The sequence below is a fragment of the Aristolochia californica genome, unplaced genomic scaffold, assembly GCF_029961685.1.
Source record: "Aristolochia californica isolate CCGP_79_NKW_82.1479 unplaced genomic scaffold, dmAriCali1.0.hap1 SCAF_6, whole genome shotgun sequence".
NCBI lineage: Eukaryota > Viridiplantae > Streptophyta > Magnoliopsida > Piperales > Aristolochiaceae > Aristolochia > Aristolochia californica.
This window is the reverse complement of record NW_027182257.1, coordinates 21,740,147-21,812,235: the sequence shown is the minus strand read 5'-3', so window position 1 is coordinate 21,812,235 and position 72,089 is coordinate 21,740,147.

The following is a 72,089-nucleotide window of genomic DNA, read 5'->3' as shown; positions in this document are numbered from 1 at the left end:
ATGCAAATGACCAATGGATCCAAAGCTTTTAAAGAGAAATAACAAACGCTCATTCAATTCTCAAGTGAACGTGCAGTGGGATGTTTACCCGAGTCAAACAATCCATAATTTTGCCCATTTACAAAAAGCTCACCTAACGATCATAGATGATTGTAAAGTAATTTATCATGCGTAATGGGCTATATTTTTGTATGGAATCACTTTTAGATTTGAAGTCCACACTCGGTTAAAATTCCTCTGTCACCCCCTTTTCCCTACAATTGTAAAACCAAATATATAAAAATGAAAAGAGTTTATATTCCCTAAAAATGACAGACACTTTTTGGAATTATCTCTCTCTACATTTGTGCATTGTGTATTTCCATTTTAGATGTATACTTTTTTCTTAAATATAAACTTGAGTTTTCACTTTACTTTCATCTCGTAAACAAAAAAGAGATAAAAGGCAAAATAGATCACAACGAAATGAAAATTTTAGAGTATACATCTAACAACAAATGTTATGAAAATGAAAAGATTTAAAGCAATAAAAAATGTTAGTAAAGAAAATCTATTCACACACCACAAATCAACACAAAACTTTTGTTATCCAACTTCAGGAAATTCCACTTGTTCAACTCTAATAGCTTGGAATGTTATAAGAAAGAGATTTTTCTGCACATGTTTTAAAAAATGGATATGCGTGCTTCAAAAATGTTAAAGATGCAAATGACCTATGGATCCAAAAATTTTATAGAGAAATAAAAAAGGCTCATTATATTCTCAAGTGAACGTGCAGTGGGATATTTACCCGAGTAGAACAAGCCATTATTTTGCCCATTTACAAAAAGCTGACATGACGATCATAGATGATTGTAACGTGATTTATCATGCGTAACGGGCTATAATTTTGTAAGGAATGACTTATGGATTGGGAGTGAACACTCAATTAAAAAACCCCGCCTCCCCCTTTTCCCAACAATTGGAAAATCAAATATATAAAAACTAAAAAATGTTTACAATCCTTAAAAATTACAGACTTGTTTTTTTGAATTATTTCTCTCTACATTTGAGCATTGTGCATTTCCATTTTAGATGTATAATTTTTTCACTTGCCCTTCACCTCGTAAACAAAAAAGAGATAAAAGGCAAATAGATCACAACAAAATGAAAATTTCAGAGTTTATGTATGGAAAAAATTTAAAGCAATATAAAATATAAGTATAGAAAATTTATCCACACATCACAAATGAACACAAAAGTTTTGTAACCAGAGTTTTGGAAATGCCACTAGTTCAACCCTAATAGCTTGGAATTTTGTAAGAAAGAGATTTTTCTACACATGTTTTAAAAAATACATATGCATGCTTGAAACCTGTTAAAGTTGCAAATGACCTATGGATCCAAACCTTTAAAAGAGAATAACAAACGCTCATTAATTTCTCAAGTGATTGTGTGGTGGGATATTTACCTGAGTCAAACAATCCATTATTTTGCCCAATTAAAAAGCTAATCTAAGGATCATAGATGATTTTAAAGTGTTTTATCATGTGTAACGGGCTATATTTTTGTAAGGAATGCCTTATGGATTGGGAGTCAACACTCAGTTAAAAATCCCCGCCTGCCCCTTTTTCCAACGATTTCAAAACCTAATATAAAAACTAAAAAGAGTTTACAATCCATAAAAATTACAGACACTTTTTGGAAATATCTCTCTCTACATTTGAGCATTGTACATTTCCATTTTAGATGTATACTTTTTTCTTAAATCATAACTTGAGTTTTCAGTTTCCATTCATCTCGTAAACAAAATAGAGATAAAAGGCCAATTGATCATAACAAAATGAAAATTTTAGAGTTTATGTATGGAAAAAATTTAAAGTAATAACAAATGTAAGTAAAGAAAATTTATTCACACTATACAAATGATCACAAAAGTTTTATTATGCAAGTTTGGGAAATTCCACTAGTTCAACCCTAATAGCTTGAAATTTTATAAGAAAGAAATTTTTCTGCACATGTTTTAAAAAATGCATATGTGTGCGTGAAACATGTTAAAGATGCAAATGACCTATAAATCGAAATCTTTTAAAGAGAATAACAAACACTCATTAAATTCTCACGTGAACGTGCGGTGGGATATTTATCCGAGTCAAACAAGCCATTATTTTGCCCATTTACAAACAGCGGACCTGACAAACATAGATGTTTATAAATTCATTTTATCATATGTAATGGGTTATATTTGTGTATGGAATGACTTCTGGATTGGGAGTCAACACTCAGTTAAAAATCCCCCGCCACCATCTTTTCCGGACGATTACAAAACCAAATATATAAAAACTAAATAGAGTTTACATTCCCTAAAAAATACAGACACTTTTTGGAATTATCTCTCTCTACATTTCTGCATTGTGCATTTCCATTTTAGATGTATACTTTTTTCTTAAATCTAAACTTGAGTTTTCACTTTCCCTTCATCTCGTAAACAAAAAAGAGATAAAAGGCAAATAGATCACAACAAAGTGAAAATTTTACAGTATACTTCTAAAAAATGTAAAGAAAATGAAAACATTTAAAGCAATAACAAATATAAGTAAAGAAAATTTATTCACACACCACAAACGAACACAAAAGTTTTGTTATGCTAGTTTGGGAAATTCAACTAGTTCAACCCTAATAGTTTGGAATTTTATAAGAAAGAGATTTTTTTGCACATGTTTTAAAAAATGCATTTGCTTGCGTGAAACATGTTAAAGATGCAAATGACCTATGGATCCAAACCTTTTAAAGAGAATAACAAACGTTCATTAAATTCTCAAGTGAACTTGCAGTGGGATATTTACCCGAGTCAAACAAACCTTTATTTTGGCCAAATTCAAAAAGCTGACCTAACGATCATAGATGATTGTAAAGTGTTTTATCATGCGTAACTAGCTATATTTTTTTATGGAATGACTTTTGGATTGGGAGTCAACACTCAGTTAAAAATCCCTGGCCACCCATTTTCCCTACGATTGCAAAACCAAATCTTTAAAAACTAAAAAGATTTACATTCCCTAAAAATTACAAACACTTTTTGGAATTATCTCTCTCTACATTTGTGCATTGTGCATTTCCATTTTAGATGTATAATTTTTTCTTAAATATAAACTTGAGTTTTCACTTTCCCTTCATCTCGTAAACAAAAAATAGATAAAAGGCAAATAGATCACAACAAAATAAAAATGTTAGAGTATACATCAAATAAAATGAAAAATTTACAGCAATAACAAATGTTAGTAAAAAATATTTATTCACACACCACAAATGGACACAAAACTTTTGTTATACGATTTTTGGAAATTCCACTAGTTCAACCCTAATAGCATGGAATTTTATAAGAAAGTGATTATTCTGCACATGTTTTAAAAAATGGTTATGCAAGCTTCGAACATGTGAAAGATACAAATGACCTATGTATCCAAAAATTTTAAAGAGAAATAACAAACATTCATTAAATTCTCAAGTGAACGTGCAGTGGGATATTTACCCGAGTCAAACAATCCATTATTTTCCCTATTTACAAAAAGTAGACCTGACGACCATAGATGATTGTAAAGTGATTTATCATGTGTAATGGGCTATATTTTTGTTAGGAATGACATATGGATTGGGAGTCAACACTCAGCTAAAAATCCCCGCCTTCCTCTTTTCCTGGCGAATGCAAAACCTAAAATATAAAAACTAAAGAGAGTTTACAATCCCAAAAAATTACAGACACATTTTGGAATTATCTCTATCTTCATTTTTGCATTGTGCATTTCCATTTTAGACGTATACTTTTCTCTTAAATCAAAACTTGAGTTTTCACTTTCCCTTCATCTCGTAAACAAAAAAAGAGATAAAAGGCAAATAAATTACAACAAAATAAAAATTTCAGAGTTTATGTATGGAAAAAATATAAAGCAATAACAAATGTAAGTAAGGAAAATTTATTCACACACCGCAAATGAACACAAAAGTTTTGTTATGCAAGTTTCGGAAATTCAACTAGTTCAACACTATTAGCTTGGAATTTTATAAGAAAGTGATTTTTCTGCACGTGTTTTACAAAATGCTTTTGCTTGCGTGAAACATGTTAAAGATTCAAATGACCTATGGATCCAAACCTTTTAAAGAGAATAACAAATGCTCATTAAATTCTTAAGTGAACGTGCGATGGGATATTTACCCGAGTCAAACAAAACATTAATTTGCCCAAATTCAAATAGCTGACCTAATGATAATAGTTGATTGTAAAGTGATTTATCACGCATAACAGGCTATATTTTTTGTAGGGATGACTTTTGGATTGGGAGACAACACTCAGTTAAAAATCCCCAATCACCCCCATTTTCCTACGATTGCAAATCAAAATATATAAAAACTAAAAAGAGTTTACATTCCCTAAAAATGATAGACACTTTTTGGAATTTTCTCTCTCTACATTTGTGCATTGTGCATTTCCATTTTCATTTTAGATGTATACTTTTTTCTTAAATATAAACTTGAGTTTTCACTTTTCCTTCATCTCGTAAACAAAAAAAAAAGATAAAAGGCAAATAGATCACAAAAAAAAGAAAATTTTAGAGTATACATCTAATAACAAATGTAAAGAAAATTAAAAAATTACAGCAATAACAAATGTTAGTAAAGAATATTTATTCACTTACCACAAATGAACACAAAACTTTTGTTAACCAATTTTGGGAAATTCCACTAGTTCAACCCTAATAGCTTGGAATTTTATAAGAAATTTTTTTTTCTACAAATGTTTTAAAAAATGGATATGCATGCTTCAAACATGTTAAAGATACAAATGACCTATGGATCCAAACATTTTATAGAGAAATAACAAACAATCATTAAATTCAAAATTGAACGTGTAGTGGGATATTTAACCGAGTCAAACAATCTATTATTTTTCCCATTTACAAAAAACTGATGATCATAGATGATTGTAAAGTGATTTATCATGCGTAGCAGCCTATATTTTTTTTAGGAATGACATATGGATTGAGAGTCAACACTCAATTAAAAATCCTCGCCTCCCCCTTTTCCTGACGATTGCAAAACCTAAAATATAAAAACTAAAAAGAGTTTACAATCCCTAAAAATTACAGACACATTTTGGAATTATCTCTCTCTACATTTTTTGCATTGTGCATTTCCATTTTAGATTTATACATTTTTCTTAAATCAAAACGTGAGTTTTCACTTTCCCTTCATCTCGTAAACAAAAAAAAGATAAAAGGCAAATAGATTACAGACAAATAAAAATTTTAGAGTTTATGTATGGAAAAAATTTAAAGCAATAAAAAATGTAAGTAAAGAAAATTTATTCACACACCACAGATGAACACAAAAGTTTTGTTATACAAGTTTTTGAAATTCCACTTGTTTACCCCTAATAGCTTGGAATTTTATAAGAAAGAGATTTTTCTGCACATGTTTTAAAAAATGCATATGCGTGCGTGAAAGTTGTTAAAGATGTAAATGACCTATGGATCCAAACTTTTTAAAGAGAATAACAAATGCTCATTAAATTCTCTAGTGAACGTGTGGTGGGATATTTTCCCAAGTCAAACAAGCCATTACTTTTCCCATTTACAAAAAGCTGACCTAACGATCATAGATGATTGTAAAGTGATTTATCATGCTTAACAGGCTGTATTTTTGTATGGAATGACTTTTGGATTGGGAGTCAACACTCAGTTAAAAATCCCCCGCCTCCCCCTTTTCCCGACGATAGCAAAAACAAATATATAAAATCTAAAAAGAGTTTACATTCTTTAAAAATTACAGACACTTTTTTGAATTATCTCTCTGTATATTTGTGCTTTTTGCATTTTCCGTTTTAGATGTATACTTTTTTCTTAAATCAAAACTTGAGTTTTCACTTTCCCTTCATCTTGTAAACAAAAAAGAGATAAAAGGCAAATAGATCACAACAAAATGAAAAATTTAGTGTATACATCTAATAACAAATGTAAAGAAAATGAAAAAATTTAAAGCAATAAAAAATGTAAGTAAAGAAAATTTATTCTCACACCACAAGTGAACACAAAACTTTGGTTATCCATGTTTGGGGAATTCCACTAGTTCAACCCTAACAGCTTGAAATTTTATAAGAAAGAGACTTTTTTGCACATGTTTTAAGAAATAGATATGCATGCTTCAAACATGTTAAATATGCAAATGACGAATGGATCCAAACCTTTTAAAGAGAAATAAAAAACGCTCATTAAATTCACAAGTGAACGTGTAGTGGGATATTTACTCGAGTCAATCAATCCATTACATTGCCCATATACAAAAAGCTGACCTGACGATCACAGATGATTGTAAAGTGATTTATCATGTGTAACGGGCGATATTTTTTTACGGAATGACTTATGGATTGCGAGTCAACACAGTTAAAAATCCCCCGCCACCCCCTTTTCCCGACAATTGCAAAACCTAATATATAAAAACTAAAAAAGGTTTAAAATCCCAAAAAATTACAGAAACTTTTTGGAATTATCTCTCTCTACATTTGAGCATTGTGCATTTCAATTTTAGATGTATACTTTTTTCTTCAATAAAAACTTGAGTTTTCATTTGCCTTCATCTTGTATAAAAAAAGAGATAAAAGGCATATAGATCACAACAAAATGAAAATTTAAGAGTTTATCTATGAAAAAAATTTAAAGCAATAAAATATGTTAGTAAAGAAAATTTATTCACACACCACAAATGATCACAAAAGTTTTGTTATCCAAGTTTGGGAAATTCCACTAGTTCAACCCTAATAGCATGGAATTTTATCAGAAAGAGATTTTTCTGCATTTGTTTTAAAAAATGGATAGGCGTGCTTGAAACATGTTAAAAGATCAAATGACCTATGGATCCAAATCTTTAAAAGAGAATAAGAAACACTCATTAAATTCTAAAGTGAACATGCAGTGGGAAACTTAACCATGTCAAACAAGCCATTTTTTTGCCCATTTTCGAAAAGCTGACGTATGATCTTAGATGATTGTAAAGTGATTTATCATGCATAACGAGCTATATTTTTGTAATGAATGACTTATGGATTGGGAGTCAACACTCAGTTAAAAATCCCCCGCCACGCCCTTTTCCCGATGATAGAAAAACCTAATATATAAAAAGTAAAAAGAGTTTACAATCTACAAACACTTTTTGGGATTATCTCTCTCTATATTTCTGCATTTTGCATTTCCATTTTAGATGTATACTTTTTTCTTAAATCAAAACTTGAGTTTTCACTTTCCCTTCATCTCGTAAACAAAAAAGAGATAAAAGGCAAATTGATCACAACAAAATGAAAATTTTAGAGTTTATGTATGGAAAAAATTTAAAGCAATAACGAATGAAAGTAAAGAAAATTTATTGACACACCACAATTGAACACAAAAGTTTAGTTATCCAATCTATGGAGATTCCACTAGTTCAACTCTATTAGCTTAGAATTTTATAAGAAAGAGATTTTTTTGCACATGTTTTAAAAAATGGATATGCATGCTTGAAACATTTTAAAGATGCAAATGATATATGGATCCAAACCTTTTAAAGAGAATAACAAACACTCATTAAATTCTGAAATGAACGTGTAGTGGGATATCTACCCGAGTCAAACAAGCCATTATTTTGCCCATTTAGAAAAAGCTGACCTAACGATCATAGATGATTATAAAGTGATTTACCATGCATAACGGATTATAATTTTTGTAAGGAATGACTTCTGGATTGGGAGTCAACACTCAGTTAAAAATTCTGAGCTTCCCCCTTTTCCTGACGATTGCAAAAAAAAATATATAAAAACTAAAAAAAGTTAACAATCCCTAAAAATTATAGAAACTTTTTGGAATTATCTCTCTCTACTTTTGTGCATTGTGCATTCCCATTTTAGATTTAAACATTTTCTTAAATCAAAACTTGAGTTTTCACTTTCCCTTCATCTTGTTAACAAAAAAGAGATAAAAGGCAAATAGATCACAACAAAATAAAAATTTTAGAATTTATGTATAAAAAATTTAAAGCAATAAAAATGTAAGTAAAGAAAATTTATTCGCACACCACAAATGAACACAAAAGTTTTGTTATCCATGTTTGGGGAATTCTACTAGTTCAACGCTAATAGCTTGGAATTTTATAAAAAAGAGATTTTTTTGCACATGTTTTAAAAAATGGATATGCATGCTTAAAACATGTTAAAGATGCAAATGACCTTTGGATCAAAACCTTTTAAAGAGAATAACAAACACTCATTAAGTTCTCAAGTAAACAAGTAGAGGGATATTGACCCGAGTCAAACAAGCCATTATTTTGCCCATTTCCAAAAAGCTGACCTAATGATTATAGATGATTTATCATGCGTAACGGGCTATATTTTTTTAAGGAATGACTTATGGAATTGGAGTAACTACTCAGTTAAAAATCCCCCCATCCCCCCCCCCCCCCACCCCCCCCCCCCCCCCCCCGACTTTTCCCGACGATTGCAAAACCTAATATATAAAAACTAAAAAAAGTTGACAATCCCTAAAATTAGAGACAATATTTGAAATTATCTCTCTCTACTTTTCTGCATTGTGCATTTCCATTTTAAATGTATACTTTTTTTTCAAATCAATACTTGAGTTTTCACTTTACCTTCATCTCGTAAATAAAATAGAGATAAAAAGCAAATAGATCACAAAAAAATGAAAAATTTAGAGTTGATTTATGGAAAAAATTTAAAGCAATAACAAATGTAAGTAAAGAAAATTTATTCACACACCAGAAATGAACACAAAAGTTTGGTTATCCAAATTTTGGAAATTCCACTATTTCAACCCTTATAGCTTGGAATTTTATAAGAAAGAGATTTTTTTGCACATGTTTTAAAAAATGGATACAGTCATTAAATTCTCAACGTGCCGTGAGATATTTACCCGAGTCAAACAATCCATTATTTTTCCCATATACAAAAAGTTGTCCTAACGATCATAGATGATTGTAAAGTGATTTATCATGTGTAACGAGCTATATTTTTGAAAGGAATGACTTAAGGATTGGGAGTCAACAGATAGTTAAAAGTCCCCCTCCTCCCCCTTTTCTTGACGACTGCAAAACCTAATATATAAAAACTAAAAAGAGTTTATAATCCCTCCAAATTATAGGCACTTTTTGGAATTATCTCTCTCTACATTTGTGCATTGTGCATTTCCATTTTAGATGAATACTTTTGTCTGAAATCAAAACTTGAGTTTTCACTTTCCCTTCATTACGTAAACTAAAAAAAGATAAAAGGCAAATAGATCACAACAAAACGAAAATTTTAGAGTTTATGTATGAAAAAATTTAAAGCAATAACAAATGTCAGTAGAGAAAATTTATTCACACACCACAAATGAACACAAAAGTCTTTTTATCCAAATTTGGGAAATTCAACTAGTTATACCCTAATAGCTTTGAATTTTATAAGAAAGAGATTTTTCTTCACATGTTTTAAAAAATGGGTATGTGTGCTTGAAACATGTTAAAGATGCAAATGACCTATGAATACAAACTTTTTAAAAAGAATAACAAACAGTCATCAAATTCTCAAATGAACGTGTGGTGGGATATTTACCTGAATCAAACAAGTCATAATTTTTCCCATTTATAAAAATATGACCGAACCATCATAGATTATTGTACAGTGATTTATGATGCGTAATATGTTTGTAAGGAATGACTTATGGATTGGCAGTCAACACTATGTAAAAAATTCCCTGCCACCCCCTTTTCCTGACAATTTTAAAACCTCATAAATAAAAACTAAAAAGTGTTTACAATCCATAAAAATTATAGACACTTATTGGAATTATCTCTCTCTAAATTTTTTTATTGTGCATTTCCATTTTAGATGTATACTTTTTTCTTTAATCAAAACTAGAGCTTTTACTTTCCCTTAATCTCGGAAACAAAAAAGAGAGAAAAGGCAAAAAGGGCACAACAAAATTAAAATTTTAAAGTTTATGTTGGGAAATATTTTAAAGAAATAACAAATGTAAGGAAACAAAATTGATTCATACACCACAAATGAACACAAAAGTTTTGTTTTCCAAGTTTTGGAAATTCCACTAGTTCAACCCTAATAGCTTGGAATTTTATAAGAAAAAGATTTTTCTGCGTATGTTTTAAAAAATGGATATGCAAGCTTGAAACATGTTAAAGATGAAAATGACCTATGGATCCAAACCTTTTCAAGAGATTAACAAACACTCATTAAATTCTCAAGTGAACATGACAAACAAGTCATTATTTTGCTCATTTACAAAAAGCTGACCTAACGATCATAGATGAATGTAAAGTGATTTATCATGCATAACGGGCTATATTTTTATAAGGAATGACTTATGGATTGGGAGTCAACACTTAGTTAAAAATCACCCGCCTCCCCCTTTTCTGGATGATTGCAAAATCTAATATATAAAAACTAAAAGAAGTTTACAATCATTAAAAATTACAGACACTTTTTGGAATTATCTCTCTCAACATTTGTTCAATGTGCATTTTCATTTTAGATGTATACATTGTTCTTAAATCAAAACTTGAGTTTTCACTTTCCCTTCATCTCGTAAACTAAAAAGAGATAAAAAGCAAATAGGTAACAACAAAATAAAAATTTTAGAGTTTATGTATGGAAAAAATTTAAAGCAATAACAAATGTAAGTAAAGATAATTTATTCACACACCACAAATGAACACAAAAGTATTGTTATCCAAGTTTGAGAAATTCCACTAGTTCAACCCTAATAGCTTGGAATTTTATAAGAAAGAGATTTTTCTGCACGTGTTTTAAAAAATGGATATGCGTGCTTGAAATATGTTAAAAATGCAGATGAGCTATCGATCCAAACCTTTTAAAGAGAATAAAAAATGATCAATAAATTCTAGAGTGAATGTCTGGTGGAATATTTACCTGACACAAACAAGTCATTATTTTTCCAATTTACAAAAAGTTGAGGTAACGATCATAGATGATTGTAAAGTGATTTATTATGCATAACAGGCTATATTTTTGTAAGGAATAACTTATGGATTGAGAGTCAAAACACATTTAAAAATCCCGCACCTCCCCCTTTTCCCGACGATTGCAAGACCTAATATATAAAAACTAAAAGGAGTTTACAATCCCAAAAAATTACAGACAATTTTTGGAATTATCTCTCTCTACTTTTGTGCATTGTGCATTTCCTATTTAGATATATACTTTTTTGTTAAATCAGAACTTGGGTTTTCGCGGTTCCTTCATCTCGTAAAAAAAAACACATATAAAAGGTAAATATCACAACAAAAAGAAAATTTTAGATTTTATGTATGGAAAAAATTTAAAGCAATAACAAATGTATGTAAAGAAAATTTATTCACACACCACAAATGAACACCAAAGTTTAGTTATCCAAAATGTTTGAAATTCCACTAGTTCAACCCTAATTGCTTGGAATTTTATAAGAAAGAGATTTATCGGCACATGTTTTAAAAAATGGATGGGCATGATTGGAACATGTTAAAGATGTGAAAGACCTATGGATCCAAACCTTTTAAAGAGAATAACAAACAATCATTAAATTCTCAAGTGAACGTGCGGTGGGATATTTACCCGAGTCAAACAAGCCATTATTTTACCCATTAACAAAAAGCTCACCTAAAGTTCATAGAATATTGTAAAATGATTTATCATGCGTAATATTTTTGTAAGATTTGATTTTTGGATTGGGAGTCAACGCTCTGTTAAAAATCCCCTGCCTCCCCCTTATCCCGATGATTACAAAATCTAATATATAAAAACTTAAAAGAGTTTACAATCCCTAAAAATTACAGGCAATTTTTTAAATTATCTCTCTCTACATTTGTGCATTGTGCATTTCTAATTTAGATATATAATTTTTTCTTAAATCAAAACTTGAGCTTTCACTTTCCATTCATCTCCTAAACAAAAAAGAGATAAAAGGAAAATAGATCACATCAAAATGAAAATTTTAGAGTTTATGTATGGAAAAAAATTAAAGAAATAAAAAATCTAAGTAAAGAAAATTTATTCACACGCCACAAATGAACACAAAAGTTTTCTTATCCAAGTTTGGGAAATTCCACTAGTTCAACCCTAATAGCTTGGAATTTTATAAGAAAGAGAATTTTCTGGACATGTTTTAAAAAATAGATATCCAAGCTTGAAATATGTTAAAGATGCAAATGAGCTATGGATCCAAACCTTTTAAAGCAAATAACATACGCTCATTAAATTCTCAAGGAAAAGTGTAGTGGGATATTTACCTGACTCAAACAAGCCTTTATTTTGCCAATTTACAAAAAGCTGACGTAACGATCATAGATGATTCTGAAGTGATTTATCACGCGTAACGGCCTATATTTTTCTAAGGAATGACTTATGGATTGGGAGTTAAAACTCATTTAAAAATCCCTCGCCTCCCCCTTTTCCTGACGATTGAAAAACCTAATATATAAAAACTAAAAGGATTTTACAATCCCTAAAAATTACAGACACTTTTTGGAATTATCTCCCTCTACTTTTGTCCATTGTGCATTTCCATTTTAGATGTATACTTTTTTCTTAAATCAAAAACTTGAGTTTTCACTTTCCCTTCATCTCGTAAACAAAAAAGAGATAAAAGGCAAATAGATCACAAAAAAATGAACATTTTAGAGTTTATGTCTGGAAAATATTTAAAGCAATAACAAATGTATCTAAAGGAAATTTATTCACACACCACAAATGAACACAAAATTTTTGTAATCCAAATTTTGGAAATTCCACTAGTTCAACCCTAATAACTTGGAATTTTATAAGAAAGAGATTTTTTTGAATTTTGGAAATTCCACTAGTTCAACCCTAAAAACTTAGAATTTTATAAGAAAGAGATTTTTCTACACTTGTTTTAAAAAATGGATCTGTGTGCTTGAAACATGTTGAATATGCAAATGACCTATGGATCCAAACCTTTTAAAGAGACTAACAAATGCTCATTAAATTCTAAAGTGAACGTGGGATATTTACCCGAGTCAAACAAGCCAGTACTTTGCCCATTTACAAAACACTGACCTATCTATCCTCGAATATTAAAAATTGATTTATCATGTGAAATATTTTTGTATGGAATGACTTAAGGATTGGGAGTCAACCCCCGCCTCCCCCTTTTCCCGATGATTGCAAAACCTAATAAATAAAAAGTAAAAGGAGTTTAAAATCCCTAAAATTTATAGACACTTTCTGAAATTATCTCTCTCTACATTTGTACAGTGTGAATTTCTATTTAAGGTGTAGACTTTTTTCTTCAATAAAAACTTGAGTTTTCACTTTTCCTTCATCTCGTAAAAAAAAAAGAGATCAACGGCAAATAGATCACAACAAAATGAAAATTTAAGAGTTTATGTATGGAAAATATTTAAAGAAATAAAAAATTTAAGTAAATAAAATTTATTCACACACCACAAATAAACCCAAAATTTTGGTTATCCAAATTTTGGAAATTCCACTAGTTCAACCTTAACAACTTAGAATTTTATAAGAAAGAGATTTTTCTGCACATGTTTTAAAAAATGAATATGTGTGCTTGAAACATGTTAAAGATGCAAATGACCTATGGATCCAAACCTTTTAAAGAGAATAACAAACGCTCATTAAATTCTCAAGTGAACATGCGGTGGGATATTTACCCGAGTCAAACAAGCCATTCTTTTGCCCATTTAAAAAAAGCTCTCCCATCGATCATTGATGATTGTAAAGTGATTTATCATGCATAATATTTTTGTAAGGAATGATTTATGGATTGGGAGTCAACACTCTGTTAAAAATTCCCCGCCTCCCCCTTTTCTCGACAATTGTAAAAGTATAAAAACTAAAAAGAGTTTAAAATCCTTAAAAATTACAGACACTTATTGGAATTATCTCTCTGTAAATTTGTACATTGTGGATTTCAATTTTAGATGTATAATTTTTTCTTAAATCAAAACTTGAGTTTTCACTTCTTCCCCTTCATCTCGTAAATAGAAAAGAGGTAAAAACCAAAAAGATCACAACAAAATTAAAATTTTATAGTTTAGGTAAGGAAAATTTATAAAGCAATAAAAAATGTAAGTAAAGAAAATTTATTCACATACCACTAATGAACATAAAAGTTTTGTTATCCAAGTTTTTGAAATTCCACTAGTTCATCCCTAATAGCTTGGAATTTTATAAGAAAAAGATTTTTCTGCACATGATTTAAAAAAGGGATAAGGATGCATAAAACATTTTAAAGATGTAAATTACATATGGATCCAAACCTTTTAAAGATAATAACAAACGCTCATTAAATTCTCAAGTGAACGTGCAGTGGGATATTTACCGAGTCAAACAAGCCATTATTTTGCCCATTTACAAAAAGCTGACCTAACGATCATTGATGATTGTACAGTGATTTATCATGTGTAACGGGCTATATTTTTGTATGGAATGACTTATGGATTGGGAGTCAACACCCAGTTAAAAATCCCCCGCCTCCCCCTTTTCCCAACAATTGCAAAACCTAATATATATAAGCTAAAAAGAGTTTACAATCCCTTAAAATTACAGGCACTTTTTGGAATTATCTCTCTCTATATTTTTGCATTGGGAATTTCCATTTTAGATGTATACTCTTTTCTTAAATCAAAACCTGAGTTTTCACTTTCCCTTCATCTCGTAAACTAGAAAGAGATAAAAGGCACAAAGATCACAACAAAATAAAAATTTTAGAGTTTATGTATGGACAAAATTTAAAGAAATAACAAATATAAGTAAACAAAATTTAATGACACACCACAAATGAACACAAAAATTTGGTTATCCAAGTTTGGGAAATTCCACATGTTCAAACCTAATAGCTTGATATTTTATAAGAAAGATATTTTTCTGCACATGTTTTAAAAAATGGATATGCGTGCTTGAAATATGTTAAAGATGCAAATGAGCAATGGATCCAAACCTTTCAAAGTGAATAACAAACGCTCATTAAATTCTCAAGTGAACATGTGGTGGGATATGTACCTGAGTCACACAAGCCATTATTTTGCCCCATTTACAAAAAGCAGACTTAACGATCATAGATGATTGTAAAGTGATTTATCATGTGTTACGGGCTATATTTTTGTTAGGAATGACTTATGGATTGGGTGTCAAAACACAGATAAAAATCCTCCGCCTCCCCCTTTTCCCGGCAATTGCAAAACCTAATGTATAAAAACTAAAAAGAGTTTACAATCGCTAAAAGTTACAAAAGCTTTTGGAATTATCTCTTTCTACATTTGTGCATTGTGCATTTCCAATTTAAATTTATATATTTTACTGAAAGCAAAACTTAAGTTTTCACTTTCCCTTCATCTTGTAATCCAAAAAGAGATAAAGGGCAAATAGATCACAACAAAATAAAAATTTTACAGTTTATGTATTGAAAACATTTAAACGTAGAACAAATATAAGTAAAGAAAATCTATTCCCACACCACAAATGAACACAAAAATTTTGTTATCCAAGTTCAGAAAATTCCTCTAGTTCAACACAATTGGCTTGGAATTTTATAAGAAAGAGATTTTTCTGCACATGTTTTAAAAAATGGATATGCATGCTTGAAACATGTTCAAGATGCAAATGACCTATGGATTCAAACCTTTTAAAGAGAATAACAAATGATCTTTAAATTCTCAAGTGAACTTGCGGTGGGATATTTACCCGAGTCAAACAAGCCATTATTTTGCCGGTTTACAAAAACCTGATCCAACGATCATTGATGATTGTAAAGAGATTTATCATGAGTAATGGGCTATATTTTTTTGAGGAATGACTTATGGATTGGGAGTCAACACTTAGTTAAAAATCCCACACCTCCCCCTTTTCTCGACGATTGCAAAACCTAATATATAAAAACTAAAAAGAGTTTACAATCCCTAAAAATTACAGACACTTTATGGAATTATCTCTCTCTACATTTTTACATTGAACATTGCCATTTTAGATGTATACTTTTGTCGTAAATCAAAATTTGAGTTTTCACTTTCCCTTCATCTCGTAAACAAAAAAGAGATAAAAGGCAAATAGATCACAACAAAATGAAAATTTTAGAGTTTATGTATGGAAAAAATTTAGATCAATAATAAATGTAAGTAACGAAAATTTATTCACACACCACAAATGAACACCAAAGTTTTGTTTTCCAAGTTTGGGAAATTGCACTAGTTCAACCCTAATAGCTTGGAATTTTCTAAGAAAGTGATATCTTTGCACATGTTTTAAAAAATGGATATGAGTGCTTGAAATATTGTAGAGATGCAAATGACGTATGGATCGAAACCTTTTAAAGATAATAACCAACGCTCATTAAATTCTCAAGTGAACGTGTGGTGAATTTAACCCAGTCAAACAAGCCATTATTTTGCCCATTTACCAAAAACTGACCTGGCAATCATAGGTGATTGTAAAATTATTTAAAACACGTAATGGGCTATTTTTTTTTTTGGAATGACTTATGGATTGGGTATCAACACTCAGTTAAAAATCCTGCGCGTCCCCCTTTCCCGACGATTGCAAAACCTAATATATAAAAAATAAAAAGAACTTACAATCCCTAAAAATTACACACACTTTTTGGAAATATCTCTCTATACATTTGTGCATTGTGCATTTCAGTTTTAGATGTATAATTTTTTTCTTAAATCAAAACTTGTGTTTTCACTTTCCCTTCATCTCTTAAACAAAAAAGAGATAAAAGGCAAATAGATCACAACAAAATTAAAATTTTAGAGTTTATGTATGGAAAAAATTTAAAGCAATAAAAAATGTAAGTAAAGAAAATATATTCACACACCACAAATGAACACAAAATTTTTGTTATCCAAGTTTGGGAAATTTCACTAGTTCAACCCTAATAGCTTTGAATCTTATAAGTAAGAAATTTTTCTGCACTTGTTTTAAAAAATGGTTATGCATGCTTGAAACATGTTAAATATAAATGACCTATGAATCCAAACCTTTTAAAGAGAATAACAAACGCTCATTAAATTCTCAAGTGAACGTGCGGTGGGAAATTTACCCTAGTCAAACAATCTGTAATTTTTCTTATTTAAAAAAAGTCGACCTAACGATCATAGATGATTGTAAAGTGATTTATCATGCATAACAGGCTATATTTTTGTAAGGAATGACTTATGGATTGGGAGTCAACACTCAGTTAAAAATCCGACGCCTCCCCCTTTTTTCGACCATAGTAAATCCTAATATATAAAAACTAAAAAGAGTTTAAAATCCCTTAAAATTACAGGCACTTTTTGGAATTATCTCTCTCTACATTTCTTTATTGTGCTTTTTCATTTTAGATGTATACTTTTTGCTTAAATGAAAACTTGAGTTTTCACTTTCCCTTCATCTTGTCAACAAAAAAGAGACAAAAGGAAAATAGAGCACAACAAAATCAAAATTTTAGAGTTTATGTATGGAAAAAATTTAAAGCAATAAAAAATTTAACTAAAGAAAATTTATTTACACACAATAAATGAACACAAAAGTTTTGTAATCCAAGTTAGGGAAATTCCACTACTTCAACCCTAATAGCTAGCAATTTTAAAAGAAAGAGATTTTTTTGCACATGTTTTAAAAAATGGATATGCGTGCTTCAAATATTTTAGAGATGCAAATGACCTATGGATCCAAACCTTTTAAAGAGAATAACAAACACTCATTCATTCTCTAGTTAAACGTGCAGTAAGATATTTACCCGAGTCAAACAAGAAATTATTTTGGCCATTTGCAAAATGCTGACCTAACGATCATAGATGATTGTAAAATGATTTATCATGCATATCGGGTTATATATTTTTAAGGAATGACTAATGGATCGGGAGTCAACACTCAGTTAAAAATCCCCTGCCTCCCCCTTTTCCCGAAGTTTGCAAAACTAATCTATAAAAACAAAAAATAGTTTACAATCCCTAAATATTACAGACACTTTTTGGAATTATCTCTCTCTATAGTTTTTCTTTGTGCATTTCCATTTTAGGTTTATAGTTTTTTCTTCATTCAAAATTTGAGTTTTAACTTTCCCTTCATTTTGTAAACAAAAAAGAGTTGATAGGCAAATATATCACAACCAAATGAAAATTTTAGAGTTTGTGTATAGAAAAATAACAAATGTAAGTAAAGAAAATTTATTCACACTCCACAAATGAACACAAAAGTTTTGTTATCCAAGTTTGGGAAATTCCACTAGTTCAACCCTCATAGCTTGGAATTTTATAAGAAAGAGATTTTTCTGAACATGTTTTAAAAAATGGATATGCGTGTTTGAAACATGTTAAAGATGCAAATGACCTTTGGATCCAAACCTTTTAAAGAGATTACCGAACGCTCATTAAATTGTCAAGTGAACGTGCAGTGGGATATTTACCCGAGTCAAATAAGGCATTATTTTGCCCATTTAAAAAAAGCTGACCTAACGATAATAGATGATTGTAAAGTGATTGATCATGCATAATATTTTTGTATGGAATGACTTATGGATTGGGAGTTACCACTCTGTTAAAAGTCTCCGCCTTCCCATTTTCCCGACGATTGTAAAACCTAATACATAAAAACTAGAAAGAGTTTAAGTTCTCTAAAATTTACAGACACTTTTTGGAATTATCTCTATCTTAATTTGTTCATTGTGGGGTTTACTTTTTTCTTAAATCAAAACTAGAGTTATCACTTTCCCTTCATCTCGTAAACAAAAAAGAGATAAAAGGCAAAAAGTTCACACCAAAATGAAAATTTTAGAGTTTATGTATGGAAAAATTTTTAAGCAATGACAAATTTAAATAAAGAAACTTTATTCACACACCACAAATGAACACAAAAGTTTTTTTTACAAAGGTTCCAAAATTCCACTAGTTCAACCCTAATAGCTTGGAAATTTATAAGAAAGAGATTTTTGACACATGTTTTAAAAATGGATTTGCATGGTTGAAACTTGTTAAAGATTCAAATGACCTTTGGATTCAAACCTTTGAAAGAGAATAACAAACATTCATTAAATTCATAAGTGAACGTGTAGTGGGATACTTACCTGAGTCAAACAAGCCATTATTTTGCCCATTTTCAAAAGCTGACCTAACGATCATAGATGATTTTAAAGTGATTTATCATACGTCACGGGCTATATTTTTTTAAGGAATGACTTATGGATTGGGAGTCAACATACAGTTAAAACTCCCCCGCCTCCCCCTTTTCACAACGATTGCAAAACCAAATATATAAAAACTAGAAAGAGCATACAATCCCTAAAAAATACAGGAGACTTTTTGGAATTATCTCTCTCTACATTTGTTCATTGTGCATTTCCATTTTAGATGTATACTTTTTTCCTAAATAAAAACTTGAATTTTCACTTTCTCTTCATCTCGAAACAAAAAAAATATCAAAGGCAAATAGATAACATCAAAATGAAAAATTAAGAGTTTATGAATGGAAAAAATTTAAAGCAATAAGAAATGTAAGTAAAGAAAATTTATTCACACACCACAAATGAACACAAAAGTTTTCTTAGCCAAGTTTGGGAAAGTCTACTAGTTCAACACTAAATGGTTGGAATTTTATAAGAAATTGATTTTTCTGCACATGTTTTAAAAAATGGATAGGGATGCTTGAAACATGTTAAATATGAAATGACCTATGGATTGAAACCTTTTAAAGAGAATAACAAATGCTGATTAAATTCTCAAGTGAATGTGTAGTGGGATATTTAACCCAGTCAAACAAGCCACTATTTTGCCCATTTACAAAAATCTCACCTAACGATCATAGATGATTGTAAAGTGATTTATCATGGATAATGGGCTATATTTTTGTAAGACTTATGGATTGGGAGTCAAAACTGAGTTAAAATCCCCCGTCTCTCCCTTTTCCTTACGATTGCAAAACCTAATAGATAAAAACTAAATATTTTACAATCGTTAAAAATTACTGACACATTTTTGAATTATCTATCTCTACATTTGTGCATTGTGCATATCCATTTTAGATGTATACTTTTTTATTAAATCAAAACTTGAGTTTTCACTTTCCCTTCATCTCGTAAACAAAAAAGAGATAAAAGGCAAATAGATCGCAATAAAATGAAAATTTTAGATTTTATGTATGGAAATAATTTTTCAGTAATAAAAAATGTAACTAAAGGAAATTTATTCACACACCAAAAATGAACACAAAAGTATTGTTATCTAAGTTTGGGAAATTCCACTAGTTCAACCCAAAAAGCTTGGAATTTTTTAAGAAAAAGATTTTTTTGCACATGTTTTAAAAAATGGATATGCATGTTTGAAACATGTTAAAGATGCAAGTCACCTATGGATCCAAACCTATTCAAGAGAATAACGAACACTCTTTAAATTCACAAGTGAACGTGCAGTGGGATTTTTGTCCGAGTCAAACAAGCCATTCTTTTGCCCTTTTACAAAAAGCTGACCTAACGATCATAGATGATTGTAAAGTGATTTTTCATGCGTAAAAGGCTATATTTTTGTAAGGAGTGACTTATGGATTGGGAGTCAACACTAAGTTAAAAATCCCTTGTCTCACCCTTTTCCTGACGATTGTAAAAAATAATATATAAAAACTAAAAAGTGTTTACAATCCATAAAAATTACAAACACTTTTTGGAATTATCTCTCTCTTCATTTGTGCATTTTGCATTTCCATTTTAGATGTATACTTCATTCTTGAATCAAAACTCGAGTTTTCACTTTCCCTTCATCTCGTAAACAAAAAAGAGACAAAAGACAAATAGATCACAACAAAATGAAAGTTTTAGAGTTTATGTATGGAAAATATTTAAAGAAATAACAAATGTAAGTAAAGAAAATTTATTCACACACCACAAATGAACACAAAAGTTTTGTTATCCAAGTTTGGCAAATTCCACTAGTTCAACCCTGATTGCATGGCATTTTATAAGAAAGAAATTTTTTTGCACATGTTTTAAAAAATGGATATGCGTGTTTGAAATATGTTAAAGATGCAAATGACCTATGGATCCAAACCTTTTAAAGAGAATAAAAAATGCTAATTAAATTCTCAAGTGAACGTGCGGTGGGATATTTACTCGAGTCAAACAATCAATTATTTTGCCCATTTACAAAAGTTGTCCTAACGATCATAGATGATTGTAAAGTGATTTTTCATGCGTAATATTTTTGTAAGGAATGACTGATGGATTGGGAGTCAACACTCTATTAAAAATTCCCCGTCTCCTCCTTTTCCCGATGATTGCAAAACCTAATATTTAAAAACTAAAAAGAGTTTAAAATCCCCAAAAATTACAGACACTTTTTGGAATTATATCTCTCTACATTTGTGCATTGTGCATTTCCATTTTAGATGTATATTTTTTTCTTAAATCAAAGCTTCAATTTTCACTTTCCCTTCATCTCGTAAACAAAAAAGAGAAGGCAAATAGATCAATACAAAATAAAAATTTTAGAGTTTATGTATGGCAAACATTTAAAGCAATAAAAAATGTAAGTTAAGAAAATTTATTCACACACCACAAATGAAGACAAAATTTTTGTTATCCAAGTTTGGGAAATTCCACTAATTCAACCCTAATAGTTTGGAATTATATAAGAAAGAGATTTTTCCGCACAAGTATTAAAAGAAGGATATGCGTGCTTGAAACATGTTAAAGACACAAATGACCTATGGATCCAAACCTTTTAAAGAGAATAAAGAACGCTCATGAAATTTTCAAGTGAACGTGCGGTGGGAAATTTACTCGAGTCAAATAAGCCATTATTTTGCCCATTTACAAGGATCTGACCTAACGATCATAGATGATTGTCAAGTGATTTATCATGCATAATATTTTTGTAAGGAATGACTTATGGATTGGGAGTCAACACTCTGTTAAAAATTCCCCGCCTCCCCATTTTCCCGTCGATTGCAAAACCGAATATATAAAAACTAAAAAGAGTTTAAGATCCCTAAAATTTACAGACACTTTTTGGGACTATTTCTCTCTTCATTTGTGCATTGTGAATTTCAATTTTAGGTGTTTACGTTTTTCTTAAATCAAAACTTGAGTTTTCACTTTCCCTTCATCTTGTAAAGAAAAAAGAGATAAAAGGCAAAAAGATCACAAAAAAATGAAAAATTAGGAGTTTATGTATGGAAAAAATTTTAATCAATAAAAAATTTAAGTAAAGAAACTTTATTCACATACCACAAATGAACACAAAAGTTTTTTATCCAAGGTTCCAAAATTCCACTAGTTCAACCCTAATAGCTTGGAATTTTATAAGAAATCGATTTTTCTAACATGTTTTAAAAAATGGATATGCATGCTTGAAACATGTTAAAGATTCAAATGACCTATGGATCTAAACCGTTGAAAGAGAATAACAAACCTTCATTAAATTCTCAAGTGAACGTCTAGTGGGATATTTACCCGAATCAAACAAGCCATTATTTTGCCTATTTTCAAATAGCTGACCTAACGATCATAGATGATTGTCAAGTGATTTATAATGTGTCATGGGCTATATTTTTATAAAGAATGACTTATCGATTGGCAATGAACACATTGTTAAAACTCCCCCGCCGACGATTGCAAAACCAAATATTTAAAAACTAGAAAGAGTTTACAATCCCTAAAAATTACAGACACTTTTTGGAATTATCTCTCTCTACATTTGTGCATTGTGCATTTCCATCTTAGTTGTATACTTTTTTCTTAAATAAAAACTTAAGTTTTTATTTTCCCTTCATCTCGTAAACAAAAAAGAGATAAAAGGCAAATTGATAACAACAAAATGAAAAATTAAGAGTTTCTGTATGGAAAAAATTTAAAGCAATAAAAAATGTAAGTAAAGAAAATTTATTGACACACCAGAAATGAGCCCAAAAGTTTTGTTATTCAAGTTTGGGAAATTCAACTAGTTCAACACTAATAGCTTGGAATTTTATAAGAAAGAGATTTTTCTGCACATGTAAAATATGCAACTGACCTATGGATTGAAACCTTTTGAAGAGAATAACAAACGCTTATTAAATTATCAAGTGAACGTGTGGTGGGATATTTACCTGAGTCAAACAAGCCATTATTTTGCCCATTTACAAAAAGCTTACCTAACGATCAAAGATGATTGTTAAGTGATTTATCATGCATAACGGGATATATTTTTATAAGGAATGACTTATCGATTGGGAGTAACCACTCATTTAAAAATCCAATATATCAAAACTAAAAATAGTTTACAATCCCAAAAAATTACAGACATTTTTTCGAATTATCTCTCACTACATTTGTGCATTCTCCACTCCCATTTTAGATGTATACTTTTTTATTAAATCAAAACTTGAGTGTTCACATTCCAATTCCCTTCATCCAGTCAACAAAAATGTGATAAAAATCAAATAGATCACCACAAAATGAAAATTTTAGAGTTTATGTACAGAAAAAATTTAAAGCAAAAACAAATGTAAGTAACGAAAATAAATTCACACACCACAATTGAACACTAATGTTTTGTTATCCAAGTTTTGGAAATTCCCAAGTTCAACCTTAATAGCTCTGAATTTTATAAGAAAGAGATTTTTCTACGCATGTTTTAAAAAATGGATAATCGTACTTAAAATATGTTAAAGATGCAATTGACCTATCGATCCAAACATTTTAAAGAGAATAACAAATGCCCATTAACTTCTCAAGTGAATGTGCGGTGGGATATTTACCCGAGTCAAACAAGCGATTATTTTGCCCATTTAAAAAAAGTTGACCTAACAATCATAGATGCTTGTAAAGTGATTTATCATGCGGAATGGGCTATGTTTTTGTATGGAATGACTTATGGATTGGGAGTTAAAAACTCAGTTAAAAATCCCCTGCCTCTCCTTACTCCTTATGATTGCTAAACCAAATATATAAAAACTAAAAATAGGTTACAATCGCTAAAAATTACTGACACATTTTTAATTATCTCTCTCAACATTTGTGCATTATGCATATCCATTTTAGATGTATACTTTTTTCTTAAAACAAAACTTGAGTTTTCACTTTGCCTTCATCTCGTAAACAAAAATGAGATAAAAGACAAATAGATCACAACAAAATGAAAATTTTAGATTTTATGTTTGGAAAAAATTTTAAGTAATAAAAAATGTATGTAAAGAAATTTATTCACACACCAAAAATGAACACAAAGTTTTGTTATCCAAGTTTGGGAAATTCCACTAGTTCAACTCTAATAGCATGGAATTTTATAAGAAACATTTTTTTGCACATGTGTTAAAAAATGGATATACATGCTTGAAACATGTTAAAGATGCAAATGACCTATGGATCCAAAATTTTCAAAGAAAATAAAAAATGCTCATTAAATTCTCAAGTGAAGGTGCAGTGGGATATTTACCCAAGTCAAACAAGGCATTATTTTGCCCATTTACAAAAAGCTGACCAAACGATCATAGATGATTGTAAAGTGATTTTTCATATGTAACAAGCTATATTTTTGTAAGGAATGACTAATGGATTTGGAGTCAATACTCAGTTAAAAATCCCCCGCCTCCCCCTTTTCCTAGGATTGTGAATCTTAATATATAGAAACTAAAAAAATTTTACAATCCCTAAAAATTACAGACACTTTTTGGAATTATCTCTCTCTTCATTTTTGCGCTATGCATTTCCATTTTAGATGTATACTTTTTTCTTTAATCAAAACTTGAGTTTTCACTTTCCCTTCCTCTTGTAAAACAAAAAAGAGATAAAAGACAAATGGATCACAACTAAACGAAAATTTTAGAGTTTATGTATGAAAAATATTTAAGGCAATAAAAAATGTATGTAAAGAAAATTTATTCACACACCACAAATGAAAAAAAAAAGATATGTTATCCAAGTTAGGGAAATTCCACTAGTTCAACCCTAATAGCTTGGAATTATATAAGAAAGCGATTTTTTTGCACATGTTTTAAAAAATGGGTATGCGTGCTTGAAATATGTTGAAGATGCAAATGACCTATGGATCCAAACCTTTTAAAGAGAATAACAAATGGTCATTAAATTCTCAAGTGAATGTGCGGTGGGATATTTACCGGAGTATAAAAAGCCATTATTTTTCCCATTTACAAAAGCAGACCTAACAATCATAGATGATTGTAAAATGATTTATCATGCATAATGGGCTATAATTTGTAAAGATTAACTTATCGATTGGGAGTATCCACTGATTTAAAAATCCCTCACCTCCCCCTTTTTCCCGACGATTGCAAAACCCAATATGTAAAAACTAAAAAGAGTTTACAAACCCTAAAAATTACAGACAATTTTTTGAATTATCTCTCACTACATTTTTGCATTGTGCTTTCCCATTTTAGATGTATATTTTTTTATTAAATTAAAACATGAATGTTCACTTTCCCTTCATCTCGTAAACAAAAAAGAGATAAAAGGCTTATAGATCACAACAAAATGAAAATTTTAGAGTTTATGTATGGAAAAAATTTAAAGCAAAAACCAATGTAAGTAAAGAAAATTTATACACACACCACAAATGAACACAAAAGTTTTGTTATCTAAGTTTGGGAAATTCCCTAGTTCAACCCAAATAGCTTGGAATTTTATAAGAAAAATATTTTTCTACTCATGTTTTAAACAATGGATATGCGTGCTTGAAATATATTAAAGATGCAACTGACCTATCGATCCAAATGTTTTAAAGAGAATAACAAAGATTCATTAACTTCTCAAGTGAACGTGTGGTGGGATATTTACCCGAGCCATTCAAGCCATTATTTTGCCCTTTTACAAAAAGCTGACCTAATGATCATAGATGATTGTAAAGTGATTTATCATGTGTAAAGGGCTATATTTTTTTAAGGAATGACTTATGGAGAGGGAGTCAAAACTCAGTTAAAAATCCCCCGCATCTCCCTTTTACTTACGATTGCAAAACCTAATATATAAAAACTAGAAAAATTTTACAACTGCTAAAAATTCTTGACACATTTTAGAATTATCTCTCTCTACATTTGTGCATTGTGCATATCCATTTTAGATGTATACTTATTTCTTAAATCAAAACTTGAGTTTTCACTTTCCCTTCATCTTGTAAACAAAAAAGAGATAAAAGGCAAATAGATCACAACAAAATGAAAATTTTAGATTTTACGTATGGAAAAAATTTTAAGTAATAAAAAATGTAAGTAAAGAAAATTTATTCACACACTTAAAATGAACACAAAATTTTTCTTATTCAAGATTTGGAAATTCCACTAGTTCAACCCTAATTGCTTGGAATTTTATAAGAAAAATATTTTTTTTGCACATGTTTTAAAAAATGGATATACATGCTTGAAACATGATAAAGATGCAAATGACCTATCGATCCAAACCTTTTAAGGAGAATAACAAACGCTCAATAAATTCTCAAGTGAACGTGCAGTGGGATATTTACCCGAGTCAAATAAGGCATTATTTTGCCCATTAACAAAAAGCTGACCTAACTATCATAGATGATTTTAAAGTGATTTTTCATGCGTAACGGGCTATATTTTTGTAAGGAATGACTAATGGATTTGGAGTCAACATTCAGTTAAAAATCCCCTCCTTCCGCCTTTTCTTGACTATTGCAAAACCTACTATATAAAAACTAAAAAATTTTACAATCCCTAAAAAATACAGACACTTTTTGGAATTATCTCTCTCTTCATTTGTGCATTGTGTATTTCCATTTTAGATGTATACTTTTTTCTTAAATCAAAACTTGAGTTTTCACTTTCCCTTCATCTCGTAAACAAAAAATAGATAAAAGACAAATTGATCACAACTAAATGAAAATTTTACTGTTTAAGTATGGAAAATATTTAAAGCAATAACAAATGTAAGTAAAGAAAATTTATTCACACACCACAAATGAACACAAAAGTTATGTTATCCAAGTTCGGAAAATTCCACTAGTTGAACCCTACAAGCTTGGAATTTTATAAAAAAAAGTCTTTTTAGCACATGTTTTAAAAAATGGATATGCCTGCTAGAAACATGTTAAAGATACAAGATCCAAACCATTTAAATAGCATAACAAACGCTCTTTAAATTGTCAAGTCAACGTGCGGTGGGATATTTACCCGAGTCAAACTAGCCATTATTTTGCCAATCTAAAAAATGCAGACTTAACGATCATAGATGATTGTAAAGTGATTTATAATGCGTAACAGGCTATATTTTTTAATGAAAGACATATGGATTGGGAGTCAACACTCAGTTAAAAATCCCCAGCTTAGCCCTTTTCCCGACGATTGCAAAATCTAATATATAAAAACAAAAAAGGGTTTACAATCCTTAAAATAACACACACTTTTTGGAATTACGTCGCTCTACATTTGTGGATTGTGCACTTCCATTTTGGATGTATACTTTTTTCTTTAATCAAAGCTTGATTTTTCACTTTCCCTTCATCTCGTAAACAAAAAAGAGATAGAAGACTTATAGATCACAACAAAATGAAAATTTTAGAGTTTATGTGAGGAAAAAGTTTAAAGCAATAACAAATCTTACTAAAGAAAATTTATTCACACACCACAAATGAACACAAAAGTTTTGTTATCCAAGTTTTGGAAATACCACTAGTTCAACCCTTATAGCTTGGAATTTTATAAGAAAGAGATTTTTTTGCACATGTTTTAAAAAATGGCTATGCGTGCTTGAAATATGTTAAAGATGCAAATTAACTATGGATTCCAACCTTTTAAAGAGATTAATAAACGCTCATTAAATTCTGAAGTAAACGTGTAGTGGGATATTTACTCGAGTCAAAAAAACCATTATTTTGCCCATTTAAAAAAAGCTGACCTAATAATCATAAATGATTGTAAAGAGATTTTTCATGCATAATGGGCTATATTTTTGTAAGGAATGACTTATGGTTTGCGAGTCAACACTCAGTTAAAAGTCCCCCGCCTCCCCCTTTTCCCGGCGATTGCAAAACCCAATATATAAAAACTAAATAGAGTTTACAATCCCTAAAAATTACAAACACTTTTTGGAATTATCTCTCTCTACATTTGTGCATTGTGCCGTTCCATTTTAGATCTATACTTTTTTCTTAAATAAAAACTTGAGTTTTCTCTTTCCCTTCATCTCGTCAACAAAAAAGATATAAAAGACAAATAGATCACAACAAAAAGAAAATTTTAGAGTTTAGGTATGGAAAAAATTTTAGCAATAAGAAATGTAAGTAAATAAAATTTATTCACACACCACAAATGAACACAAAAGTTATGTTATCCAATGTTGGGAAATTCCCTAGTTCAACCCTTATAGCTTGGAAATTTATAAGAAAGAGATTTTTCTACACATGTTTTAAAAAAACGGATATGCGTGCTTGAAATAAGTTAAAAATGCAATTGACCTATCGATCCAAACCTTTTAAAGAAAATACCAAACACTGATTAACTTCTCACGTGAACGTGTGATGGGATATTTACCCGAGTCAAACAAGTCAATATTTTGCCCATTTACAAAAAGTTGACCTAATGATCATAGATGATTGTAAAGTGATTTATCATGGGTAATGGGTTATATTTTTTTAAGCAAAAACATATTGATTTGGAGTCAAAACTCAGTTAAAAATCCCTCGCCTCCCCCTTTTCACGACTATTGCAAAACCTAATATATAAAAACTAGAAATATTTTACAACCGCTACAAATTACTGACACTTTTTGAAATTATCTCTTTCTACATTTACGATCTTTGCATATCCATTTTAGATGTATACTTTTTTTCTAAATAAAAAAATGAGTATTCACTTTCCCCTCATCTTGTAAACAAAAAAGAGATAAAAGGCAAATCAATCACAACAAAATGAAAATTTTAGATTTTATGTATGGAAAAAAATTAAAGTAATAAAAAATGTAAGTATATAAAATTTCTTTACACACTAAAATGAACACAAAAGTTTTTTTATCCAAGTTCGGAAAATCCCACAAGTTCTATCCTAATAGCTTGGAATTTTATAAGAAAGAGTTTTTTTGCCAAATGTTTTAAAAAATGGATTCACATGATTGAAACATGTTAAATATGCAAATGACCTATGGATCTAAACCTTTTAAAGAGAATAATAAACACTCTTTAAATTCTTATCAAGTGAACATGCGGTGGGATATTTTCCCGAGTCAAATCAGCCATTGTTTTACCGATTTTAAAAAAGCTGACTTAACGATCATAGATGATTGTAAAGTGATTTATAATGCGTAACAAGATATTTTTTTGGTTAGGAATGACATATGGATTGGGAGTCAAAACACAGTTAAAAATCCCCCGCCACCCACTTTTCCCGACTTTTGCAAAACCTAATATATAAAAAATAAAAAGATTTTACAATTCCTAAAAATTACAAACAATTTTTGGAATTATCTCTCTCTACATTTGTGCATTATGCATTTCCATTTTAGATGTATACTTTTTTCTTAAATAAAAACTTGAGTTTTCACTTTCCCTTCATCTCGTAAACAAAAATGAGATAAAAGGCAAATAGATCAAAACAAAATGAAAATATTCGAGTTTAAGTATGGAAAAAATTTGAAGCAATAACAAATGTTAGTAAAGAAAATTTATTCACACACCATAAATGAACACAAATTTTATGTTATCCAAGTTTGGGAAATTCCATAGTACAACCCTAATAGCTTGGAATTTTATATGAAAAAGAATTTTCTACACATGTTTTAAAAAATGGATATGTGTGCTTGAAATATGTTAAAGATGCAATTGACCTATCGATCCAAACCTTTTCAAGAGAATAACAAACGCTGATTAACTTCTCAAGTGAACGTGTTGTGGGATATTTACCCGAGTCAAACCAGCCAATATTTTGCCCATTTACAAAAATCTGACCAAACGATCACAGATGATTGTAAAGTGATTTATCATGCGTAATGGGCTATGTTTTTGAAAGGAATGACAGATGCATTTGGAGTCAACACTCAGTTAAAAATCCCCCTCTTCTCCCTTTTCCTGACCATTGCAAAACCTAATATATAAAAACTAAAATTATTTTACAATGGCAAAAAATTACTGACACTTTTTGGAATTATCTCTCTCTACATTTGTGCATTGTGCATATCCATTTTAGATGTATACTTTTTTGCTAAATAAAAACTTGAGTTTTCACTTTCCCTTCATCTCGTAAACAAAAAAGAGAAAAAAGGCAAATAGATCACAACAAAATGAAAATTTTAGATTTTATGTATGGAAAAAATTTAAATTAATAACTAATGTAAGTAAATAAAATTTATACACACACCAAAAATGAACACAAAACTTTTGTTATCCAAGTACGAAAAGTTCCACGAATTCAACCCTAATAACTTGGAATTTTATAAGAAAGAGTTCTTTTTGCCACATGTTTTAAAAAATGGATATGCATGCTTGAAACATGTTAAAGATACAAATGACCTATGGATCCAAACCTTTTAAAGAGAATAACAAACACTCTTTAAATTCTCAAGTGAACGTGAGGTGGGATATTTACCCGAGTCAAACAACCCTTATTTTGCTCACTTACAAAAAGCTGACCAAACAATCATTGATGATTGTAAAGTGATTTCTCATGCATAATGGGCTATATTATTTTAAGGAAAGACATATGGATTTGGAGTGAAAACTCAGTTAAAAATCCCCCACCTCCCCCTTTTCCCGACGATTGCAAAACCAAATATATCAAAACAAAAATGATTTTACAATCGCTAAAAAATAATGACTTTTTTAGGATTTATCTTTCTTTACATTTGTGCATTGTGCAGATCCATTTTAGATGTATACTTTTTTCCTAAATCAAAACTTGAGTTTTCACTTTCTCTTCATCTCGTAAACTAAAAAGAGATAAAAGGCAAATAGATCACAACAAAATAAAAATGTTTGATTTTATGTATGGAAAAAAAATAAAGTAATAAAAAAGGTAAGTAAATAAGATTTATTCACACACCAAAAATGAACACAAAAGTTTTGTTATCCAAGTTCAGAAAATTTCACTAGTTCAACTCTAATAGCTTGGAATTTTATAAGAAAGAGTTTTTTTGCCACATGTTTTAAAAACTGGATATGCATGCTTGAAACATGTTAAAGATACAAATGACATATGGATCCAAAGCTTTTATAGAGAATAACAAACGCTCTTTAAATTCTCAAGTGAACCTGTGGTGGGATATTTACCCGAGTCAAACCAGCCATTATTGTGCCTATTTACAAAAAGCTGAGCAAACGATCATAGATGATTTTAAAGTAATTTATAATGCATAACGGGTTATATTTTTTTAAGGAACGACATATGGATTGGGAGTCAACACTCAGTTAAAAATCCCCCGCCTAACCCTTGTCCAGAGGATTGCAAAATCTAATATCTAAAAACTAAAAAGATTTTACAATCCCTAAAATTACAGACATTTTTTGGAATTATCTCTCTCTACATTTGTGCATTTTGCATTTCCATTTTAGATGTATTCTTTTTTATTAAATCAAAACTTGAGTTTTTACATTCCCTTCATCTCGTAAACAAAAAAGAGATAGAAGGTAAATAGATCACAAAAAAATGAAAATTTTAGAGTTTATGTGTGGAAAAAATTTAAAGCAATAACAAATGTAAGTAAAGAAAATTTATTCACACACCATAAATGAACACAAAAGTTTTTTTATCCAAGTTTTGGAAATTCCTCTAGTTCAACCCTAATAGCTTGGAATTTTATATGAAAGAGTTTTTTTGCACATTTTTTAAAAAATGGATATGCGTGCTTGAAATATGTTAAAGATGCAAATGAAATATGGATCCAAACCTTTTAAATAGAATAACAAATGCTCACTAAATTCTCAAGTGAACGTGCAATGGAATATTTACCCGAGTAAAACAAGCCATTATTTTGCCCATTTACAAAAAGCTGGCCAAACGATCATTGATGATTGTAAAGTGATTTTTCATGCGTAATTGGCTATATTTTTGTAAGTTATGACTTATGGATTGGGATTCAACACTCAATTAAAAATCTTACGCCACCCCCCTTTTCCCGACGATTGCAAAACCAAATATATAAAAACTAAAAAGAGTTTATAATCCCTAAAAAGTACAAACCTTTTTTGGAATTATCTCTCTCTACATTTGAGCATTGTGCATTTCCATTTTAGATGTATTCTTTTTTCTTAAATAAATACTTGAGTTTTCACTTTCCCTTCATCTCGAAAACAAAAAAGAGATAAAAGGCAAATAGATCACAACAAAATGAAAATTTTTGAGTTTCTGTATGGAAAAAATTTAAAGCAATAACAAATGTAAGTAAAGAAAATTTATTCATTGACTACAAATGAATACAAAAGTTTTGTTATCCAAGTTTTGGAAATTCGCTAGTTCAACCCTAATAGCTTTGAATTTTATAAGAAAGAGATTTTTCTACACATGTTTAAAAAAATGGATATGCGTGCTTGAAATTTGTTAAAGATGCAATTGTCCTATCGATCCAAACCTTTTAAAGAGAATAATAATCGGTCATTAACTTCTCAAGTAAACTTGTGGTGGGATATTTACCCGAGTTAAACAAGCCATTATTTTGCCAATTTACAAAAAGTTGACCTTACGATCATAGATGATTGTAAAGTGATTTATTATGCGTAATGGGCTATATTTTTTTAAGAATGACATATGGATTTTGAGTCAAAACTACGTTAAAAATCCCTCACCTCCCCCTTTTCCGGACGATTGCAAAACCTAATATTTAAAAACTAAAAATATTTTACAATAACTAAAAATTACTGACACTTTTTGGAATTATCTCTCTCTATATTTTTGCATTGTGCATATCCATTTTTGTATACTTTTTTCCTAAATCAAAAATTGAGTTTTCACTTTCCCTTCATCTCGTAAACATAAAAGATATAAAAGGCAAATAGATCACAACAAAATGAAAATTTTAGATTTTTTGTATGGAAAAAATTTAAAGTAATAAAAAATGTAAGAAAATAAAATTTATTCACACACCAAAAAATGAACACAAAAGTTTTGTTATCCAAGTTCAGAAAATTCCACTAGTTCAACCCTAATAGCTAGAAATTTTATAAGAAAGAGTTTTTTTGCCACATGTTTTAAAAAATGGATATGCATGCTTGAAACATGTTAAAGATGCAAATGACCTATGTATCTAAACCTTTTAAAGAGAATAAAAAATTCACTTTATATTCTCAAGTGAACGCGCGGGGGGATATTTACCCGTGCCAAACCAGCCATTATTTTGCCAATTTACAAAAGCTGACTTAACGATCATAGATGATTGTAAAGTGATTTATGATGCATAACGGGCTATAATTTTGTAAGGAATGACATATGGGTTGGGAGTCAAAACTAAGTTAAAAATCCCCCACCTCTCCCTTTTCGTGACTTTTGCAACACCTAATATATAAAAACTAAAAATATTTTACAATCGCTAAAAATTACTAACAGTTTTTCAAATTATCTCTCTCTACATTTGAGAATTGTGCATATCCATTTTAAATTTACACTTTTTTCTTAAATCAAAACTCGAGTTTTCAGTTTCGTAACATCTCGTAAACAAAAAAGAGATAAAATGCAAATAGATCACAACAAAATGAAAATTTTAGATTTTATTTATGGAAAATATTTAAATTAATAACAAATGTGTGTAAATAAAATTTCTTCACACACCAAAAAGGAAGACAAAAGTGTTGTTATCCAAGTTTGGAAAATTCCACTAGTTTAACCTTAATAGCTTGGAATTTATAAGAAAGAGTTCTTTTTGCACATGTTTTAAAAATGGATATGCATGCTTGAAAAATGTTAAAGATGCAAATGACATGGATCCAAATCTTTTAAAGAGAGTACGAAATGCTCTTTAAATTCTCAAGTGAACGTGCTGTGGAATATTTACCCGAGTCAAAAAAGCAACTATTTTGTCGATTTTCAAAAAGCTGACTTAATGATCATAGATGATTGTAAAGTGATTTATAATGCGTAACGAGCTATAGTTTTGTAAGGAATAACATATGGATTGGGAGTCTACACTCAGTTAAAAATCCCCCACCTACTCCTTTTCCCAACGATTGCAAAATCTAATATATAAAAATAAAAAGATTTTACAATCCCTAAAATTACAGACATATTTTGGAATTATCTCTCTCTGCATTTGTGCATTGTGCATTTCCGTTTTAGATGTAGACTTTTTTCTTAAATCAAAACTTGAGTTTTCACTTTCCCTTCATCTCGTAAACAAAAAAGAGATAAAAGGAAAATAGATCACAACAAAATGAAAATTTTAGAGTTAATGTGTGGAAAATATTTTATGCAATAATAAATGTAAATAAAGAAAATTTATTCACACTGCACAAATATAAAGAAAATTTATTCACACACCACAAATGAACACAAAAGTTTTGTTATCCAAGTTTGGGAAATTCCACTAGTGAACCCTAATAGCTTGGAATTTTGTAAGAAAAATATTTTTTTGCACATGTTTTAAAAAATGGATTTGCTTGCTTGGAACATGTTAAAGATGCAAATGACCTATACATCCAAACCTTTTAAGAAGAGTAACAAATGCTCATTAAATTCTCAAGTGTACGTGCGGTGGGATAATTACCTGAGTCAAAAATTCCATTATTTTTCCCATTTACAAAAAGTTGACCTAACGATCATAGATGATTGTAAAGTGATTTTTTATGTGTAAAGGGTTATATTTTTTTAAGGAATGACTTATGGATTGGGAGTCAACACGCAATTAAAAATCCCTCGCCTCCCCCTTTTCCCGATGATTGCATAACCAAGAATTTTAAAGCAAAAACAAATGTAAGTAAAGAAAATTTATTCACACACCACAAATGAACACAAAAGTTTTGTTATCCAAGACCGAAAAATTCCACTAGTTCAAACCAAATAGCTTGGAATTTTATAAGAAAGAGTTTTTTGCACATGTTTTAAAAAATGGATATGCGAGCTTGAAATATGTTAAAGATGCAAATGACCTCAGGATGTAAACCTTTTAAAGATAATAACAAACACTCATTCAACTCTCAATGTAACATTCAGTGGGATATTTACCCGAATCAAACAAGCCATTATTTTGCCCATTTAAAAAAAAACTGATGTAACGATCATAGATGTTTGTAAAGTGATTTTTCATGCATAACGGGCTATATTTTTTTAAGGAATGACTTATGGATAGGGAGTCAGCACGCAGTTAAAAATCCGTCACCTGACCCTTTTCCCTACGATTGCATAACCAAATAAATAAAACCTAAAAAGATTTTACTATCCCAAAAAATTACAAACACTTTTTGGAATTATCTCTCTACATTTGTGCATTGTGGATTTCAATTTTAGATGTATGCTTTTTTCTTAAATAAAAACTTGGGTTTTCATTTTTCGTTCATCTCGTAAACATAAAAGAGATAAAAAGCAAATAGATCACAAACAAATGAAAATGTTAAAGTTTATGTATGGAAAAAATTTAAAGCAATAAAAAATGTAAGTAAAGAAAATTTATTCTCACACCACAAATGAACACAAAAGTTATGTTATCCAAGTTCGGAAAATTCCACTAGTTCAACCCTACAAGCTTGAAATTTTATAAGAAAGAGTTTTTTTAGCACATGTTTTAAAATATGGATATGCATGCTAGAAACATGTTAAAGATACAAATGACCTATGGATCAAAACCATTTAAAGATCATAACAAACGCTCTTTAAATTGTCAGGTGAACGTGCGGTGGGATATTTACCCGAGTCAAACTAGCCATTATTTTACAGATATACAAAATGCAGAATTAACTATCATAGATGATTGTAAAGTGATTTATAATATGTAATGGGCTATATTTTTGTAAGGAATGACATATGGATTGGGAGTCAACACTCAGTTAAAAATCCCCAGTATAACCCTTTTCCCGACGATTGCAAAATCTAATATCTAAAAGCTAAAAATATTTAAAAATCGCTAAAAATTACTGACACTTTTTGGAATTATCTATCTCTACATTTGTGAATTGTGCATATCATTTTTAGATGTATACATTTTTCTCAAATCGAAACTTGAGTTTTCAGTTTCCCTTCATCTCGTAAACAAAAAAAGAGGTAAAAGGTAAATAGATCACAACAAAATGAAAATTTTAGACTCTATGTATGGAAAAAATTTAAAGTAATAAAAAATTTAAGTAAACAAAATTTATTCACACACCAAAAATTAACACAAAAGTTTTTTTATCCAAGTTCGGAAAATTTCACTAGTTCAAGCCTAATAGCTTGGAATTTTATAAGAAAGAGTTTTTTTTGCACATGTTTTAAAAAATGGATATGCGTGCCTGAAACATGTAAAAGATGCAAATGACCTATGGATCCAAACCTTTTAAAAAGAATAAAAAATGCTCTTTAAATTCTCAAGTGAATGTGCGGTGGGATATTTACCCGAGTGAAACAACCCATTATTTTGCCGATATACAAAAAAAGACTTAACGATCATAGATGATTTTAAAGTGATTTATAATATGTAACGGGCTATATTTTGGTAATTAATGACATATGGATTGGGAGTCAACACTCAGTTAAAAATCCCCAGTATAACCCTTTTCCCGACGATTGCAAAATCTAATATCTAAAAGCTAAAAATATTTAAAAATCGCTAAAAATCACTGACACTTTTTGGAATTATCTATCTCTACATTTGTGCATTGTGCATATCATTTTTAGATGTATACATTTTTCTCAAATCGAAACTTGAGTTCTCAGTTTCCCTTCATCTCGTAAACAAAAAAAGAGGTAAAAGGTAAATAGATCACAACAAAATGAAAATTTTAGACTCTATGTATGGAAAAAATTTAAAGTAATAAAAAATTTAAGTAACAAAATTTATTCACACACCAAAAATTAATACAAAAGTTTTTTTATCCAAGTTCGGAAAATTTCACTAGTTCAAGCCTAATAGCTTGGAATTTTATAAGAAAGAGTCTTTTTTGCACATGTTTTAAAAAATGGATATGCGTGCTTGAAACATGTGAAAGATGCAAATGACCTATGGATCCAAACCATTTAAAAAGAATAAAAAACGCTCTTTAAATTCTCAAGTGAATGTGCGGTGGGATATTTACCCGAGTGAAACAACCCATTATTTTGCCGATATACAAAAAAAGACTTAACGATCATAGATGATTTTAAAGTGATTTATAATATGTAACGGGCTATATTTTGGTAATTAATGACATATGGATTGGGAGTCAACACTCAGTTAAAAATCCCCAGTATAACCCTTTTCCCGACGATTGCAAAATCTAATATCTAAAAGCTAAAAATATTTAAAAATCGCTAAAAATTACTGACACTTTTTGGAATTATCTATCTCTATATTTGTGCATTGTGCATATCATTTTTAGATGTATACATTTTTCTCAAATCGAAACTTGAGTTCTCAGTTTTCCTTCATCTCGTAAACAAAAAAAGAGGTAAAAGGTAAATAGATAAAAACAAAATGAAAATTTGAGACTCTATGTATGGAAAAAATTTAAAGTAATAAAAAATTTAAGTAAACAAAATTTATTCACACACCAAAAATTAACACAAAAGTTTTTTTATCCAAGTTCAGAAAATTTCACTAGTTCAAGCCTAATAGCTTGGAATTTTATAAGAAAGAGTTTTTTTTGCACATGTTTTAAAAAATGGATATGCGTGCTTGAAACATGTAAAAGATGCAAATGACCTATGGATCCAAACCTTTTAACAAGAATAAAAAACACTCTTTAAATTCTCAAGTGAATGTGCGGTGGGATATTTACCCGAGTGAAACAACCCATTATTTTGCCGATATACAAAAAAAGACTTAACGATCATAGATGATTGTAAAGTGATTTATAATATGTAATGGGCTATATTTTGGTAATTAATGACATATGGATTGGGAGTCAACACTCAGTTAAAAATCCCCAGTATAACCCTTTTCCCGACGATTGCAAAATCTAATATCTAAAAGCTAAAAATATTTAAAAATCGCTAAAAATTACTGACACTTTTTGGAATTATCTATCTCTACATTTGTGAATTGTGCATATCATTTTTAGATGTATACATTTTTCTCAAATCGAAACTTGAGTTTTCAGTTTCCCTTCATCTCGTAAACAAAAAAAGAGGTAAAAGGTAAATAGATCACAACAAAATGAAAATTTTAGACTCTATGTATGGAAAAAATTTAAAGTAATAAAAAATTTAAGTAAACAAAATTTATTCACACACCAAAAATTAACACAAAAGTTTTTTTATCCAAGTTCGGAAAATTTCACTAGTTCAAGCCTAATAGCTTGGAATTTTATAAGAAAGAGTTTTTTTTGCACATGTTTTAAAAAATGGATATGCGTGCTTGAAACATGTAAAAGATGCAAATGACCTATGGATCCAAACCTTTTAAAAAGAATAAAAAACGCTCTTTAAATTCTCAAGTGAATGTGCGGTGGGATATTTACCCGAGTGAAACAACCCATTATTTTGCCGATATACAAAAAAAGACTTAACTATCATAGATGATTTTAAAGTGATTTATAATATGTAACGGGCTATATTTTGGTAATTAATGACATATGGATTGGGAGTCAACACTCAGTTAAAAATCCCCAGTATAACCCTTTTCCCGATGATTGCAAAATCTAATATCTAAAAGCTAAAAATATTTAAAAATCGCTAAAAATTACTGACACTTTTTGGAATTATCTATCTCTACATTTGTGCATTGTGCATATCATTTTTAGATGTATACATTTTTCTCAAATCGAAACTTGAGTTTTCAATTTCCTTTCATCTCGTAAACAAAAAAAGAGGTAAAAGGTAAATAGATCACTACAAAATGAAAATTTTAGACTCTATGTATGGAAAAAATTTAAAGTAATAAAAAATTTAAGTAAACAAAATTTATTCACACACCAAAAATTAACACAAAAGTTTTTTTGTCCAAGTTCGGAAAATTTCACTAGTTCAAGCCTAATAGCTTGGAATTTTATAAGAAAGAGTTTTTTTTGCACATGTTTTAAAAAATGGATATGCGTGCTTGAAACATGTAAAAGATGAAAATGACCTATGGATCCAAACATTTTAAAAAGAATAAAAAATGCTCTTTAAATTCTCAAGTGAATGTGTGGTGGGATATTTACCCGAGTGAAACAACCCATTATTTTGCCGATATACAAAAAAAGACTTAACGATCATAGATGATTTTAAAGTGATTTATAATATGTAACGGGCTATATTTTGGTAATTAATGACATATGGATTGGGAGTCAACACTCAGTTAAAAATCCCCAGTATAACCCTTTTCCCGACGATTGCAAAATCTAATATCTAAAAGCTAAAAATATTTAAAAATCGCTAAAAATTACTGACACTTTTTGGAATTATCTATCTCTACATTTGTGCATTGTGAATATCATTTTTAGATGTATACATTTTTCTCAAATCGAAACTTGAGTTTTCAGTTTCCCTTCATCTGGTAAACAAAAAAAGAGGTAAAAGGTAAATAGATCACAACAAAATGAAAATTTTAGACTCTATGTATGGAAAAAATTTAAAGTAATAAAAAATTTAAGTAAACAAAATTTATTCACACACCAAAAATTAACACAAAAGTTTTTTATCCAAGTTCGGAAAATTTCACTAGTTCAAGCCTAATAGCTTGGAATTTTATAAGAAAGAGTTTTTTTTGCACATGTTTTAAAAAATGGATATGCGTGCTTGAAACATGTAAAAGATGCAAATGACCTATGGATCCAAACCTTTTAAAAAGAATAAAAACGCTCTTTAAATTCTCAAGTGAATGTGCGGTGGGATATTTACCCGAGTGAAACAACCCATTATTTTGCCGCTATACAAAAAAGACTTAACGATCATAGATGATTTTAAAGTGATTTATAATATGTAACGGGCTATATTTTGGTAATTAATGACATATGGATTGGGATTCAACACTCAGTTAAAAATCCCCCGCATAACCCTTTTCCTGACGATTGCAAAATCTAATATATAAACACAAAATAGAGTTTACAATCCCTATAATTACAGACATTTTTTGGAATTATCTCTCTCTACATTTCTGCATTGTGCATTCCTATTTTAGATGTATACTTATTTCTTAAATCAAAACTTGAGTTTTCACTTTCCCTTCATCTCACAAACAAAAAAGAGATTAAAGGAAAATAGATCACAACAAAATGAAAATTTTAGAGTTTATGTGTGGAAAAAATTTAAGTCAATAACAAATGTAAGTAAAGAAAATTTATTCACACTCCAAAAATGAATAGAAAAGTTTTGTTATCCAAGTTTCGGAAATTCCAATAGTTCAACCTTAATAGCTTGAAATTTTATAAGAAAGAAATTTTTTTGCACATGTTTTAAAAAATGGATATGCGTGCTTGAAATATGTTAAAGATGGTAATGACCTATGGATGCAAACATTTTAAAGAGAATAACAAACGCTCATTAAATACTCAATTGAATGAGCGGTGGGATATTTATCCGAGTCAAACAAGCCATTATTTTTCCCATTTACAAAAAACTGACCTAACTATCATAGATGAATGTAAAGTGATTTTTCAAGCGTAACAGGCTATAATTTCGAAAGGAATGACTTATGGATTGGGAGTCAACATTCAATTAAAAATCCCCCGCTTCCCACTTTTCCCAACAATTGCCAAACCAAATATATAAAAACTAAAAGGAGTTTGCAAACCCTAAAAATTACAAACAGTTTTTGGAATTATCTCACTCTATATTTGTGAATTTTGCCTTTCCATTTTAGATGTATACTTTTTTCTTAAATAAAAACTTGAGTTTTCACTTTCCCTTCATCTCATAAACAAAAAAGAGATAAAAGGCAAATAGAACACAACAAAATGAAAATTTTAGAGTTTAAGTTTTGCAAAAATTTAAAGCAATAACAGTTGTAAGTAAAAAAAATTTATTCACACACCACAAATGAACACAAAATTTATTCCAAGCTTTGGAAATTTCCTATTACAACCCTAATAGCTTGGAATTTTATATGACAAAGATTTTTCTACACATGTTTTAAAAAATGGATATGCGTGCTTGAAATATGTTAAAGATGCAATTGACCTATTGATCCAAACCTTTTCAAGATAATAACAAACACTCACTAACTTCTCAAGTGAACGTGTACTGGGATATTTACCAGAGTCAAACAAGCCATTATATTGCCCATTTATAAAAAGCGGACCAAACGATCATAGATGAATATAAAGTGATTTAACATGCTTAATGGGCTATATTTGTGTATGGAATGACATATAGATTTGGAGTCAAAACTCAGTTAAAAATCCCTCACGTCCCCCTTTTCCCGATGATTGCAAAACCTAATATATATAAAAAAAAATTTTACAATCGCTAAAAAATACTAACACTTTTTGGAATTATCTCTCTCTACATTTGCGCATTGTGCATATCCATTTTAGATGTATACATTTTTTCCTAAATCAAAACTTGAGTTTTCACTTTCCCTTCATCTCATAAACAAAAAAGAGATAAAAGGCAAATAGATCACAACAAAATGAAAATTTTAGATTTCATGAAAGGAAAAAATATAAAGTAATAAAAAATGTAAGTAAATAAAATTTATTCACACACCAAAAATGAACACAAAAGTTTTGTTATTCAAGTTCGGAAAATTCCACTAGTTCAACCCTAATAGCTTGGAATTTTATAAGAAAGAGTTTTTTGCCACATGTTTTAAAAAATGGATATGCATGCTTGAAACATGTTAAATATACCAATGACCTATGGATCCAAACCCTTAAACAGAATAACAAAGGCTCTTTAAATTCTCAAGTGAACGTGAGATGGGATATTTACATGAGTCAAACTAGCCATTATTTTTCAGATTTGCAAAAAGCTTATTTAATAATCATAGATGATTGTAAAGTGATTTATAATGCGTAATGGGCTATATTTTTAAAAGGAATGACAAATGGATTGGGAGTCAACACTCAGTTAAAAATCCCCCGCCTAACTCTTTTCCCAACGATTGCAAAATCTAATATATAAAAACTAAAAAGTGTTTACAATATCTAAAATTACAAACACTTTTTGGAATTATCTCTCTCTACATCAAAACTTGAGTTTTCACTTTCCGTTCATCTCGTAAACAAAAAAGAGATAAAAGGCAAATAAATCACAACAAAATGTAAATTTTACAGTTCTGTGCGGAACAAATTTAAAGCAATAAAAAATTTAAGTAAAGAAAATTTATTCACACACCACAAATGAACACAAAAGTTTTGTTATCCCAGTTTGGCAAATTCCACTAGTTCAACCCTAATAGCTTCGAATTTTATAAGAAAGAGATTTTTTTTTTGCACATGTTTCAAAAAATGGATATGCATGTTTGAAATATATTAAAGATGCAAATGAACTATGGATCAAATCCTTTTAAAGAGAATAAAAAACGCTCCTTAAATTTTCAAGTGAACACACAGTATTTAACAGAGTCAAACAAGCCATTATTTTGCCCATTTACAAAAAGCTGACCTAACGTTCAGAGATGATTGCAAAGTGATTTTTCATGCATAATGGGCTATACTTTTGTAAGGAATGACTTACGGATTGGGAGTCAACATTCAGTTAAAAATCCCCCGCCTCCCCCTTTTCCCAACGATTGCAAAACTAAATATATAAAAACTAAAAAGAGTTTACAATCCCTAAAAATTATAAACACTTGTTGGAATTATCTCTCTCTACATTTTTTCATTGTACATTTCCATTTTAGGTGTATACTTTTTTCTTATATAAAAACTTGAGTTTTCACTTTCCCTTTATCTCGTAAACAAAAAAGAGATAAAAGGCAAATAGACCTCAACAAAATTAAAATTTTAGATTTTATGTATGAATTTTTTTTTAAGTAATAACAAATGTAAGTAAATAAAATTTATTCACACACCAAAAACGAGCTCAAAATTTTTGTTATCCACGTTCGGAAAATTCCACTAGTTCAACCCTAATAGCTTGGAATTTTATAAGAAAGAGTTTTTTTTGCCACAAGTTTTAAAAAATGGAAATGCATGCTTGAAACATGTTAAAGATGCAAATGACCTATGGATCTAAACCTTTTAAAGAGAATATCAAACGCTCTTTAAATTGTCAAATGAACGTGCGGTGGGATATTTATTCGAGTCAAACCAGCCATTATTTTGCCAATTTACAAAAAGCTGACTTAATGATCATTGATGATTGTAAAGCGATTTTTAATGCGTAACAGGCTACATTTTTTCAAGGAATGACATATGGATTGGGAGTCAAAACTCGGTTAAAAAATCCCCCGCCTTACCCTTTTCCCGACATTTGCAAAACCTAATATATAAAAACTAAAAGTATTTTACAATCGCTAAAATTTACTGACGCTTTTTGGAATTATCTCTCTCTACATTTGTGCATTGTGCATATCCACTATAGATTTATACTTTTTCTTAAATCAAAACTTGAGTTTTCAGTTTCCCTTCTTCCCGTAAAGAAAAAAGAGATAAAAGGCAAATAGATGACAACAAAATGAAAATTTTATATTTTAGGTATGGAAAAAATTTAAAGTAAAAACAAATTTAAGTAAATTTAATTTATTCACACACCAAAAATGAACACAAAAGTGTTGTTATCCAAGTTTAGATTATTCCACTAGTTCAATCCTAATAGCTTGAAATTTTATAAGAAAGAGTTTTTTTTGCACATGTTTTAAAAAATGGATATGCATGTTTCGAACATATTAAAGATTCAAATGACAAGGATCCAAATCTTTTCAAAAGAATAAAAAATGCTCTTTAAATTCTCAAGTGAATGGGCGGTGGGATATTTCATGAGTCAAACAAGCCATTATTTTGTCGATTTTCAAAAAGCTGACTTAACGATCATAGATGATTGTTAAGTGATTTATATTGCGTAACGGGCTATATTTTTGTAAGGAATGACATATGGATTGGGAGTCAACACTCAGTTAAAAATTCCCCTCTATTTCCCAACAATTTCAAAATCTAATATATAAAACCTAAAAAGAGTTTACAATCCCTAAAATTACTGACACATTTTGGAATTATCTCTCTCTACATTTGTGCATTGTGCATTTATGTTTTAGATTTATACTTTTTTCTTAAATTAAAACTTGAGTTTTCACTTTCCCTTCATCTCGAAAACAAAAAAGAGATAAAAGGCGAATAGATCACAACAAAATGAAAATTTTAGAGTTTATGTATGGAAAATATTTAAAGAAATAACAAATGTTAGTAAAGAAAATTTATTCACACACCACAAATGAACACAAAAGTTTTGTTATCCCAGTTTGGCAAATTCCACTAGTTCAACCCTAATAGATTGGAATTTTATAAGAAAGAGATTTTTTTTGCACATGTTTCAAAAAATGGATATGCATGCTTGAAATATGTTAAAGATGCAAATGAACTATGGATCAAATCCTTTTAAAGAGAACTCATTAAATTTTCAAGTGAACATGGAGTATTTAACCGAGTAAAAAAAACCATTATTTTGCTCATTTACAAAAAGCTTACCTAACGTCCAGAGATGATTGCAAAGTGACTTTTCATGCGTAACGGGCTATATTTTTGTAAGGAATGACTTATGGATTGGGAGTCAACACTCAATTAAAAATCCCCCTCTTCCCCCTTTTCCCGACGATTGCAAAACTAAATATATAAAAACTAAAAAGAGTTTACAATCCCTAAAAATTATAAAAACTTTTTGGAATTATCTCTCTCTACATTTGTGCAATGTGCATTTCCATTTTAGGTGTATACTTTTTTCTTAAATAAAAACTTGAGTTTTCACTTTCCCTTCATCTCGTAAACAAAAAAGAGAAAAAAGGCAAATAGATCACAACAAAATGAAAATTTTAGATTTTATGTATGGAAAAAATTTAAAGTAATAAAAAATGTATGTAAAGAAAATTTATTCACACACTTAAAATGAACACAAAAGTTTTGTTATCCAAGATTGGGAAATTCCACTAGTTCAACCCAAATAGCTTGGAATTTTATAAGAAAGAGTTTTTTTGCCACATGTTTTAAAAAATTAACATGCATGCTTGAAACATGTTAAAGATGCATATGACCTATGGATCGAAACCTTTTAAAGATAATAAAAAACGCTCTTTAAATTCTCAAGTGAACGTGCTGTGGGATATTTACCCGAGTCATACCATCCATTATTTTGCCGATTTTCATAAAGCTGACTTAACGATCAAAGATGATTGTAAACTGATTTATAATGCGTAACGGGCTATATATTTTTAAGGAATGACATATGGATTGGGAGTCAACACTTAGTTAAAATTACCCCGCCTACTCCTTTTCCTGACAATTGCAAAATCTAATATATAAAAACATAAAGAGTTTACTATCCTTAAAATTACACACACATTTTGGAATTATCACTCTCTACATTAGTGCATTGTGCATTTCCATTTTAGATGTATACTTTTTTCTTAAATCAAAACTTGAGTTTTCACTTTCCCATCTTCTCGTAAACAAACAAGAGATAAAAGGCAAATAGATCACAACAAAATGAAAATTTTAGAGTTAATGTGTGGAAAAAATTTTAAGCAATAACAAATGTAAGTAAAGAAAATTTATTCACACACCACAAATGAACACAAAAGTTTTGTTATCCAAGTTTTGGAAATTCCACTAGTTCAACCCTAATAGCTCTGGATTTTATAAGAAAAATATTTTTCTTCACAAGTTTTAAAAAATGGATATGCATGCTTGAAACATGTTAAAGATGCAAATGACCTATGGATCCAAACCTTGTAAAGAGAGTAACAAATGCTTATTAAATTCTCAAGTGAAAGTGGAGTGGGTTATTTACCCGAGTCAAACAAGCCATTATTTTGCCCATTTACAAAAAACTGACCTAATGATCATAGATGATTGTAAAGTGATTTTTCATGTGTCACGGGCTATATTTTTTTAAAGAATAATTTTTGGATTGGGAGTCAACACTCAGTTGAAAATCCCTTCCTCCGCCTTTTTCGGATGATTGCAAAACCTAATATATAAAAACTAAAAAGAGTTTACAATCCCTAAAAATTACCGACACTTTTTGGAATTATATCTCTCTTCATTTGTGCATTGTGTATTTCCATTTTAGATGTATACTTTTTTCTTAAATCTAAACTTGAGTTTTAACTTTCCCTTCATCTCATAAACAAAAAAAGGATAAAAGACAAAAATATCACAATAAAATCAAAATTTTAGAGTTTATGTATCTAAAATTTTTAAAGGTATAACAAATGTAAGTAAAGAAAATTTATTCACACACCACAAATGAATACAAAAGTTTTATTATCCAAGTTTTGGAAATTCCACTAGTTCAACGCTAATAGCTTGAAATTTTATAAGATTTTTTTTTTTATGCAGATGTTTAAAAAAAATGGATATGCATGCTTGAAACATGTTAAACATAAAAATGACTATGGATCCAAACCTTTTAAAGGGAATAAAAAACGCTCATTAAATTCTCAAGTGAATGTGCAGTGGTATATTTACCCGAGTCAAACAAGCCATTATTTTGCCCAGTTACAAAAAGCTGACTTAACGATCACAAGTGATTGTAAACTGATTTATAATGCATAACGAGCTATATTTTTGTAATGAATGACTTATGGATTGGGAGTCAATACTCAGTTAAAAAGCCGCCGCCTCTTCCTTTTCCCAACGATTGCATAACCTAATATATAAAAACTTAAAATAGTTTAAAATCCCTAAAAATTACTAACACTTTTTGGAATAATCTCTCTCTACATTTTTGCATTGTGCATTTCCATTTTAGATGTATACTTTTTTCTTTAATCAAAACTTGAGTTTTCTCTTTCCTTTCACCACGTAAACAACAAAAAGAAATAAAAGGAAAATAGATCACAAAAAATGAAAATTTTGGAGTTTATTAATAGAAAAAATTTAAAGCAATAACAAATGTGAATAAAGAAAATTAATTCACACACCACAAATGAAAACAAAAGTTTTGTTATCAAAGTTTGGGAAATTCCACTAGTTAACCCTAATAGCTTGAAATTTTATACGAAAGAGATTTTTCTGCACATGTTTTAAAAAATGGATTTGCATGGTTGAAACATGTTAAAGATGAAATTGTGCTATGGATCCAAACCTTTTAAAGAGAATAACAAATGCTCTTTAAATTCTCAAGTGAACGTGCGGTGGGATATTTACTCGTGTCAAACAAGCTATCATTTTGCCCATTTACAAAATGCTGACCTAACGATCATAGATGATTATAAAGTGATTTATCTATCGTAACGGGATATATTTTTTTAAGGAATGACTTATGGATTGGGAGTCAACACTCAGTTAAAAATCCCACGCCTCCCCTTTTGCTGACGATTGAAAAACCTAATATATAAAAACTAAAAAGAATTTACAATCCTTAAAAATTACAGACACTTTATGGAATTATCTCTCTCTACTTTTATGGATTGTGCATTTCCAATTAGATGTATACTTTTTTCTTAAATAAAAATTTTGAGTTTCACTTTCCCTTCATCTCGTAAACAAAACAGAGTTAAAAGGCAAATCAATCACAACAAAATTAAAATTTTAGAGTTTATGTATGGAAAAATAACAAATGTAAGAAAGAAAATTGATTCACACACCACAAATGAAAATAAAAGTTTTGTTATCCAAGTTTGGGAAATTTCACTTGTTCAACTCCGATAACTAGGAAATTTATAAGAAAGTGATTTTCTACAGATGTTTTAAAAAAAGAATATGAATGCTTGAAACATTTAAAGATGCAAATGACCTATGGATCCCAACCTTTTAAATAGAATAACAAACGGTCATTAAATTCTCAGGTGAACATTGTGTAGGATATTTTCCCGATTCAAACAAGCCATTATTTTGCCCATATATAAAAAATTCTCCTAACACTCATAGATGATTGTAAAGTGATTTATCATGCGTAACGGGCTATATTTTTGTAAGGAAGAAAGGAAGACAACACTGAGTTAAAAATCCCCAGCCTCCCCCTTTTCCTGACGATTGCAAAACCTGATATAAAAAAACTAAAAATAGTTTGCAATCCATAAAATTTACTAACACTTTTTGGAATTATCTCTCTCTACATTTGTGCATTGTGTATTACCATTTTAGATGTATACTTTTTTTCTTAAATCAAAACTTGAGTTTTCATTTTCCCTTCATCTCGTATGAAAACTTTAGAGTTTACATATGGAAAAAAATTTAAGGCAATAAAAAATGTAAGTAAAGAAAATTAATTCACACACCACAAATGAACACAAAAGTTATGTTATCCTAGTTTGAGAAATTCTCTAGTCCAACCCTAATATCTTGAAATTTTATAATAAAGAGATTTTTCTACACATGTTTTAAAAAATGGATGTGCGTGCTTGAAATATGTTAAAGATGGAATTGACCTATCGATCCGAACCTTTTAAAGAGAATAACAAACGCTCATTAACTTCTCAAGTGGACTTGTGGTGGGATATTTACCCGAATCAAACAAGCTATTATTTTGCCCATTTAAAAAAAGCTAACCTAACAATCATAGATGATTGAAAAGTGATTTATCATGCGTAATGGGCTATATTTTTGTATGGATTAACATATGGATTTGGAGTCAAAACTTATTTAAAAATCCTCCGCCTCCCCCTTTTCCCGACTTTTATAAAACCAAATATATAAAAACTAAAAATATTTTACAATCGCTAAAAATTACTGACACTTTTGGAGTTATCTCTCTCAACATTTGTGCATTATGCATATCCATTTTAGATGTATACTTTTTTCTTAAATCAAAACTTGAGTTTTCAGTTTACCATCATCTCGTAAACAAAAAAGAGATCATTGGCAAATAGATCACAACAAAATGAAAATTTTAGATTTTATGTATGGAAAATTTTTTAAGTAATAACAAATGTAAGTAAAAAAAATTTATTCACTCACCAAAAATGAACACAAAATTTTGGTTATCCAAATTAATAAAATTCCATTTGTTCAACCCTAATAGCTTTGAATTTTATAAGAAACAGTTTTTTTTTAACATGTTTTAAAAAAAGGATATGCATGCTTGAAACATGTTAAAGATGCAAATGACATGGATCCAAATCATTTCAAGAGAATAACAAACGCTCTTTAAATTCTCAAGTGTACTTATGGTGGGATATTTACCCGAGTCAAACAAGCTATTATTTTGTCGATTTACAAAAAGCTGACTTAAAGATCATAGATGATTGAAAAGTGATTTATACTGCATAACGAGCTACATTTTTGTAAGGAATGACATATGGATAAGGAGTCAACACTCAGTAAAAAATCCCCCGCCTACTCCTTTTCCTGATGATTGCAAAATCTAATATATAAAAACTAAAAAGAGTTTACAATCCCTAAAATTACAAACAAATTTTGGAATGATCTCTCTCTACATTTGTGCATTGTGCATTTCCATTTTAGATGTATACGTTCTTCTCAAATAAAAACTTGAGTTTTCACTTTCCCTTCATCTCGTAAACAAAAAAGAGATAAACGACAAATAGATCTAAACAAAATGAAAATTTTTGAGTTAATGTGTAGAAATTTTTTTAAGCAATAACAAACGTAAGTAAAGAAAATTTATTCACACACCACAAATGAACACAAATGCTTTGTTATCCAAGCTTGGGAAAATCTACAAGTTCAACCCTAATAGCATGGAATTTTATAAAAAAATATTTTTCTGCACATGTTTTAAAAAATGAATATGCATGACCTATGGATTCAAACCTTTAGAGAGAGTAACAAACGCTCATTGAATTCTCAAGTGAACGTGTAGTGGGATATTTACCCGAGTCAAACAAGCCATTATTTTGCCCATTTACAAAAATCTGACCTAACGATCATAAATGATTGTAAAATGATTTTTCATGTGTAATAAGCTATATTTTTTTAAGGAAGGACTTTTCAATTGGGAGTCAACACTCAATTAAAATTCCCCCGCCTCCCCGTTTTCAGGATGATTGTAAAACCTAATATATAAAAACTAAAAAGAGTTTACAATCCCTAAAAATTACAGACACTTTTAGGAATTATCTCTCTCGTCATTTGTGCATTGTGCATTTCCATTTTAGATGTATACTTTTTTCTTAAATCAAAACTTGAGTTTTCACTTTCCCTTTATCTCGTGAACAAAAAAGAGATAAAAGAAAAATAGATCACAACCAAATGAAAATTTTGGAGTTTATGTATCCAAAATATTTAAAGCAATAAAAAATGTAAGTAAAGAAAATTTATTCACACACCACAAATGAACAAAAAAGTTTCGTTATCAGAGTTTGGGAAATTCCAGTACTTCAACTCTAATAGGTTGGAATTTTATCAGAAAGAGACTTTTTTGCACATGTTTTAAAAAATGGATATGCATGCTTGAAATATGTTAAAGATGAAAATGACCTATGGATCCAAACCTTTTAAAGAGAATAACTAACGCTCATTAAATTCTCAAGTGAACGTGCGGTGAGATATTTACTTGTGTCAAACAAGCCATTATTTTGCCAACTTACAAAAAAACTGACTTAATGATCATAGATGATTGTAAAGTGATTCATCATGCATAACGGGCTATATTTTTTGTAAAGAATGACTTATGGATTGGGAGTTAAAACTCAGTTAAAAATCCCCTGCCTCCGCCTTTTCCCGATGATTGAAAAATCTAATATATAAAAACTAAAAATAGTTTGCAATAGCTAAAAATTACTGACACTTTTTGGAATTATCTCTCTCTACATTTTTCCATCGTGCATTTCAATTTTAGATGTATACTTTTTTCTTAAATCATAACCTGAGTTTTCACTTTCCCTTCATCTCGTAAACAAAAAAGAGATCAAAGGCAAATAAATCACAATAAAATGAAAATTTTGGAGTTTATGTTGGAAAAAAATTAAAGCAATAAAAAAATGTAAGTATAGAAAATTTATTCATACACCACAAATGAACACAAAAGTTGTGTTGTCCAAGACCCAAAAATTCACCTAGTTCAACCCTACTAGATAGGAATTTTATAAGAAAGAGATTTTTCTACACATGTTTTAAAAAAAGGATCTGCGTGCTTGAAATATGTTAAAGATGCATATGACTTATGGATCCAAAACTTTTAAAGAGAATAACTAACGCTCTTTAAATTCTCAAGTGAACGTGCAGTGGGATATTTTCATTAGTCAAACAAGCCATTATTTTGCCCATTTACAAAAAGCTGACCTAACGATCATAGATGATTGTAAAGTGATTTATCATACGAAACGGGCAATATTTTTCAAGGAATGACTTATGGATAAGGAGTTAAAACTCAATTAAAAATCCCCCGCCTCCCCCTTTTCCCGACAATTGTAAAACCTAATATATAAAAACTAAAAATACTTTACAATCACTAAAAATTACTGAAACTTTTTGGAATTATCTCTCTCTATATTTTTGCATTGTGCAGGTCCATTTTAGATGTATACCTTTTTTTTAAATCAAAACTTGAGTTTTCACTCTCCCTTCATCTCGTAAACAAAAAAGCGATAAAAAGTAAATAGATCACAACAAAATGAAAACTTTAGAGTTTACGTATGGAAAAAAATTTAACGCAATAACAAATGTAAGTAAAGAAAATTAATTCATAGACCACAAATGAACACAAAAGTTAATTTATCCTAGTTTGAGAAATTCTCTAGTTCAACCCTAATATCTCAAAATTTTATAATAAAGAGATTTTTCTACACATGTTTTAAAAAATGGATGTGCGTGCTTGAAATATGTTAAAGTTGGAATTGACCTATCGATCCGAACCTTTTAAAGAGAATAACAAACGCTCATTAACTTCTCAAGTGGACATGTGGTGAGATATTTACCCGAATCAAACAAGCCATTATTTTGCCCATTTAAAAAAAGCTAACCTAACAATCATAGATGATTGTAAAGTTATTTATCATGCGCAATGGACTATATTTTTGTATGGACTGACATATGGATTTGGAGTCAAAACTTAGTTAAAAATCCTCCGCCTCCCCCTTTTCCTGACTTTTATAAAACCAAATATATAAAAACTAAAAATATTTTACAATCGCTAAAAATTATTGACACTTTTGGAATTATCTCTCTCAACATTTGTGCATTATGCATATCCATTTTAGATGAATACTTTTTTCTTAAATCAAAACTTGAGTTTTCAGTTTCCCATCATCTCGTAAACAAAATAGAGATAAATGGCAAATAGATCACAACAAAATGAAAATTTTTGATTTTATGTATGGAAAAAATTTTAAGTAATAACATATGTAAGTAAAAAAAATTTATTCACTCACCAAAAATGAACACAAAATTTTGGTTATCCAAGTTAATAAAATTCCACTAGTTCAACCCTAATAGCTTGGAATTTTATAAGAAAAAGTTTTTTTTTTAACATGTTTTAAAAAATGGATATGCATGCTTGAAACATGTTAAAGATGCAAATGACATGGATCCAAATCATTTCAAGAGAATAACAAACGCTCTTTAAATTCTCAAGTGGACTTCTGGTATATTTACCCGAGTCAAACAAGCTATTATTTTGCCGATTTACAAAAAGCTGACTTAACGATCATAGATGATTGAAAAGTGATTTATATTGCATAACGAGCTACATTTTTGTAAGGAATGACATATGGATAAGGAGTCAACACTCCCGCCTACTCCTTTTCCCGATGATTGCAAAATCTAATATATAAAAACTAAAAAGAGTTTACAATCCCTAAAATTACAAACAAATTTTGGAATGATCTCTCTCTACATTTGTGCATTGTGCATTTCCATTTTAGATGTATACGTTCTTCTCAAATAAAAACTTGAGTTTTCACTATCCCTTCATCTTGTAAACAAAAAAAGATAAACAACAAATAGATCTAAACAAAATGAAAATTTTAGAGTTAATGTGTAGAAAAATTTTTAAGCAATAACAAACGTAAGTAAAGAAAATTTATTCACACACCACAAATGAACACAAATGCTTTGTTATCCAAGTTTGGAAAATTCTACAAGTTCAACCCTAATAGCATGGAATTTTATAAGAAAAATATTTTTCTGCACATGTTTTAAAAAATGGATATGCATGCTTGAAACATGTTAAAGATGGAAAGGACCTATGGATTCAAACCTTTAGAGAGAGTAGCAAACGCTCATTAAATTCTCAAGTGAACGTGTAGTGGGATATTTACCCGAGTCAAACAAGCCATTATTTTGCCCATTTACAAAAAGCTGACCTAACGATCATAAATGATTGTAAAGTGATTTTTCATGTGTAACAGGCTATATTTTCTTAAGGAAGGACTTTTTGATTCGGAGTCAACACTCAATTAAAAATCCCCCGCCTCCCCCTTTTCAGGACGATTGCAAAACCTAATATATAAAAACTAAAAAGAGTTTACAATCCCTAAAAATTACAGACACTTTTTGGAATTATCTCTCTCGTCATTTGTGCATCGTGCATTTCCATTTTAGATATACTTTTTTCTTAAATCAAAACTTGAGTTTTCACTTTCCCTTCATCTCGTGAACAAAAAAGAGATAAAAGAAAAATAGATCACAACCAAATGAAAATTTTTGAGTTTATGTATCCAAAATATTTAAAGCAATAACAAATGTAAGTAAAGAAAATTTATTCACACACCACAATTCAACAAAAAAGTTTTGTTATCAGAGTTTGGGAAATTCCAGTACTTCAACTCTAATAGCTTGGAATTTTATCACAAAGAGATTTTTTTGCACATGTTTTAAAAAATGGATATGCGTGCTTGAAATATGTTAAAGATGAAAATGACCTTTGGATCCAAACATTTTAAAGAGAATAACTAACGCTCATTAAATTCTCAAGTGAACATGCGGTGGGATATTTACTCATGTCAAAAAAGCCATTATTTTGCCCATTTATGAAAAACTGACTTAATGATCATAGATGATTGTAAAGTGATTTATCATGCGTAACGAGCTATATTTTTGTAAGGAATGACTTATGGATTGGGAGTTAAAACTCAGTTAAAAATCCCCTACTTCCGCCTTTTCCCGACGTTTGAAAAATCTAATATATGAAAACTAAAAATAGTTTACAATAGCTAAAAATTACTGACACTTTTTGGAATTATCTCTCTCTACATTTTTGCATTGTGCATTTCAATTTTAGATGTATACTTTTTTCTTAAATCAAAACTTGAGTTTTCACTTTCCCTTCATCTCGTAAACAAAAAAGAGCTAAAAGGCAAATAAATCACAACAAAATGAAAATTTTAGAATTTACGTTGGAAAAAATTTAAAGCAATAAAAAATTTAAGTATAGAAAATCTATTCACACACCACAAATGAACACAAAAGTTTTGTTGTCCAAGACCGAAAAATTTCCCTAGTTCTATTAGATAGGAATTTTATAAGAAAGAAATTTTTCTACACATGTTTTAAAAAAAGGATCTGTGTGCTTGAAATATGTTAAAGATGCATATGACTTATGGATCCAAAACTTTTAAAGAGAATAACTAACGCTCTTTAAATTCTCAAGTGAACATGCAGTGGGATATTTTCATTAGTCAAACAAGCCATTATTTTGCCCATTTACAAAAAGCTGACCTAACGATCATAGATGATTGTAAAGTGATTTATCATACGTAATGGGCAATATTTTTCAAGGAATGACTTATGGATAAGGAGTTAAAACTCAGTTAAAAATCCCTCGCCTCCCCCTTTTCCCGACAATTGCAAAACCTAATATATAAAAACTAAAAATACTTTACAATCACTAAAAATTACTGACACTTATAGGAATTTTCTCTCTCTACATTTGTGCATTGTGCAGATCCATTTTAGATGTATAACTTTTTCTTAAATCAAAACTTGAGTTTTCACTCTCCCTTCATCTCCAAAATAAAAAAAGAGATAAAGGGCAATTAGATCACAACAAAATGAAAATTTAAGAGTTTAGGTTTGGAAAAAATTTAAATCAATAAAAAATGAAAGTAGAGAAAATTTATTCACACACTACAAATGAACACAAAAGTTTTGTTATCCAAGTTCGGAAAATTCCACTAGTTCAACCCTAATAGCTTGGAATTTTATAAGAAAGAGATTTTTTTACACATGTTTTAAAAAAAGGATATGCATGCTTGAAACATGTTAAAGATGCAAATGACATATGGATCCAAAACTTTTCAAGAGAACAAACGCCCCTTAAATTCTCAAGTGAACGTGTGGTGGGACATTTACCAGAGTCAAACAACCCATTATTTTTACGATTTCCAAAAAGCTCACTTAACAATCATAGATGATTGTAAAGTGATTTATAATACGTAACGGGCAATATTTTTGTAAGGAATTACTTATGGAGATTGAGTCAATACTAAGTTAATAATCCCTGCCTCCCCTTTTTCTCAACGATTGCAAAACCTAATATATAAAAACTAAAAGAATTTAAAGTCCCTAAAATTATAGACACTTGTTGGAATTATCTCTCTCTACATTTGTGCATTGTGCATTTCCATTTTAGATGTATACTTTCTTAAATCAAAACTTGAGTTTTCACTTTCCCTTCATCTCGTAAACAAAAAAGAGATAAAACGAAAATAGATCACAACAAAATGAAAATTTTAGAGTTTATTAAAGGAAAACACTTAAAGCAATAACCAATGTAAGTAAAGAAAATTAATTCACACACTTCAAATGAAAACAAAAGTTTTGTTATGAAAGTTTGGGAAATTCCACTAGTTAACCCTAATAGCTTGGAATTTTATAAGAAAGAGATTTTTCTGCACCTGTTTTCAAAAATAGATATGCATGGTTGAAAATGTTACAGAGGCAAATGACGTATGGATCCAAACCTTTTGAAGAGAATAACAAACACTCATTAAATTCTCAAGTGAACGTGCGGTGGGATATTTACCCGAGTCAAACAAACCATCATTTTGCCCATTTACAAAATGCTAACCTAACATAGATGATTATAAAGTGATTTATCATGCGTAACAGGCTATATTTTTTAAAGGAATGACATATGCATTGGAAGACAACACTCAGTTCAAAACCCCCCACCACGCCCTTTTCTTGACGATTGCAAAACCTCATATAAAAAAACTAAAATAGTTTACAATCCACAAAAATTACAGACACTTTTTGGAATTATCTCTCTCGACATTTGTGCATTGTGCATTACCATTTTAGATATATACTTTTTTCTTAAGTCAAAATTTGAGTTTTCACTTTCCCTTCATCTCGTAAACAAAAAAGAGATAAAAGGTAAATAGATCATAACAAGATGAAAACTTCAAAGTTTATGTATGGAAAAAGTTTAAAGCAATAAAAAATGTAAGTAAAGAAAATTAATTCACACACCACAAATGAACACAAAATTTTTGTTATCCAAGTTTGGGAAATTCCACTAGTTCAACCCCAATAGCTTGGAATTTTATAAGAAAGAGATTTTTCTGCACATGTTTTAAAAAATGGATATGCATGCTTGAAACATGTTAAAGAAGCAAATGACCAATGGATCCAAACCTTTTAAAGAGAATAACAAACGCTCATTAAATTCTCTAGTGATCGTGCAGTGGGATATTTACCAGAGTCAAACAATCCATTATTTTGCCCATTTACAAAAAGATGACTTAACGATCATTGATGATTGCAAAGTGATTTATAATGTGTAATGGGCTATATTTTTGAAAGGAATGACATATGGATTGGGAGTCAACACTCAATTAAAAATCCACTGCCACCCCCTTTTCCCTACGATTGCAAAACTCAACATATAAAAACTTAAAATAGTTTACGATCCCTAAAAATTACTGACACTTTTTGGAATTATTTCTCTCCACATTTTTGCATTGTGCATTTCCTTTTTAGATGTATACTATTTTCTTAAATCAAAACTTGAGTTTCTCATTCCCATCATCACGTAAACAAAAAAGAGATAAAAGGAAAATAGATCACAACAAAATGAAAATTTTAGAGTTTATAAAAGGAAAAAACTTAAAGCAATAAAAAATGTAAGTAAAGAAAATTTATTCACACACCACAAATGGACACAAAATTTTAGTTATCCATGTTTTGGAAATTCCACTTGTTCAACCCTGAGAGCTTGGAAATTTATAAGAAAGTGATTTTCTATACATGTTTTAAAAAAAAGATATGAATGCTTAAAACAAGTTAAAGATGCAAATGACCTATGGATCCCTATCTTTTAAAGAGAATAACAAACTCTCATTAAATTCTCAAGTGAACGTGCGGTAGGATATTTACCCGATTCAAACTAGCCATTATTTTGCCCATTTACAAAAAGTTGACCTAACGATCATAGATGATTGTAAAGTGATATATCAAGCGTAACGACTATATTTTTTTAAGGAATGACATATGGATTGGAAGACAACACTCAGTTAAAAATCCCCCGTCACCCCCTTTTCCTGACGATTGCAGAACCTCATATAAAAAAATAAAAATAGTTTACAACCCATAAAAATTACAGACACTTTTTGGAATTATCTCTCTCTACATTTGGGCATTTTACATTACCATTTTAGATGTATACTTTTTTCTTAAATCAAAACTTGAGTTTTCACTTTCCCTTCATCTCGTAAATAAAAAAAGATAAAAAGTAAATAGATCACAACAAAATAAAAACTTTAGACTTTATGTATAGAAAAATTTAAAGAAAAAAAAAATATAAGTAAAGAAAATTAATTCACACACCACAAATGAACACAAAAGTTTTCTTATCCAAGTTTGGGAAATTCCACTAGTTCAACCCCAATAGCTTGGAATTTTATAAGAAAGAGATTTTTCTGCACATGTTTTAAAAAATGGATATGCATTATTGAAGCACGTTAAAGATGCAAATGACCAATGGATCCAAACCTTTTAAAGAGAATAAAAAATGCTCATTAAATTCTGAAGTCAACGTGTCAAACAATCCATTATTTTGCCCATTAACAAAAAGCTAACATGATAATCATAGATGATTGTAAAGTGATTTACAATGCGTAATGGGCGTTATTTTTGTAAGGAATGACTTATGGATTTGGAATCAACACTCAGTTACAAATTCCCTGCCTCCCCCTTTTTCCCGACAATTGCAAAACCTAATATATGAAAACTAAAAATATTTTACAATCGCTAAAAATTTCTGATATTTTTTTGAATTATCTCTCTCTACATTTGTTCATTGTGCATATCCATTTTAGATGTATACTTTTTTGTTCAATCAAAACTTGACTTTTCATTTTCCCCTAATCTCATAAACAAAAAAGAGATAAGTGGCAAATAGATCACGACAAAATGAAAATTTTAGAGTTTATGTATAGAAAAATTTAAAGCAATAACAAATGTAAGTAATGAAAATTTATTCACACACCGCAAATGAACACAAGTTTTGGTATCCAAGTTTGGGAAATTCCACTTGTTCAACCCTAATAGCATAGAATTTTATAAGAAAGTGAATTGTTTGCACGTGTTTTAAAAAATGGATATGCGTGCTTCAAACACGTTATAATTGCAAATGACCTATGGATCCAAACCTTTTAAAGAGAATAACGAACGCTCATTAAATTCTCATGTGAACATGCAGTGGGAGATTTACCCGAGTCCAACAAGCCATTATTTTGCTCATTTACAAAATGTTGACATAACGATTATGGATGATTGTAAAGTGATTTATCATGCGTAATATTTTGGTAAGGAATGACATATGGATTGGGAGTCAACACTATTAAAAATCCCCCATCTTCCCTTTTTACCGATGATTGCAAAACCTAATATATAAAAACTAAAAAGAGTTTACCATCCCTAAAATTTACAGACACTTTTTGGAATTATCTCTCTCTTCATTTATGCATTGTGCATTTCAATTTTAGGTGTTTACTTTTTGCTTAAATCAAAACTTGAGTTTTCACTTTCCCTTCATCTCGTAAATAAAAAAGAGATAAAAGGCAAAAAGATCACAACAAAATGAAAATTTTTGAACTTATGTATCGAAAAAATTTTAAGCAATAACAAATGTATGTTAAGAAAATTTATTCACACACAACAAATGAACACAAAAATTTTGTTATCCAACGTTCCAAAATTCCACTAGTTGAACCCTAATAGCATGGAATATTATAAGAAACATGTTAAAGATTCAAATGACCTATGGATCCAAACCTTTGAAAGAGAATAAAAAACCTTCGTAAAATTCTCAAGTGAACGTGTAGTGGCATATTTACCCGAATCAAACAAGCCATTATTTGGCCCATTTAAAAAAAGATGACCTACCGATCATAGATGATTTTAAAGGGATTTATCATGCTTAACAGGCTATAATTTTGTAAGGAATGACTTTTGGATTGGAAGTAACCACTCATTTTAAAATCCCTCGCCTTCCCCTTTTCCGACGATTGCAAAACCTAATATATAAAAACTAAAAAGAGTTTAATATCCCTAAAAATTACAGATAATTTTTTAAATTATCTCTCACTACATTTGTGCATTTTGCATTCCCCATTTAGAAGTATAAATTTTTATTAAATCAAAACTTGATTTTTCACTTTCCCTTCATCTCGTAAACAAAAAAAAGATAAAAGGCAAATAGATCACAACAAAATGAAAATTTTAGTGTTCATGTAAGGAAAAAATTTAAAGCAATAAAAAATATAAGTAAAAAAGATTTATTCACATACCACAAATGAATACAAAAGTTTTGTTATCCAAGTTAGGGAAATTCCCTAGTTCAACCCTAAAAGCTTGGAATTTTATAAGAAAGAGATTTTTCTACACATGTTTTAAAAAGTGGATATGCGTGCTTGAAATATGTTAAAGATGCAATTGACCTATCGATCCAAACCTTTTAAAGAGAATAACAAACGCTCATTAACTTCTCAAGTGAATGTGTGGTGGGATATTTACCCGTGTCAAACAAGCCATTATTTTTCCCATTCACAAAAGGCTAACCTAATGATCACAGAAGATTGTAAAGTGATTTATCATGCGTAATGGGCTATATTTTTTTAAGGAATGATTTATGGATTGGGAGTAAAAACTCAGTTAAAAATCCCCCGCCTCCCCCTTTTCTTGATGATTGCAAAACCTAATATATAAAAACTAAAAATATTTTACAATCGCTAAAAATTACTGATAGTTTTTTGAATTATCTCTCTCTATATTTGTGCATTGAGCATATCCATTTTAGATGTATACTTTTTTCTTCAACCAAAACTTGACTTTTCACTTTCCCCTCATCTCGTAAACAAAAAAGAGATAAAAGCTAAATAGATCACAACAAAATGAAAATTTTATATTTTATGTATGGAAAATATTTAAAGAAATAAAAAATGGAAGTAAAGTAAATTTATTCACACACCAAAAATGAACACAAAATTTTTGTTATCCAAGTTTGGGAAATTCCACTAGTTCAACCCTAATGGCTTGGAATTTTATAAAAAAAAGATTTTTCTGCACATGTTTTAAAAAATGGATATGCGTGCTTGAAACATGTTAAAGATGCAAATGACCTATGGATCCAAGCCTTTTAAAGAGAATAAGAAATGCTCTTTAAATTCTGTAGTGAACGTGCGGTGGGATATTTACCTGAGTCAAACAAGCCATTATTTAACCGATGTACAAAAATCTGACTTTAACGAACATAAATGATTGTAAAGTGATTTATATTGTGTAATGGGATATATTTTTTTAAGGAATGACATATGGATTGGGAATCAACACTTAGTTAAAAATCCCCCACCTACCCCTTTTCCCCACAATTGCAAAATCTAATATATAAAAACTAAGAAGAGTTTGCCATCCCTAAAAGTACAAACACTTTTTGGACTAATCTCTCTCGACATTTGTGCATTGTGCATTTCCGTCTTAGATGTATACTTTTTTCTTTAATCAAAACTTGAGTTTTCACTTTCCCTTCATCTTGTAAACAAAAAAGATATAAAAGGCAAATAGATCACAACAAAATGAAAATTTCAGAGTTTATGTGTGGAAAAAATTTAAAGCAATAACAATTGTAAGTAAAGAAAATTTATTCACACAGCACAAATGAACACAAAAGTTTTTTTATCCAAGTTTTGGAAATTCCACTAGTTCAACCCTAATAGCTTGGAATTTTATAAGAAAAATATTTTTCTGCACATGTTTTAAAATATGCATATGCATGTTTGAAAGATGTTAAAGACTGAAATGACCTATGGATCCAAACCTTTTAAAGAGAATAACAAACGCTCATTAAATTTTCAAGTGAACGTCTAGTGGGATATTGAAATTTAACGCTCTCTCTACAAAAAGCTGACCAAATGATCATAGATGATTGGAAAGTGATTTTTCATGTGTAACGAACTATATATTTTTCAGGAATGACTTATGGATTGGGAGTCAACACTCAGTTAAAAATCCCCCGCCTCACCCTTTTTCGGACGATTGCAAAACCTAATATATGAAAACTAAAAAGAGTTTACAGTCCCAAAAAATTACAGACACTTTTTGGAATTATCTCTCTCTTAATTTGTGCATTGTGCATTGTGCATTTCCATTTTAGATGTATACTTTTTTTTAAAATCAAAACTTGAGTTTTCACTTTTCCTTCATCTCATAAACAAAAAAGAGATCAAAGACAAATAGATCACAACAAAATAAAAAATTTAGAGTTTATGTATGAAAAATATTTAAAGCAATAACAAATGTAAGTAAAGAAAATTTATTCACACACCACATTATCCAAGTTTGGGAAATCCCACCACTTCAACCCTAATAGCTTGAAATTTTATCAGAAAGAGATTTTTTTGCACATGTTTTAAAAAAATGGATATGCATGCTTGAAATATGTTAACGATGCAAATAACCTATGGATCCAAACGTTTTAAAGAGAATAACAAACGCTCATTAAATTCTCTACTGAACGTGTAGTGGGATATTTACTCGAGTCATACAAGCCATTATTTTGCCCATTTACAAAAAGCTGACTTAATGATCATAGATAAATGTAAAGTGATTTACCATGCATAACGGGCCACATTTGTGTAAGGAATGACTTATGGATTGGGAGTCAAAACTCAGTTAAAAATCCCCCGCCTCCTCCTTTTCTCGATGTTTGCAAAACCTAATATATAAAAACTAAAAAGAGTTTACAATAGGTAAGAATTACTGACACTTTTTGGAATTATCTCTCCCTACATTTGTGCATTGTGCATTTCCATTTTAGATGTATTCTTTTTTCGTAAATCATAACTTGAGTTTTAACTTTTCCTTCATCTCGTAAATAAAAAAGAGATAAAAGGCAAATAGATCACAACAAAATGAAAATTTTAGAGTTTATGTATGGAAATAATTTAAACCAATAACAAATGTAAGTAAAGAAAGTTTATTCACACACCACAAATGAACACAAAAGTTTTGTTATCCAAGTCCAAAAATTTCCAGTAGTTCAACCCTAACTGCTTGGAATTTTATAAGAAAGAGATTTTTTTGCACATGTTTTAAAAAATGGATATGCATGTTTGAACCATGTTAAATATGTAAATGAACAATGGATCATATCCTTTTAAAGAGAATAACAAACGCTCTTTAAATTCTCAAGTGAACATGCGGTGGGATATTTACCTGAGTCAAACAAGCCATTATTTTGCCAATTTATAAAAAGCTGAGCTAACGATCATAGATGATTGTAAAGTGATTTATCATGCGTAACGGGCAATATTTTTGTAAGGAATGAGTTATGGATTGGGAGTCAAAACTCAGTTAAAAATCCCTCGCCTCCCCCTTTACAATCGCTAAAAATTACTGACTCTTTTTGGCATTATCTCTCTCTACATTTGTGCATTGTGCTTATCCATTTTAGATGTATACTTTTTCTTAAATCAAAACTTGAGATTTCACTTTCCCTTCATTTGATAAACAAAAAAGAGATAAAACGCAAATAGATCCAACAAAATGAAAATTTTAGAGTTTATGTATGGAAAAAATTTAAAGCAATAAAAAATGGAAGTAAAGAAAATTTATTCACACACCACAAATGAACACAAAAGTTTTGTTATCCAAGTTTGGAAAATTCCACTAGTTCAACCCTAATAGCTTGAAATTTTATAAAAAAGAGATATTTCTGCGCATGTTTTAAAAAATGGATATACATGTTTGAAACATGTTAAAGATGCAAATGACCTATGGATTCAAACCTTTTAAAGAGAATAACTGACGCTCTTTAAATTCTCAAGTGAACATGCGATGTGATATTTACCCGAGTAAAACAAGTAATTATTTTACCGATTTACAAAAAGCTTACTTAACAAACATAGATGATATTAAAGTGATTTATAATGTGAAATGGGCTATATTTTTTAAAGGAATGACTTATGGATTGGGAGTCAACACTCAGTTAAAAATCCACCGCTTACCCCTTTTCCTGACGATTAAAAAATCTAATATATAAATACAAACAAGAGTTTACAGTCCCTAAAATTACAGGAACTTTTTGAAATATCTCTCTCTACATTTGTGCATTGTGAATTTCCATTTTAGTTGTATATTTTTTTCTTAAATCAAAACTTGAGTTTTCACTTTCCCTTCATCTCGTAAACGAAAAATAGATAAGAGGCAAATAGATCACAACGAAATGAAAATTTTAGAGTTTAGGCATTGAAAAAAATTTAAATCAATAACAAATGAAAGTAAAGAGAATTTATTCACACACCACAAATGAACACAAAATTTTTGTGATCCTAGTATGGGAAATTTCACTAGTTCAACCCTAATATTTGGAATTTTATGAGAAAGAGATTTTTCTAGACATGTTTTAAAATTTTGATATGCGTGCATAAAACATGTTAAAGATTCAAATGACCTATGGATCCAAACCTTTTAAATAGAATAAAAATGCTCATTAAATTCTCAAGTGAATGTACGGTGGAATATTTACCAGAATAAAAAAAGCCATCATTTTGCCCATTTACAAAAAGCTGACCTAACGATCATAAATGTTTGTAAAGTGATTTATCATGTGTAACGGGCTATACTTTTTTAAGGAATGACTTCTGGAGATGGAGTCAATACTCAGCTCAAAATCTTTCGTCTCCCCTTTTTCCCGACGATTGCAAAGCCTAATATATAAAAACTAAAAAATGTTTACAATCCCAAAAATTGCAGACACTTTTTGGAATTATCTCTCTCTACATTTGTGCATTGTGCATTTCCATTTTAGATGTATACTTTTTTCTTAAATCAAAACTCGAGTTTTTACTTTCCCTTCATCTCATTAACAAAAAAGAGATAAAAGGCAAATAGATCACAACAAAATGAAAATTTTAGAGTTTATGTATGGATAAAATTTAAAGAAATAACAAATGTAAGTAAAGAAAACTTATTCACACACGAAAAATGAACACAAAATTTTTTTATCCAAATTTTGGAAATTCCACTTACTCAACCCTGATAGCTTGGAATTTTATAAGAAAAAGAGTTTTCTGCACATGTTTTAAAAAAATACATATGCATGCTTGAAAAATGTTAAAGATGCAAATGACCTATCGATCCAAACCTTTTAAAGAGAATAACAAACGCTCATTATATTCTCAAGTCAACATGCAATGGGATATTTACCTGAGTCAAACAAGCCATTATTTTACCCATTCACAGAAAGCTGACCTAATGATAATAGATGATTGTAAAGTGGTTTTTCTTGTGAAATGGGAAATATTTTTGTAAGGAATGACTTTTGGAATGGGAATTAACTCTCAGTTAAAAATCTCCCGCCTCCTCCTTTTCCCGACAATTGCAAAACCTTATATATAAAAACTAAAAAGAGTTTAAAATCCCTAAAAATTATAGACACTCTTTGGATTTATCTCGCTCTTCATTTGTGCATTGTACATTTCCATTTTAGATGTATACTTTTTTCTTAAATCAAAACTTGAGTTTTCACTTTCTCTTCATCTCGTATACAAAAAAGAGATAAAAGACAAATAGATCACAACAAAATTAAAATTTTAGAGTTTATGCATGAAAAATATTTAAAGCAATAACAAATATAAGAAAACAAAATTTATTTACTAACCACAAATCAACACAAAAGTTTTGTTATCCAAGTTTTGGAAATTCCACTAGTTCCACCCTAATAGCTTGAAATTTTATAAGAAAGAGATTTTTTTGCACATGTTTTAAAAAATGGATATGCGTGCTTGAAATTTTTTAAAGATGCAAATGACCTATAAATCCAAACATTTTAAAGAGAATAAAAAACGCTCATTAAATTCTCAAGTGAACGTGTGGTGGGATAATTACTTGAGTCAAACAAGCCATTATTTTGCCCATTTACAAAACGCTAACCTAACGATCATAGATGACTGTAAAGTGATTTATCATGCGTAACGGGCTTTATTTTTTAAAGGAATGACTTATGGATTGGGTGTCAAAAGTCAGTTAAAAATCCCTCGCCTCCGTCTTTTCCCGATAATTGAAAAACCTAATATTATATACAAACTAAAAAGAGTTTACAATAGCTAAAAATTACTAACACTTTTTAGAATTATCTCTCTCTAAATTTGTGCATTGTGCATTTCCATTTTAGATGTATACTTTTTTCTTAAATCAAAACACTAGTTTTCCCTTTCCCAGCACTCGTCAACAAAAATGAGATAAAAGGCAAATAGATCACAAAAAACTGAACATTATAGAGTTTAAATATGGAAAAAATTTTAAACAATAACAAATGTATCTAAAGAAAATTTATTCACACACCACAAATGAAAATAAAAGTTTTGTTATCCAAGTTCGGAAAATTCTACTAGTTCAACCCTAATAGCTTGGTTTTTTATAAGAAAGAGATTTTTCTGTAAAAGTTTTAAAAAATGGATATGCATGTTTGAAACATGTTAAAGATGCAAATGACCAATGGATCCAAACCTTTTAAAGAGAATCACAAACGCTTTTTAAATTCTCAAGTGAACGTACGGTGGGATATTTACCGAGTCAAACAAGCCATTATTTAGACGGTTAACAAAAAGCTGACCTAACGATCATAGATGATTTTAAAGTGATTTGTCATGTGTAAAGGGCTACATTTTTTTAATGAATGACTTATGGATTGGGTGTCAACACTCAGGTAAAAATCCCCCGCCTCTCCCTTTTCCTGACGATTGCAAAACCAAATATATAATTCATAAAAATTATAGACAGTTTTTTTATTTAACTTTCTCAAAATTTTTGCATTGTGCATTTCTATTTTAGGTGTATACTTTTTTCTTAAATCAAAACTTGAGTTTTTACTCTCCCTTAATCTCGTCAACAAAAAAGATATAAAAGGGAAATAGATCACAACAAAATGAAAATTTTAGAGTTTATGTATCGAAAAAATTTAAAGCAAAAACATATGTATGTAAAGAAATTTATTCACACACCACAAATGAACACAAAAGTTTTGTTATCCAAGTTTGGGAAATTCCACTAGTTCAACCCTAATAGCTTGGAATTTTTTAAGAAAGAGATTTTTCTTCATATGTTTTAAAAATTGGATATGCGCGCTTGAAACATGTTAAAGATGCAAATGACCTTTGGATCCAAACCTTTTATAGAGAATAACAAACGCTCATTAAATTCCCAAGTGAACGTGTGGGGAGATATTTAACCCAGTCAAACAAGCCATTATTTTGCCTATTTAAAAAAAGTTGTCCTAACAATCATAGTTGATTGTAAAGTGATTTATCATGTGTAATGGGCTATACTTTTGTAAGTAATGAGTTAACACATAGTTAAAAATCCCATGCCTCCCCCTTTTCCCGACGATTTCACAATGCAATATATAAAAACTAAAAGGACTTTACAAACCCTAAAAATTACAGACGTTTTTTGGAATTATCTCTCTCTACATTTGTGCATTGTGCATTTCCATTTTAGAAGTATACTTTTCTTAAATCAAAACTTGAGTTTTCACTTTCCTTTCATCTCGTAAACAAAAAAGAGATAAAAGGCATATTGATCAAAACAAAATGAAAATTTTAGAGTTTATGTGTGGAAAGCATTTAAAGCAATAACAAATATATGTAAAAACAATTTATTCACACCCCACAAATTAATTCCAAAGTTTTGTTATCCAAGTTTGGGAAATTCCACTAGTTCCCCTAATAGCTTGGAATTTTATAAGAAAGAGATTTTTCTACACATATTTTAAAAAATGGATATGCAAGATTGAAACATGTTATAGATCCAAATGACCTATGGATCCAAACCTTTTAATGAGAATAACAAACACTCATTAAATTATCAAGTGAACTTGCGGTGGAATTTTTACCTGAGTCAAACAAGCCATTATTTTGCCCATTTAAAAAAAGTTGACCGAACGATCATTGATGATTGTAAAGTGATTTATCATGCGCAATGGGTTATATTTTTGTAAGGAATGATTTCTACATTGGGAGTTAACACTCGGTTAATAATTCCCCGCCTCTCCCATTTTTTGGCGTTTGCTAAACCGAATATATAAAAACTCAAAAGAGTTTACAATCCCTGAAAATTACAGACACTTTTTGGAATTATCTCTCTCTACATTTGTGCATTGTGCTTTTCCATTTTAGATGTAGACTTTTTTCTTAACTCAAAACTTGCGTTTTCACTTTCCCTTCAAGTTGTAATAAAAACTTTACCAATAACAAATGAAAGGAAAGAAAATTTATTCACACACCACAAATGACCACGAAAGTTTGGTTATCAAAATTTGGGAAATTCCACTAGTTCAACCCGTATTGCTTGGAATTTAAAAAAAACGATTTTTCACCACATGTTTTAAAAAATGGATATGATTGCATGAAAAATATTAAAGATGCAAATGACCTATGGATCCAAACCTTTTAAAGAGAATAACAAAAGCTCATTAAATTCTCATGTCAACGTGCATTGGGATATTTACCCAAACAAGCAATTATTAGGCCCATTTACAAAAAGCTGACCTACCGATCATAGATGATTGTAAAGTGATTTACCATGCGTAACGGGCTAAATTTTAGTAAGGAATGACTTATGGATTGGGAGTAAGCACTCAGTTAAAATTCCCCCGCCTCCCCCTTTTCCAGACGATTGCAAAACATAATATATAAAAACTAAAAAGAGTTTACAATCCCTAAAAATTACAGACAATTTTTTGAATTTTCTCTCTCTTCATTTGTGCATTGTGCATATCAATTTTAGATGTATACTTTTTTCATAAATAAAAACTTGAGTTTTCACTTTCCCTTCATCTTGTAAACAAAAAAGAGGTAAAAGGCAAATAGATCACAACAAAATAGAAATTTTAGAGTTTATGTCTAGAAAAAATTTAAAGCAATAACAAATGTAAGAAAATAAAATTTATTCACACTCCACAAATGAAAACAAAAGTTTTGTTATCCAAGTTTGGGCAATTCCACTAGTTCAACCCTAATAGCTTGGATTTTAATAAGAAAGAGATTTTTCTACACATGTTTTAAAAAAATGGATATGCATTCTTGAAAGATGTTAAAGATACAAATGACCTATGGATCAAAACCTTTTAAAGAGAATAACAAACTCTCATTAATTTCTCAAGAAAATGTGCGGTGGGAAATTTACCCGAGTCAAACAAGCCATTATTTTGCGCATTTACAAAAAGATGACTTAACAATCATAGGTGATTGTCAAATGATTTATCATGTGTAACGCGCTATATTTAAGAAATGACTAATGGATTGGGAGTCAACATTCAGTTAAAAATCCCTCGCCTCCCCCTTTTCCCGACGATTGCTAAACCTAACATATAAAAACTAAAAAGAGTTTACTATCCCTAAAAATTACAGACACTTTTTGGAATTATCTCTCTCTACATTTGTGCATTGTGCATTTCCATTTTAGATGTATACTTTTTTCTTAAATCAAAACTTGAGTTTTCACTTTCCCTTCATCTCATAAACAAAAAAGAGATAAAGGGCAAATAAGATCCCAAAAAAATGAATATTTTAAACTTTATGTATGAAAATAATTTAAAGAAATAACAAATGTAAGTAAAGAAAATTTATTCACACACAAAAAATTTAGACAAAAGTTTTGTTATCCATGTTTGGGAAATTCCACTAGTTCAGCCGTAATAGCTTGGGATTTTGTAAGAAAGAGATTTTTCTACACATGTTTTAAAAAATGGATATGCATGCATGAAACATGTTGAAGATGTAAATGACCTGTGTATCCAAACCTTTTAAAGAGAATAACATACACAAATAAAATTCTCTAGTGAACATGCGGTGGGATTTTATCCTACTCAAACAAGCCATTATATTGCCCATTTACAAAAAGCTGACCTAACGGTCCTAGATGATTGTTAAGTGATTCATCTTGCGTAACAGGCTATATTTTTGTACGGAATGACTTATAGAATGGAAGTCAACGCTCAATTAAAAATCCCATGCCTCCCCCATTTCCCGACGATTGCAAAACCTAAGATACAAAAACTAAAAAGAGTTTACAATCCCTAAAAATTATAGTCACTTTTTGGAATTATCTCCCTCTAAATTTGCGCATTGTGCATTTCCTTGTTAGATGTTTACTTTATTCTTAAATCAAAACTTGAGTTTCACTTTGCCTTCATCTCATAGACAAAAAAGAGATCAAAGGCAAATAAGATCACAACAAAATGAAAATTTTAGAGTTTATGTAAGGAAAAAATTTAAAGCAATAACAAATGTTAGTAAATAAAATTTATTCACACACCATAAATGAAGATAAAAGTTTTGTTATCCAAGTTTGGGATTTTCCACTAGTTCAACCCTAATAGCTTGGAATTTTATAAGAAATATATTTTTCTACACATGTTTTAAAAAATGGATATGCAAGTGTGAAACTTGTTAGAGATGCAGATGCCCAATGTATCCAAACCTTTCAAAGAGAATAACAAACACTCATTAAATTCTCAAGTGAACGTGCGGTGAGATATTTGCCCGAGTCAAACAAGCCATTATTTTGCCCATTTACAAAAAGTTGATCTAACGATCATAGATGATTGTAAAGTGATTTATCGTGCGTAACGGGCTATATTTTTTTAAGGAACGACTTATGGATTGGGAATCAACACTCAGTTAAAATTCCCCCGCCTCCCCCTTTTCTAGACAATTGCAAAACCTAATATATAAAAACTAAAAAGGTTTACAATCCCTAAAAATTACGGACACTTTTTGGGATTATCTCTCTCTACATTTGTGCATGGTGCACTTCCTTTTTAGATGTAAACTTTTTTCTTTAATCAAAACTTGAGTTTTCAATTTCCCTTAATCTCGTAAACAAAAAAGAGATAAAAGACAAATAAGGACACAAAAAAATGAAAATTTTTGAGTTTATGTATGGAAACAATTTGAAGCAATAAAAAATGTAAGTAAAGAAAATTTACTCACAAAATACATTAATTTTGTCATCCAAGTTTGGGAAATTCCAATAGTTCAACCCTAATACCTTGGAATTTTATAAGCAAGAGAATTTTCTACACATATTTTAAAAAGTGGATATGCATGCTTGAAACATGTTAAAGATGAAAATGACATATGCATCCAAACCTTTTATAGAGAATAACAAACGTTCATTCAATTCTCAAGTGAACGTGCGGTGGGATATTTACCGTAGTCAAACAAGCCATTATTTTGCCCATTTAAAAAAAGCTAACCAAACGATCATAGAAGATTTTAAAGTGATTTATCTTGCGTAATGGGCTACATTTTTGCAAGGAATGACTTATAGATTGGGATTCAACACTCAGTGAAAAAATTCACCACCTCCCCCTTTTCCGGACGATTGCAAAACCTAATATATAAAAACTAAAAAGAGTTTACAATCCCTAAAACTTACCAATACTTTTTGGAATTATCTCTCTCTACATTTGTGCATGGTGCACTTCCATTTTAGATGTATACTTTTTCCTTAAATCAAAACTTGAGTTTTCACTCTCCCTTCATCTTGTAAACAAAGAACAGAAAAAATGCAAACAAGATCAGAACAAAATGAAAATTTTAGAGTTCATGTATGAAAAATAATTAAAGCAGTCACAAATGTAAGTAAACAAAATTTATTCACACACCACAACAGAGCACAATATTTTTGTGATCCAAGTTTGGGAAATTCCACTACTTCAACCCTAATAGCTTGGAATTTTAAATAGAAAGAATTTTCTACACATATTGTAAAAAATGGATATGCATGCTTGAAACAAGTTAAATATGCAAATGACCTATGGATCCAAATCTTTTCTAGCGAATAACAAACACTCATTCAATTCTCAAGTGAACGTGCGGTGGGAGATTTACTCGAGTCAAACAAGGCATTATTTTCCCCATTTGAAAAAAGCTAACCTAACGATCATAGATGATTGTAGAGTGATTTATCTTGCATAACGGGCTATATTTTTGCAAGGAATGACATATAGATTGGGAGTCAACACTCAAGTAAAAATGCCCTGCCTCCCCCTTTTCCCGACAATTGGAAAACCTAATATATAAAAACTAAAAATAGTTTGAAATCCCAAAAAATTACAAACACTTTTTGGAATCATCTCTCTCTACATTTTTACATTGTGCATTTCTATTTTAGATCTATACTTTTTTCTTTAATCAAAACTTGAATTTTCACTTTCCCTTCATCTCGTAATCAAAAAATAGATAAAAGGCAAAAAGATAAGAACAAAATGAAAATTTTAGAGTTTTTGTATGGAAAAAATTTAAAACAATAATAAATGTAAGTAAATAAAATTTATTCACAAACCACAAATGAATACAAAAGTTTTCTTATCCACGTTTGGGAAATTCCACTTGTTCAATCATAATACCTTGGAATTTTATAAGAATAAAAATGACATGTGTATCTAAACCTTTTAAAGAGAATAAAAAACACTAATTAAATTCTCAAGTGAGCGTGTGGTGGGATATTTACTGGAATCAAACAAGCCATTATTTTGCCTATTTACAAAAAAGCTGACCTAACGATCATAGATGATTGTTAAGTAATTTATCATGTGTAACGGG